General features: G+C 33.6%; 8 protein-coding genes and 1 long non-coding RNA gene across 11 annotated transcripts; 5 read left to right on the top strand and 4 right to left on the bottom strand.

Moving 5' to 3' along the window:
• The first annotated feature begins 3,603 nt into the window (after positions 1–3,603).
• MPPDC1 (mevalonate diphosphate decarboxylase 1) lies at positions 3,604–9,098 on the top strand. Its single transcript, XM_004236762.5, has 10 exons — positions 3,604–4,031; positions 5,362–5,560; positions 6,370–6,433; positions 6,618–6,681; positions 6,777–6,857; positions 7,265–7,351; positions 7,516–7,673; positions 7,811–7,859; positions 8,428–8,552; positions 8,657–9,098. The coding sequence occupies exons 1-10, from the start codon at positions 3,816–3,818 to the stop codon at positions 8,877–8,879; spliced, it is 1,266 nt and encodes a 421-aa protein (XP_004236810.1). The 5' UTR covers positions 3,604–3,815; the 3' UTR covers positions 8,880–9,098.
• Positions 9,099–11,659: 2,561 nt separating this feature from the next.
• On the top strand, positions 11,660–15,489 carry LOC101248095 (FLAGELLIN-SENSING 3 protein). Its single transcript, XM_004237116.5, has 2 exons — positions 11,660–14,950; positions 15,068–15,489. Exons 1-2 carry the CDS (start codon positions 11,884–11,886, stop codon positions 15,421–15,423), a joined length of 3,423 nt encoding a protein of 1,140 aa, XP_004237164.3. The 5' UTR covers positions 11,660–11,883; the 3' UTR covers positions 15,424–15,489.
• Positions 15,490–15,590: 101 nt separating this feature from the next.
• LOC101254891 (alpha-glucosidase) lies at positions 15,591–20,733 on the bottom strand. Its single transcript, XM_004236763.4, has 5 exons — positions 20,414–20,733; positions 18,929–19,638; positions 18,122–18,352; positions 17,236–17,882; positions 15,591–16,603 (listed from the first exon to the last, which is right to left on the bottom strand). The coding sequence occupies exons 1-5, from the start codon at positions 20,659–20,661 to the stop codon at positions 15,752–15,754; spliced, it is 2,688 nt and encodes an 895-aa protein (XP_004236811.2). The 5' UTR covers positions 20,662–20,733; the 3' UTR covers positions 15,591–15,751.
• Positions 20,734–22,241: 1,508 nt separating this feature from the next.
• CS2 (chorismate synthase 2) lies at positions 22,242–30,617 on the top strand. Its single transcript, NM_001247482.1, is given in 13 exon segments — positions 22,242–22,415; positions 23,378–23,528; positions 23,798–23,874; positions 23,958–24,016; positions 24,642–24,725; positions 24,848–24,940; positions 25,693–25,773; positions 27,592–27,723; positions 27,832–27,934; positions 29,300–29,394; positions 29,500–29,565; positions 29,656–29,740; positions 30,015–30,617. Coding segments are annotated over 13 exon segments (1,296 nt in total). The 5' UTR covers positions 22,242–22,282; the 3' UTR covers positions 30,152–30,617.
• Positions 30,618–31,326: 709 nt separating this feature from the next.
• LOC101255190 (uncharacterized) lies at positions 31,327–32,811 on the top strand. Its single transcript, XM_004236764.5, has one exon. It carries the CDS (start codon positions 31,574–31,576, stop codon positions 32,150–32,152), a length of 579 nt encoding a protein of 192 aa, XP_004236812.1. The 5' UTR covers positions 31,327–31,573; the 3' UTR covers positions 32,153–32,811.
• Positions 32,812–34,117: 1,306 nt separating this feature from the next.
• LOC101248379 (uncharacterized) lies at positions 34,118–38,980 on the bottom strand. Of its 3 annotated transcripts, none has more exons than XM_010320990.4 (3): positions 38,841–38,980; positions 36,173–37,174; positions 34,118–35,398 (listed from the first exon to the last, which is right to left on the bottom strand). In XM_010320990.4, exons 2-3 carry the CDS (start codon positions 37,133–37,135, stop codon positions 34,712–34,714), a joined length of 1,650 nt encoding a protein of 549 aa, XP_010319292.2. In that variant the 5' UTR covers positions 37,136–37,174; positions 38,841–38,980; the 3' UTR covers positions 34,118–34,711. The 3 variants fall into 3 exon arrangements, with proteins under 3 accessions (XP_010319292.2, XP_019068829.2, XP_004237165.2); XM_019213284.3 differs by lacking the exon at positions 38,841–38,980 and adding an exon at positions 38,628–38,838; XM_004237117.5 differs by lacking the exon at positions 38,841–38,980 and adding an exon at positions 38,634–38,827.
• A 4,743-nt stretch (positions 38,981–43,723) lies between these two features.
• LOC104646711 (uncharacterized) lies at positions 43,724–45,215 on the bottom strand. Its single transcript, XR_740886.4, has 2 exons — positions 45,081–45,215; positions 43,724–44,139 (listed from the first exon to the last, which is right to left on the bottom strand). It is a non-coding gene; the product is annotated as an uncharacterized lncRNA (long non-coding RNA).
• A 3,002-nt stretch (positions 45,216–48,217) lies between these two features.
• On the bottom strand, positions 48,218–52,682 carry LOC101255486 (CDP-diacylglycerol--glycerol-3-phosphate 3-phosphatidyltransferase 2). The gene is made up of 7 exons (XM_004236765.5): positions 52,171–52,682; positions 51,152–51,249; positions 51,008–51,058; positions 50,734–50,847; positions 49,095–49,151; positions 48,921–49,006; positions 48,218–48,812 (listed from the first exon to the last, which is right to left on the bottom strand). The coding sequence occupies exons 1-7, from the start codon at positions 52,571–52,573 to the stop codon at positions 48,692–48,694; spliced, it is 930 nt and encodes a 309-aa protein (XP_004236813.1). The 5' UTR covers positions 52,574–52,682; the 3' UTR covers positions 48,218–48,691.
• A 1,421-nt stretch (positions 52,683–54,103) lies between these two features.
• On the top strand, positions 54,104–56,265 carry LOC101255784 (uncharacterized). Its single transcript, XM_004236766.5, has 3 exons — positions 54,104–54,326; positions 54,609–54,804; positions 55,897–56,265. The coding sequence occupies exons 2-3, from the start codon at positions 54,653–54,655 to the stop codon at positions 55,961–55,963; spliced, it is 219 nt and encodes a 72-aa protein (XP_004236814.1). The 5' UTR covers positions 54,104–54,326; positions 54,609–54,652; the 3' UTR covers positions 55,964–56,265.
• The last annotated feature ends 975 nt before the right edge of the window (positions 56,266–57,240 follow it).

Below are 57,240 nucleotides of genomic sequence, written 5' to 3'. Positions count from 1 at the left end.
AATTACTATATTTTTTCGTTCATATTTATATGTTGCTTTTATTAAAAATAGATGTTTCTTAATATTTACCATTTCAATAAATTAATGTATACCATATTATTCTTCTTATTTTAATCTTGAGAATTATTAGTCTTGAAAATATGGATTTGACCAATATAGGAAAACCATATAACTAATTCATGTTTATTGGTCAATATAATTAATCAAAATAAACTAATTTATGTTCATTTATTAAAAAATTGACCTCAAAAGACCACTAGATAAGGGTATAACAGACAGAGGCGAATCTAGGATTTCGAGTTACTGGGTGCCAAGCAGAGGCGGATCCACATGATTTGATAAGGGTGCACCCGTTAACTTCGAAAAAACATACTAGAGAAATGTATAATCAACAGTGCACCTATAAGAACCGTAGGTATGGTTGTCCTTGTGTAGTTGGTACAAGCTAGAGGAACACTCACGAGAGTACAATTCAAATCTAGCTAGAACCTAGCTATTTTATTTTTTTAATTTTAACTTTAGCTTAGAGCTCATGTTTAAGTCATTATTGACCAAGAAAATACTACATTATTCGCTAATTGTAGTAAAAGATTCGCTAACTACCTAAATTAAGAAAGTATTGATGCATCGAAATCTTCAAATTTTGGATTCGCCTCTACTGCCCATTAGACTCATATCAACTTTAGAATCAAATAGAATTATTCGCCTTATGGACGGATGGGAGAGCGGAATTGGGCGACGGACTAAAGGCTGATGCTTAGATTAATGACAGATTTTTGTTGTTGAAAAGTTTAAAGGAACGACTAGGTTTCAATGGTGAAGAGAAAAAACTTTTCTTTATGTTTAATCAAATAAGAAAAGTCAAAAAGTTAAATTAAATTAGTTAAAAATAAATATTGTGCTATATTGTATCAAAGATATTGTAAACGAACTATCTCTATGTTTGGTTCACAATACGACATAACTTATTGAGATCTCATCACTTCATTATTGTTACGTAGCTACCTCTCATGAGGTTTCATGAAGTGTTATGTCGTAGGCTTTTCAAGAGCACATTATCCTTATTATGATCTTTTTTATTCTGTGATCCTACCCTTTTTTTCAAGGATTATTTTATTTAGAATCGATTAATGTATTATGCTTAATGCATGTCGTAGACTCTATTGTCTACAAAAATTCAATAGGAGCATATGTTGCTTCTTATCTCTCCTTATGTTAAACAAACTAACATATATCTATCTTTATACACCGTTGTATATTCAGTGATTACATATTACAATTTGTGATATACCCAATATACATATACTTGTCCTTGAATTCCCATGTGCAACTAGTAGTTGTACTTTGACTAGCACATCTAATATATATATATATATATATATATATAGAGAGAGAGAGAGAGAGAGAGAGAGAGTGTTAATTGGGCTTTACCATAAGAAAAATGATATCAACTATTTCAAAGAAGATTATCAAACCTTTTTCTCTCACCTCATACACAAACACTATGTTTGGATCATTGTTATCTATTGTATTGTATTGAATTGTTACTATACCTACAATGTTTGTTTTGATTGTTATTTAAATCGTATTGTACTGTATTATTAAATTTCGTTGTGATGTAACAAAGAAAACCCCTATTTTATGGAACAACCAGTTTGGTATGTTCCCATTGTTACTTAATTTCTTTTTCCAATTATATCATTACATAATATTTCGAAATATTATTTTACCCTTTACCTTAATTATTTAAATCTAGTCAAAGCTCCTACTTTAGAATAATTAAGGATATTTTAGTAAATTTATAAATTACAATACAGTACGATACGATCAAACCAAACAATTAAAATGTTGTTAAACAACAACAAACAATACAGTATACCCAAACATTGCATCTAACCATACAATACAGTACAATAGAGTATAATACAATACAATAAATTATGAAACAATAGGTAACAATGATCCAAACAAAGTGTAAAAGATGGCACAAACTTTCCCATCGTGATGAATTTTTTGGTAACATTTATGTACTCTTTGTTTTTTTCTACCCAAAACATCAAGTGACAACAATCCTAAAACACCAGTTATCTAAATTTCTAAAATATTTTTTGTCAAAAACTCTTACATTTTACTATCCATGGGCAGGAACTCTAAAAAACAATGTTACTATTGAGTGTGATGATCATGGTGATGAGTTCTTCAAAGTCGAAATCAACTCTTCCATGGACAAAGTTCCCTCAAGGTTTATGTTGGTGAAAATGAATTTTTTTTTGAAAAAATTATTCACTTTTATAAATATTCCCTAATAGGGTTATGATTTTTATATTAGTTTTCGAATATACAGGTTACTTGATCAAATCATATTAAAATATTATATTTATTTTTGTATAGTTCTTTTTTTGGCTTTTAATTCATTTAAATTTGCAATTATTGTTATTTCAATCTTTGTTAAGGATTCACTAATGCCATCACCATTTGATGGTTCTATGGTTTACCCGGATTGAATCATATTAAAACGATGAATGACATTCCATAAAGATAATTTAATAAATTCATTGATTTTTTAAAAAATGTTAAAGAGCTAATGACCAAAACACCCTTTAAACATTTACCTTTTTTCGAGTTTTTTTATTTGAATTATCACGTGCTTGCTTTTTTTAAGTTTAAACTATCACCAACTATTTATCAAAAACATGCCTCAAATTTAAATGAAGCAACGACCATATGGGTAGAATCTAATGGCCAAATTAAGTTGTTCCACATCTAGTCAATTTTGATGTATATTTTGATAAATAGTTAATGATTATTCAAATACAAAAACAACGACATATCTAATGAAGCTCACAAAATAGTATCCGAAGAGAATATAATTTGTGCACATGTTTTATCACTACCTCATAGAAATAAAAGACGATTTTCAAAAAACTGCAGGCAGAAGTCCATCGATTCTGGAAGAAAGAAGAAAAAAACAGTGGAGAAAGTGTAATGATTAATAAGTAAAAGAGTATAAATTCTACGAGAAATAATAACAACAACAAAATAAAACAAACACGTGACAAGAACTATAAGAGCAAGGCTAGTCCTACACCTCACACTAAACTTCGTGAGTCAAGAAAACAATAATCTACCTTACTATCCGTCTATCCTAATATGCAATTTCTATTCCCTATCGAAAGTCATATAATCTACCCTACTATCTGTCTATCCTAATATGCGATCTCTATTCCCTATCGAAAGTCATATCTTCAATAATATAAAGTTGCACCATATCCTATCTAGTCACCTCTCACAAATATTTTTTTCCCTACCCCTATTCCTCGGCGTACCCCTACAATCAGCCTCTCGCATTTTCTCACCGGCACGTTGATGCACCTCCTTGACACATGTGTCACGTGCCCAAATCATCTTAATCTCTTGTTTTCTTTATCTTGTCCGTCGGAGAGGGCTACTTCCACCTTCTTACAAATAATTAATAATTACTTAAATAAAAAAATATAAATACAAATACCTAATAATTAAGATATAAAAATCACAAAAAAATAGTTTACGGATATTTTTGACTGAGATCTTAAATATAAAAGCATGGACCCCAAACACCAAAATGTACTGCCTAGAAATAAAACAAAAAAAAAAATTCAATCAATAAAGAAGGTTATATTTTTAATTTTTATTTGATAAGCCTACTTGCATATAAATTTCATGTATGATAAAATGTATAAATATGTAATAAAATATAGAAAAAATATCAAATAAATTTCACAAATTTTGATCCAAATCCCAGAAATTTCTTCTTTTTTTCCTTCGATTACTTGGCTATGGCGGATGAATCTCAAAAATGGGTTTTGATGGTAACAGCACAAACACCCACTAACATTGCTGTGATAAAATATTGGGGAAAAAGAGATGAAAACCTAATTCTTGCAATTAATGATAGTATTAGTGTAACTCTTGATCCTGCACATCTTTGTACTACTACTACTGTTGCTGTTAGTCCTGCTTTTGATCAAGATCGAATGTGGCTTAATGGCAAGGTAATTTTTTTTTTTTTTTTAATTTTTAAGTGTGATTTTATGATTTTGATTACTATTTGTTAATGGGGTTTGATTAATTTTTGTGGTATTGGAAAAAAAGATAAGTTTTTTAATGAGTTTGAATGTTTTAGTTGCTACTCGCAAGATTGTAAGCGGTTTAATAGTAATGGCGGAGCTAGTATTTTCATGTGAAAAAATATGAAGATGAGGAAGTCGAAGAGGTTCAACATATAATATATATGAAGAATAAAAAATTTTCCTCCGAAGGGGATTCGATGAGCCCTGGGCCCTTACTAGCTTTGCACCTGATTTTAAGTGTCTTTTACCTGAATGTGACTACATGTAGTAGAATGAAGGAGATTTAAATAAGGTATAGGGAACTGAGCTCTTCCATTTTATACTGAAAGTATTCATTTTTGCTGGAATTATTGTTACTTCTCTTGTCTCAATTTAAGTGAAGGCGTTTGACGTAGTATGGAGTTCAAGAGTAAAAAGATAAGACTTTTGAAAATTGTAATTTAAAACAAATTGGAAACTTTTTGTGGATACAAAGCAATTTTTTAAAGGGTAAAAATAAGTTTGAAGTTAAATTGTTACTCTCTCCGTTTCGATTTGTTTGTCTGGATTTGACTTGACGCAAGGTTTAAGGAAGTAAAAAAGGACCTTTTAATCTTTTGATCTTAAACTAAAGATATGTAGAATGTAACAAATATTCTTTAATCTAATGGTCTTAAACATGTAAGGAGGAAAGTAGAATTTAAGAGCTGCCAAAAACAGAAAGGCATTCTTTTCGAAACGAATTAAAAAAGAAAGTAGGACAAATAAATTGAAATTGGAGGGAGTACTAAATAAGAAAGAAGAGCTAACAAGGGTTGTAGTAGAATGGATAGGGTCCATCCACGCTTAACCAGAGGTCTCAGGGTCGAACCCCTGTATATGGAAATTTTTTGGTTAGGGAGCGGTTCCTCCTTAAATGACCTTACGCGACACAAATCCGGATCCATCGGGGCCCAATGCAGGTGCCAGATGGAAAACCAAAAAGTGAAGAAACCCCTCTTTCTTTTTAGATTGACTAAGGAAATTGTGTCACTGAGATAAAGTGAGATAGAGGAAGCAGCTAAATTACCTTTTTCCCCATTTTGGCATTGAGAGAGAGTGCATGATTGTTCTTTTACTATGTCCTGCTATTGTAAGATACGCCTTTGAGTGCGGATTTATTAGTTCTTGTGATTAGGAAAGGACTAGTTCTTTAAGAGTGTAAATGTTTCTCTAATTTTGTTTGGAGCTATTCTTTGATCCTTTCTGATTTTGCTTTTGTTGGTTCTACTAGGAAATATCCCTCTCTGGAGGCAGATACCAGAACTGTCTTAGGGAAATTCGAGCTCGTGCCAATGATGTTGAGGATAAGAAGAAGGGTGTCAAGATCGCAAAAAAAGATTGGGAGAATCTGCACGTGCATGTTGCCTCTTATAATAATTTTCCTACTGCTGCGGGGTTGGCTTCCTCAGCTGCTGGTTTTGCCTGCCTAGGTACTGCTAACTATTTCCTTGTTACTTGAATTCTGATTTGCTTGTTGCTTCACTATTTCGTTTGTTTGATCTTTAGTGGCTGTTAGATTGAGTCCTCTTAATGGCTGCAGGAGATGAAAATATTGTCCTTCTCTAACGAGCATTTGGATAAATGCTCATGTATATATGACACAACTTGTGCCTGTGACTCTTTTTGAATTTCTTTTATTTTACCTTATTTTTATTTATATAATATGGGCTGTCGTCGGAGTCCACAACATATGAAATGAATCTTTTAGGGCTTGCCTGTATCTTAATCTGTGAGCTGTTTTAGGTTACAACCCTCCTTTCCAATTCATGTATTGGATTAGTTATTGGTAATAGTTTTCCTCGGTTCACCTATGATTCATATTTGTGTCCACAAGTAGGTAAACATATCCATCTATATTCCATTTGATCTTTTGTTAGCATATTCTCATTTTAAATCCTTGTTTAAATATATAATGAAATTTCGATGACAATTAGTAAGCAATGTATCTAAGTGAGAGCTTCTTATGATTTTTTTTGTTGATAAGTGTATAATATACTACCTTAAAACAGTTACACTAACGAGTTGGGGTTTGCTATATGAATTTTCACCAGCATGACTCTATTTTAACTCATCTCACACATCAATACCCTACTCATTGAATTAGTTTTTTCCTCAAGCTTTGTTTTCGGTTGCTTTATTGTACCTAGTTCTCTCCTTTTCATGCATCTATGCTTTCTCTAAAAAAAATTATCCGAGACTTCAAAAATTTGTACAACTAATTTCTGTTTCATCTATGTAGTTTATTCTCTTGCGAAGTTAATGAATGTGCAAGAGGACAACGGGAGGCTTTCTGCAATAGCAAGGTAAATTATCAGTCATATGTAGTTCCGCTAGCTTGTTGATATGTATTTCATTGGTCCTATGAAGTCTACTGATAATGTTTTTTTTCTCTGTTTCATTGGTCTTGTTATTAGGTTACCCTATGATAACTGAGGTTCAATAGGTCAGATAAATAGTCAAAATGACAACTTTGTTTATTCACTTCAGGCAAGGTTCAGGAAGTGCATGTCGAAGCTTATATGGAGGATTTGTCAAGTGGGTAATGGGAAAAGTATGTCCGCTTCATGAGTTCTTGTCTTGTGCTTCCGTTGACAGATATCTCATCTTCTCAGCATTGTTGTAATCCATTTCCCTGGCTACTTGTAGGAGGAAAATGGAAGTGATAGCATTGCTGTTCCACTTGTTGATGAGAAGCACTGGGATGAGCTTGTTATCATCATTGCTGTGGTATGTACTTATTCATCCACATTATCATTGTTCCTCCAAAAGATTGAGCAATTAATACCGTGCTAGTATTCTGTTCTTATTTTCAACTATTACTTACGGTATGAAGGTTTTTCAATTCGTATAATCTAATTATGTACTTCTACCCGTTCCTTAATTTATTTTATTTTCCGTTTAATCAGCCATCTTATAGTTTCATCACTTCTAAGTTTCAACTTATCCTTCCATGTTATTTCTTCAAAATTTTATGCTGTCCCCTCCTCTCTCTCTACTCATGTGTACATTCTTCACTACGGATTGACAAAGCCAATCACATCCATACTGACCGATGGGACTTTTTTTCTGTGTTTTCCACTATAAAATACATATGTCAATAAAGATTGATTATTATTGAATCGATGTATATTCAGGTGTGCTCACGGCAGAAGGAAACAAGTAGCACCTCTGGAATGCGTGAGACTGTTGAAACTAGTGCACTCATAGAACACAGGGCAAAGGTATTTCATTTGTCTGGACTCTTGATTACATTTAGATTCTGCATCTTCAATTAGTGTCCTCAGAATCTTCCAGCATATTTTCACTTGGTCTTTATTTAACCTTTGTTCGACTGGTGAGAGTTGTATTCAAAGTATAATTTTTCATCTTATATTTGATTTTTCAGGAAGTAGTTCCAAAGCGAATAATTCAGATGGAAGAAGCCATACAAAAACGTGATTTTGCAACTTTCACTCATTTGACTTGTGCAGACAGCAATCAGTTTCATGCAGTCTGCCTGGATACTAGCCCTCCTATATTCTACATGAACGACACATCTCATAGGCAAGTTCTCGTAACTTTAAGTTACTTACATGAAGTGCGCGGAACTTCTTATTCTTAATAGAAGTACTGAACTTGATGATTGTTTACTAATGTCCAGAATAGGAAAAATAAGTCCTGATCATGTGTTTAATTTTCAGGATAATCAGCTGTGTTGAGAAATGGAACCGTTCAGAAGGAACTCCACAGGTTTTTTACTTCACCACAACCATTTGCTAATGCATACTTGCATGATTTTGTTTGTCACACCCCTATTTTTCACCGTCCTCTTTCGGTGGTAAGTTTGAGGATGCCCGAGAAATCTGTCGTAGAATACAATGCTTGAGCTAGAAATTTGGATATCAGATATTTGAAAGAGATTAGTGATTATCCTTCTGAACTGGTATTTTTGTTTCATTTTTTAAATATGTATTGCATCTCTGTCCTCAAATCCGTCTACCTTCCTATTTGTAGAGTCTGCAAACCGGATTATATTCCAACTGAACTCCCCCTGGTCTTGAGCCGGTTTTTGGGTTACCGCCTTCCTGTTACTTCATGATATCTGTTACCACTGAGATCTTGACTCCATATAAAGTGAAGCAAGAAAATCTATCCGTTTCAAGCCTTTTCTCGGTTCTGATTGACAATTTGAGTGTTTGACTAAGAACTATTGGGGTCTTTTAAACCTAATGTCCTGCTATTTGACTTCAAAAGTAGGTTTACAATAGCATTAAAAAATGTATTTGGCCTTGTCACCGAGTATAATAAATGTTGCCAGGTTGCATACACTTTCGACGCAGGGCCAAATGCAGTCCTAATTGCACGTAACAGAACATACGCTGCACTTCTGCTTCAGAGGCTGCTCTTCCACTTCCCTCCAAATTCAGAAACTGATCTGAACAGGTACATTCACTATCAAAAGTTACCTATTTTTTCCATAGGATGAATTGTTCTAGACCATATGGTATTAATAGGCGATCACACTAACTGCTTCTCCCTCTATCCAGCTACGTCATCGGTGATAAATCATTAATGGAGGATATTGGAATTCAGGATATAAAGGACATCGAAGCTCTGCCTCCGCCTCCAGAAATCAAAGACAAGGTTCCAGCTCAGAAATACAAAGGCGAAATCAGTTACTTCATCTGCACACGACCTGGTAGAGGTCCGGTTTTGATAAGTGACGACAGCCAAGCCCTCCTCCACCCTGATACTGGGTTGCCCAAGTAAGCGGGGACCTTTTGTTTAGACAGTCTTGAGTTCTAAGTATTACAGCCCCTTGAGAAAAAAATATATTGGAGGCTGCCATTTTCAAAATGGTTATAGTTCAGATGAACTTTGAATTCAAAAGTTGTTGTTTGTAGTTCAGTTTTCCTGTATTATTCCTCAGTGGGAATTCTAGTGTACTTGTTTATTTAATAAGAGTCCTCAATTTTGCTTCTTTCATAATGTTCTTCTCGTTTTTTCGGGTTAATTTCACGTATGGTCACTGCACTTTATTTTTTTAAGTCACAAATATATGGGAAGATAAGCCTGAAATGCCAAAGGCCAAAAGCACCATAAACATGTCAAGTTAGCAACTATACACAACTTTGTTCATCACCATGAGTACTACTAGTGAAAGCCAATAAGTTTTTGTTTTCTTATCTGGTGTTTGGTATCGCATTGGAACTCGATGAATTTGAATTCCTTCCATGTAGGCTCCATTTGGCAATAATTTATTCATATTTAAGGCTCGAACCTGAGACTTTTGATTAAAAGAGAAGAAACTCCAACCGTTACAGCACATCCTTTGGTGGTACAATAGGTTTTCCTAAACAAATGGACTTCATTTGTATAACTTAAAGGGCAACTTTCACGTATAGCAAACAAAAAATTGATATTTGTATGCTATAACAAAGTTTGCATAGTTGCGCTCCATAGCAAACATAAAACTGTATAATTTGCTATACATATACAATTGTATAATTCGCTGGGGTAAATTGTATAATTCGTTGGCCTATTTCGCTGCAATTGTATAATTCGCTATCCTATTTCACTGCGATTGTATAATGCACAATTGTATAATGCGCTGCCTATTTCGCTGCAATATTTTTAAAAAAATTTGCTTTGCATACAGTTGAATCGAATTAAAATGTATGTATATTGCATAATTATAAGTGTATAACAAGAAGATATATATTTTTCTCTCTCTCTATACAAAAACAAAAACACAATATATACACTTCTGTTGTATAAAGCTAGAGAAAATTGTATTCACTGCAATTGTATAATTCGTTGGCCTTTTTCTCTGCAATATTTGAAGTAAAATGTTTGTAAATTGTATAATTAAGTGTATAACACGAAGATATATATTTTTGCATGTGTAATACAATTTTCTCTCGCTTTATACAAAACAGAAACATAATTTATACACTTCTGTGTATAAAGCGAGATAGGCGAGCGAGAATGGAGAGTGGCGAGCGAGATTTTTAGGAGAGAGACGCCTGACAAACTTAGCTAACGTTTGCTATGGAGCACAATTAAATCAAACTCTATCTACTCCATTTATTTTAGATTATTAGTTTGTTATTATATACGATTTTCGCTAACTTAAACTCTTAGGGCTCATTTGGCTACAAGGATAAAAGATGATAATTTTGGAATAATTCATTCTTAGGGCTCATTTGGCTACAAGGATAAAAGATGATAATTTTGGAATAATTCATTGGTAATACTGATTAACGATGGATTATCAAAAAATATTGTTAGTTATGAGTTATTTAACGATCGATTAGAGACACATTTCATAGTTAGTTCCTTCTTCATCTTTCTTTTCTTTTTTTGGTAAAGCCCTTGTTTGAAGCTTTCTCCTAAAGTTTTCTAAAAAACCCTAAAAATAAAGTCATTTTCTTACGCTACTTAATCAGAAGAGTCTTTATATTTATAGATAGGGTCGGAACCACATTGAACGTTCCAAGTGCTTGAGCACCTATTAATCTCGTATCATACTATATATATTTATATCGAACTTTGAGAGAATGGTATAAAAATAAATAGCGAGCACCCAGACAACAAGTAGTTACTTGGTATAGTGGTCGTTTACGGGTACTCAACTTTTTTTTTTCAAGAATAGATGTGTGTTTAATTTAAAACCTCTAAATATTACAAACTAACTCAACCACTACCTTCTATTAATAATTTCTATATAAGTTGAGAAGTTGAAATATTCATCCCTTTGCCAAAAAAAAATGTGAGGTTATCCATCATAGTTAGCTATAAATCTCCTAAATTGATGTCGATGAGTTATAGCGCATCGATATTTTTCAAGAAAAGCGTCTGAGATAAGAAATTCAGTGTTTCACTAAAATTTCAAATAAGGGTCCATACTACGTCGTACTATAACTAGTAATAAAATAAATGTAAAGACACATACAAGTCAATTTAATTCATAAGATAGGCTGTAGGCCACACAGCTAGTGCACTTATTGGCTCGCTGATGGTGACATACTGACATATACAAAACATCATGAAGAAAGTTCTCTTTGAGAAGTAAAAAGAAAGTGTTAAAATTCGCAAGTCTCCTAAATTTGTTCGCATATTTCATTTGAATCATTTATTTAAGATTTGTTCCTATTAGACACTCATTGCCAAATGACATTTGTTGAGTAAGAGTCCATTTAAGCAAGAATTTAAGGGTGTATTCGACATAGGGAACTCAAGTAGGTTCGTATTGTTGTAGGATGATTGAGACCCCTTCACTTTTTACCATACGTTTGAAATTGAACCCCAAGAGATGATATTTCATCTTGTTAGGAGCGTTATCCCCAAAAAAACACAATTTTAGATTAGTGGTGATCCAATGCTAATATCAAACACGAGTTGAAAACAAAAAATAAAAAAGTAGTGTGAACTGATCAAGGGAAGTGGACAGATTCTTTTTTTCCTTTTGCTACTTATTTTCCTCCTTTTAATGTGTTTTCACACTAATAGCCTTTTTTTTCTTCCCTTTTGCTACTTAGTATTCCATTGACTTGATTCTGAACCATATAAACATCTTTCTTAATAATGCAAGTTGACTGACTTTGTAGTCATACATTTGCTTAAATTCCATGCCTTGTCGAGTCAAACTGTGTCATATAAATCAAAATAGAAACACAAAACAACAACTTTTCATCTTGTGAAATAACTCAAGTGGAGTCATTCGTTCCAATATATCCTTTTTCCATTTCTCTTCATATATTTCAACTTTCAAATGCATAGTAACATCATGGAGAAACACATTTTCTTATTGATACTTGCTATCTTAGTTCAATTTTACTTTGTTTCTTCTATATCAGCTACTATTTCCTCAAATGAGACTGATCAAGAAGCTCTACTAGCTTTTCGAAACCTTGTTACGAGTGATTCTAGTCATTTTTTAGCCAATAATTGGACAAAAAACACTTCATTTTGCTCTTGGTTTGGTGTCACTTGTAGTCCAAAAAGGCAAAGGGTTGTAGCCTTGACTCTTCCTAATTTGCAACTTCAAGGCACAATTTCGCCGTCTTTGGCCAATCTATCTTTTCTCATAGGGCTAAATCTCGCAAACAACAACTTACACAGTGAAATCCCTGATGGCATTGGCCGCTTGCCTCGTCTACGAGTGATTGATATTCAGAACAATCAGCTGCATGGAAGTATTCCAACAAGTCTATTTCAACACCGGAGTGTTCAAATCATTTCATTGGCTTTCAATAAACTCGGTGGTGAAATGTGGAACGGTACATGGTATGTACCCGAACTCAGAGTCTTAAATCTCAGGAACAATACCATTACAGGTGTGATCCCTCCTTCTATTGGAAATGCCACAAAGTTGATGAACTTCAGTTTGAATGGGAATAGAATCAACGGCAACATTCCAATGGAGATTGGTAATCTAAGCCAACTTGTTGAGTTGTCGTTGTCTCGTAATCAATTAACAGGTTCCATTCCTTCAACATTGTTTAATATCTCCTCCCTTCTCGTCGTGTCTCTGGCATACAATAGCCTTTCAGGTCCTCTGTTTCCTGATGATCGACGTAACGTTCTTTCATCAAACCTCGAGCATATAGGTGTATCATACAATCAAATCACTGGTCACATTCCTTCCAACATCTGTCAATTCACAGCTCTCAGAGTTCTGTCCATATCATACAACAACATAACTGGAGAAATACCGAGAAATATTGGTTGTTTAGCCAAGCTCGAAGAGTTTTATATCGGTTATAATGCAATAAATGGAACAATTCCTGCTTCATTAGGCAATATTTCAACTCTTCAAAATCTTCATTGCGGAAGCAATCACATGGAGGGAGAACTTCCTCCAGAATTAGGAAAGCTATCAAACTTAAGACAAATCAATTTCGAAGAAAATTATAATCTTATTGGTGAAATTCCGAATACTATTTTCAACATATCTTCTTTGGAGTTCATTGCTTTCACTTTCAACTACCTTTCAGGTAGAATTCCGAATCTTCTTCACCTTCCAAATCTTATACAACTTCTCTTAGCAAACAATCAGCTCGAAGGTGAAATTCCTCCGTACATCACAAATGCTACGAATCTTGAGCTGTTAGAGCTATCAGATAACCTTCTCACAGGTACTATTCCTAATGATTTAGGAAATCTTCGCGAGCTGCGAGATCTTTTCCTACATCATAATCAACTTACTGAGTTGGGATTCTTTGATTCTTTGGTGAAATGTAGGATGTTGAGATATGTACAAGTGGGATCGAATCCGTTGAATGATGTTCTGCCAAGTAGTATTGGCAATCTTTCATCTACTGTTGAATACTTTCATATTGGAGATGCACAAATCAATGGATTCATTCCCACTAGTACAGGCAACATGACCGGTCTTACAACGCTAGTTTTTCAAGATAACAGTTTGACAGGAAACATTCCTCGTGAGATCGGTAAGCTTAAACAACTCCAAGGTTTATTTCTAGTTAACAATGGACTACAGGGGGACATAGCAGAGGTAGTATGTGATTTATCGAATTTGGTTCGATTAGCTCTGTCTGAAAATGAGCTCTCGGGGGTGATTCCGGAATGTTTAGGAAATCTTACCATGCTACAACAACTTTTTTTAGGTTCTAACAAGTTTGAATCAAAGCTACCTTTAAGCTTTTGGAAGATGAGTAGTCTTCTCTATTTAAACATGTCGCGTAATTCTATAAAGGGAGAAGTTCCATCAGATATCGGAGAACTTAAAGCTATTGTAGCAATCGATATCTCTGGTAACCATTTCTCGGGGTCGATACCAAGCAATTTGGGGGAACTTCAAACCTTGAAGTTACTTTCCTTATCGAACAATTCGTTTTCAGGTCCAATTCCATTTTCCTTTTCAAACTTGAAAAGCTTGGAATTCTTGGATTTGTCTTTGAATAACTTGTCAGGTACTATTCTTAAGTCTTTCGAAAAGCTTTTGTACCTTACAAGCATCAACGTCTCGTTTAATGTTTTAGAAGGTGAAATACCTAGTGGTGGTGTGTTTGCAAACTCCACCCTGCAATCATTTAGTGGGAACAAAGGTCTATGTGGAAGGCAAATATTGGACGTTCCTGCTTGTGCTATCACTACTCCTGAACAACAACAATCAAAATCGAAGAAGCTTGTGCTAAAAATTGTCACTCCGATGGTTATTTCATTCTTTCTGATATTCTTGTTGGTTGTCTCGATTTGGATAATGAAACGAAAGAAGAAAGGGAAGTCCAAAGATGTTGAAAAGGTTCCGGAGATGAGGACTTATCAATTGATTTCTTATCATGAGATTCAACGAGCAACTAACAATTTTGATGAATCCAATTTGATTGGCGTGGGAGGTTCTGGCTCTGTGTACAAAGCCACATTAGCTAGTGGAATTGTGGTTGCAATTAAGGTACTGGATTTGGAAAATGAGGAAGTATGCAAAAGGTTTGATACTGAATGCGAAGTGATGAGAAATGTTAGACACAAAAACCTTGTTTCGGTGATCACTACGTGTTCTAGTGAACACATAAGAGCCTTTGTTCTGCAGTATATGCCCAACGGAAGTCTTGACAATTGGTTGTACAAAGAAGATCGCCACTTAAAACTTCGTCAAAGAGTCACCATAATGCTTGATGTAGCTATGGCAATTGAATATCTACATCATGGTAATGACACCCCAATAGTTCATTGTGACCTCAAGCCAGCCAACGTTCTTTTGGATGAAGATATGGTGGCGCGTGTTGGTGATTTTGGCATCTCAAAGATTTTAGCTGTAAGCAAATCCATGGCACATACAAAGACATTAGGCACTCTTGGATATATTGCACCAGGTATATATACTACTATACTAGTCTCTTTCCATTTCATTTATGTATCGAAGACCTTTCGTTATTGTTATATCAGATGAGTATTTGAGTAATACTTTTTTTCATTTTCGTTCTTTTAAGAATATGGCTCGGAGGGAATAGTGTCCACTCGTGGTGATGTTTACAGTTATGGCATCATGCTGATGGAGGTTTTGGCAAAAAGAAGGCCAACAGGTGAAGAGATATTCAACGAAAATCTTGGCTTGAGGGAGTGGATAACGCGAGCATTTCCAAGAACTATGATGGAAGTTGTGGACGCGGATATGTTTCATGATGGAGAAAAAATTACTTCCGAAAGTGAAATATGCATACTCTCCATGATAGAACTGGCTTTAGATTGCACAAAGGCAACACCAGAATCAAGGATAACCATGAAAGATGTAGTCAAGAGGCTTAACAAAATAAAGAACACATTTGGAAACATAGAAGTAAATTAGAATCTCTTTGTGTTGTTTTTTTCTTTTAAGTTTGTAAGTTGATACTCAATCAATCTGTTTGTCATACTTTTCATTTGTCTGTTTTTTTAAAAAAATGTCTTTCTTTTTTGGCATCTCTTAAAATTATAACTTTCTACATGTCTATGGCAATGTCTAAGACCACGAGATTAACAATATTGTAGTTTGAATTGCATGAACAACAATAATAATATATTCAGTATAGTATTACAAGTTGAGTCTTGGAGAAGTCAGGTCTGAGAAAGGTGAGGTGAACATAGACCTTACCCTACCTTTGTACGGCAGAGAAGTTGTTTCCGATAGTTAATTTTCAAAGTGTTAGCTCTATAGTAAATTCTTTTCCAATTAGAACTGACAGACCTCCCATCTCCAAAACACCAAATGCACTTTTATCAATTTTTGTTCTAATTTTAGTAGTCAAATTATATGCATTTATTTTACTCACCCCTTTTTTCAGTCCAAGAAAAGTCACTTTGTGTATTCTCCAATTCTTACTCAAAGCAAACTCTTCATTCACAACATTTGATCTTAGATATAACTTCTTATTCACAACATTAGTGTGAAATTTCACTAGGCTCCATTTTCCTCCCTCTCCTCCCATTTCAACGTCTTCGCCATCGTCCAAGAAGACTTCCCCTGAACTATTTCCCCAGTTGTTGATCGCGACAACAAGTTCAAACGGAGTATCCCTGGCTGCTCTTGTTGTCATTGCTTCTCCTTGCATCACCACAATGTTTCCCTCTCTGAGATGCACATTGATATGATCAGGAGGCGCGTCTAGACTGATGTAGCTACCGGACTTCATGTTGACGTAGTTTGAATAGTTGAAGAGGTTGAACCAGGTACCAGATGGGAAATACGCGTTAACTGAAACTGCTCCAGATGTCAGTACTGGTGATATCATTAACCCCTTACCGATGAGAAACTGAGAGTCGATGGTGTAAGTGTTTGCATCCTCGGGAAATGAAAAGAAAAGAGGACGCGCTATAGGGATGCCTTTGGTGTGGGCCTCGAACATTAGCGTGTAGAAGTATGGTAAGAGACGATACCGTAGTCCGAGCACCTTTCTGGCTGTTGCAGCTACTGAATCCCAGATATATAGCTCTTGATGGATAGTGAACTTCTCAGAGTGATCCCTTGCAAAGGGATAAAATGCACCTAGCTACATTAGATGTTGATAATCAGATATCAGAGAAGCATCGTACTTCATATTTGAATTCTGAATTGAATAGAAAATTGAAATTTCATTTTCCTAGAGCACATACTGTGTTTCCCCGTAGAGAACATAGAACGACAAAATAATATGATAATCGAAGTACAAGAACATTGGATAAACAGAAACAGAAAAACAAGAAACCACAAGAGTAATACTACGAGTATTGTTGGCAGAAAACAAGATTCACTGGACCAGTTGAGCACTCATAATTCTAAGGTCATGGAAGCCACAGGCGGATCTAGGATTTATATTTAATGAGATGAGGATTCTGGGTTTTGGATAGTGAGCACTAGTTGATATGCGAAAATAATCGACCATACAACGAGTATCAAATTCAACAGATCACCAAGTTTAATTTAGACATATAATAAGACCAGGCACTTCTAACTAGTCATGCTTTCTCCGATTCGATCTCTTTTTGTTCTTTAATCTTAGCCAGTCAAGTTGATCCAGCCAATAGCAAGGAGTTATTTGAAGTTTTTTTCCTGGAAGTTTCACATTTGAACTTCTGGACTGAAATCATATAGTTTTAATGTATATCTGGAGCTAAGTACTTCTTTAAAGACAAGAATTTGTACCTGAATCCAACGACGACATAATTCTTCTGTAGTATTTCTACCAAAGCCACATATATCAGCTCCAACCATGGGAATCCCAAACAGTCCAGAACTCAAAACGCTGGGAATACTATAAGCCAAGTCATCCCATGTGGCTGCATTGTCTCCGGTCCAATGTGCCGTGTACTTCCCAGAACCCACAAAGGTAGATCTGCTAAGTATAAATGGTCTTTTTCCAGTAACATCGATTAAAGCAGCATTGGTCGTTTTAGCTTCCAGGAATCCGTAGAGGTTATGAACATCGTACTCTAAGGTATTCCCAAAATGTACTGATGTTGCTGGGACAGTCTTCTCGTTTATTGGACGTAAGCCTCCTGAGTTATTGATCTTATAAGGAGGGTTGTCAAGGGTAGAAGAGGGGCTCGGAGGAGAAGAAATGAAGTTAGATAACTCATTCATGTCAAGCCAGAGCCCATCGATGGGGAGAAGGTCATGGAAAATCTTGATTTCATTACTCCAGAAGACTCTCCCTCGGGGATTTATGAAATCAGGAAAGTAGACTTTTCCAGGCCAAACTTCGCCAAGATAAGGGACACCATTGCGTTTGATGAAAACGTCTGCTTGCATCCCTCTCTTGTATGTTTCGTATGAGCTATTTATGCTGATCCCTGTGAAGTACAAATCATTGAAATCATTTGAACCAATACCTTCGCAATTTCTCAACGCAAGTATAAATTCAACAAAATAAAGTGCAGCCAGATGCACAAAGCATCCCACGTTCATGGAGGGTCTAGGAAAGGCTGCACCATAAGGGGTGTGATGTAGGCAGCCTACCCTGACACTGATTCCACAGACGTATAGTATCAACAAAAGCAAGAAATTAGATATGTTATAACTCATAACTCACCTGGATCCAATATGAGAACAAATTTCTGGCCATTCTGATGAAGTGTATCGACAAATTTCTTCATCTGGTCAAGTGGGAAGTTAATAGGATCGAGTGTGAAATCCTTGTAACCATCCATATGATCAATATCTGTCCACATGACCTCGAGAGGGATCTGAGCTTTCGCATAGCCAGCAACCACATTCTTAATTTCAGTAATGTCTTTATAACCATAACGGCATTGGTGAAATCCTGTCGCAACAATTTGCAATAGCTTGCATAAAAACAATGTGTGCATCTATCTGTCTCAAATCATAGTGTATATATTGTAGAAAGAAAACTCGATCCTCATATTCACAACTAGTAAAATCTCTACACATCCCATTATGAGTACTGAAAGGGATAGGATCACGAAATGTTATATAACCGAGGTCTACACTAACGAGTACTTGACACAAGTAGAAAAATTACTCCCTCTATTTCAATTTCTTTGTCTGGTTTTGACTAGGTATAGAATTTTTAAGAACATAAAGAAGATTTTTGAATCTTGTGATATGTAAAATGTACCAGAATGTATTCTAATCTTGAGTTCTTAAACATGTCATCGGGAAAGTTAGAATTAAAAAGTTGTCAAAAAAGGAAAATAAGACAAACAAATTGAAACGGAGGGAATAATATTTTAACATCACGAAGAAGCATGTGAATGGAACAGTTTGAGGAAACTAAGTGGGAAGTACCAAACAAAATTCAAAAGTTAAGGTCATGTGAAATTAGTAACCAGAATAAACACTATGAAATAATAGATAAGTCGCTGGTATAATTACGCACCAAAAGACCAGTATGGCATGGGCGCTGGGCGGCCAATGAGCTCTGTGTACTGTTCCATGACCAACTCTGGCACAGGACCAGCAAAGAAGTACAAGTCAACCACCCCTCCAATCACCTTGTATGTAATTCTGTCACCAGCGTACACAATGTCCATGCCATTACTATTGAACAGCAAGACTCCGTGACTAGTCCCCCCGCCAGGATGAGACCTGACATCCATGTAAAAAGGGTGGGAACCATACAAGTTGAGATCAGCATTAGCACTAGCAATATCAGCATTCCAAAGAGTCAATGTCTGATTATGCTTGAGCTTAAAATTTCTTTTGGTATGCTCCCCGAGACCATAAATAGATGACCTATTGGCTGGCAATGAAGAGGACAATTGAAGGTACTGATCCTTGAAGATGAAGAACGTGTCTGGAGAGTCATTCTCAGGTCTGGTGTCAAAAAGAACGTCACCTGTGGAGTGGCGCGTGATAGTAAAGCCAAAAGGGGTGGTGTTGTAGAGAGTGAAAGCAAGGTCCGAAACGGTGTCTGTATGGAAGTAGTGCGTTTCTTCTGATAATGGAAATGAGGTAGAAGAACGCTTTTCCAAGAGGGAGCTTCGGGGGGGTAAATGAGTTTCCCGAGGGATAAATTCTCGAGGAACTTCCCATCTTTCATGATCAGCATCCGTAATTCTGACTCTTAAACGCTCTTTCGCCTCAAAGCTGCAGAATCCATCAACATGAAAACAAGAAAAGGCTGATCAATCCATTTATAAACTGAAAAGTTCTTTTGACACTAAAAAGGACACACCTGTTGAAAATTACATAGTGAACAACAACACCCAGTGTAACCCCACAAGGTATGGGGAGGATGGTGCGTATGCAACCTTATCCCTACCCTGTGAAGGTAAAGAAGTTGTTTCCGATAGACCATTGATTCCACTAAAACATATATTAAAATCAAATATGGGAAGTAAATATAGCAAGTGATATTAGTACTCCCCTGTTTCAATTTATTTACCTTTCATTTAGCCTGTTTCAAAAAGAATATATCTTTACTTTTGGTAACTCTTTAATATCAACTCTATGTGCGTAACATATTTAAGATCACATGATTCCGTAGTCTTCTGATACTTTCTTTAACTGAATAACCAAATCAAAACAAGACAAACAAATCTTCACAAAACTTAAAACATTTTCCTCATGAAAATACATATCCAAACTCAACTTCAAATTCCAAATACCCCTTTCCCAAATTAACTTCAAATAGTACTACTTTTCTTCAAATATCACTAAACTCATGTCCAAACCCCCTTCATTAAAATTGATAAAATTTAAACAAATAAGTATGCAATGTAAAACAAAATCAAACAACAACAACAACATACACATTGAAATAGACTATATACGCAGACCTTACCCCTACTTCTCGAGGAGGTAGAAAGACTGTCTCCGATAGACAATATAAAAGAAAATGATTTACAAAAATTAGTAGTACCAAGCAGTAAGAGTGAGATTTTGAATGTCAGTTCCAAATACAGAGGAATTTTTGATGAGCTGAAGATGAGCAGTCAACGTCCTTCCAGATGAGTCAACGCCTATTGATCTAACATTATATCCATAACCAACTTGTTCAGATTTTGTTATAAGTGCTAAAAATGGAACCAAAAAAATGAAGAACAAGAATAAATATTTTGAGAGAATAATTATGATAATACAAGATTTATTAGTTGTGTGGTTGTTCATTGTGATGAGGAGAACAATAATAATAATATCCAAAATCTGTTGTGTGGTATTTATATGAGGAAAATGAAAAATAAAAAAATGATTGGGTCTTGGGATTTGGAAAATATTGTATCATCCATTATGGGTCCCACTATGAGAGAACTTCAAAGTGGTATATTAGTCTTGGGAAAAGGACAAATGATTAAAAAAAAATTGTCGGAATAATTTTATTCGTCGATTTGATATTTAATAAATATTGGATTGGTGAAAAAGATTATATGTGTATGTCTGTTAATATCATGCTCTAGTTTGAACGGCAAGGATATTACTATTCCAAAAATATGATGGAGTGTATTTATGTACCATTTATGATAGTTTATGATATATTTATCTTTTTTTTCTTAATAAAAAAACAAATTAATTCGAGTGTATTTCAGGTAAGTCGTACTATTTTAATTTTATAATAATTAAAATATTCGACCCGCCTATGTGGCGCCACCACAAACCAGAATTTCCTTTTAAATTTATTTATTTTCAAAAGTAGCCTTCTCATTTCATGAAAAATTGCGACTTTTATGAAGAGTTGTGACTTTAATGAATAGTTGTGACTTTTATGAAGATTTACGACTTTTATAAAAAGTTGCGACTTTCATTAAAAGTTGCGACTTTTATGAAGAGATGTGATTTCTATGAAAGGTTGTGACCTTTCGGAAGGTTGTGATTTTTCCAAATAGTTGTAACTTTTCTGATAAGGCATAATGAACATTTGTGCACTGTACTCTTTGTTGTTTATAAATAAAGGAACTTCCTCTTACTTTAAAACAACGAAAATTCTAAACCACCTCCTCTACTTCTTCTTCTACTTCTTCTTCTTCTTCTATACAACTAAATATTTATGTGTTTTATTCCTCATGATTGCTTATGTTACAAATCTTGATATAATTTATTTAGTCATTAAATTATGTTTATGTTAGTAAGGGTAAATGATAGAATGTAATAAACTTCATTTTCTTTACATTATTAATGTTTGTTACCACGTAAAAATTTTGTATGTGAGATAATATAGTGTTTTAGTTTTAATGACTGATAAACTTAAAATATTATTTTATAATTTTTTTGATATTAAATTTTCGCACGAGGCACAAATAAATTTACTAGTAGAAGTATAAGTTAGAAAATCATGTTATATATATATATATATATATATATATTTAAATTAATTATATCATTTTTTTTTATTATGAGAAAAGATAGGACAAGAATAATATACTTTAGTTTAGTCGCATTGTTGTCTTATTTTTACCTAATTTTTTTTTAAAGCAACTCTATGTCATATTCTATATTTTTTTGATTTATTTTTCAAATTATTAATGTGTTATATAATGTAATGAGATTATGTGACTTTTTTAAATTTATTCTAGTCTTAATAAATATAGTTAGATCGAATTATTACTAGTGAAAAATGATAGACGACTCTTAAGAATAATTGAGTTAACGAGATGATCCGTACATGGCAATTATTAAAAATATATATTATAAAATAATACTAACAACTAACCAAACAGAGTGTGATCACTGTATTGAAAATTCTGTGTCTATACCTAAACTAACCAACCAAAATTCCAGTAGAGAAGGAACGAAAATGGCTTCATCTATGCTTACCAAACAGTTTCTCGGGGCTCCATTTTCAAGCTTCGGATCCGGGCAGCAACCATCCAAGCTCTGTTCTTCAAACCTCCGATTCCCTACTCACCGATCACAGCCCAAACGACTGGGTGAAACTTTCTGTCATCCATCTGCTTGTCGAAATGCCTGAATGAACTTGATTTGAGGTTTCCATCTTTTATTCTGCTTTTTGTGTGAATTAAGGAAACGGGTTTTAATCTTTATTAGAATATGATCATTAAAATAGGAAAAAAAAGTAGTCTTGGAAATTTTTTATTTTTGTTTAATAATGGGGTAGGGGAAGGGGAAATGGGTGGGGAACTGAAACCATGAGTCTGGTAATTGGAATGAGTATAATCTAAATCTCGATCCATTGGAGGGCAAGTTTGGTGCCAACAGCGGCGGTAATTCCAGCTCTAATAGCATATATTTAAGTTGTAGTTAAAAAGGTCGTAGTTGAACTTACTAAGATTCCCAAGTCTATGAAGTTGATATCTCTTTTGTACTTTTTTTTTTGTATATGTGATCATTCCACCATGTATGAATTCACCATCTTTTTTTTTCCTTTGTCGAAAATTTAACTTCAACTGTGGTGGGCTATGATTTTCAGTTCATCTTCATTATATGTTATCTGGATCTGTCAATGTTTTAAAATATTATCTCATGTTTCAATTTGTTTGACTTACTTTTATTTTTAGTTTGTTTCAAAAAGAACGTTCCCTTTTTTTTAATGATAACTCTTTAATTCCAACTTTTCATGTGACATGTTCAAGGCCACGTGATTAAAAGACATTTTGATACATTCTACGTGTTTTTAGTTTGAGGTCACAAGATTCAAAAGTCTTGTTGCTTTCTTAAACTCCGTGCCAAGTCAAAATCAAACAAATAAATCGAAAGGGAGGGAATACTTGTTTCCATTCTCTACAAAATACTGTACTTTTCTAATAAAGAAGTGTTGCGAGGCAATATGGGAACAAAAAGTATAAAAAATGTTTCTTCATCGATCTTAAGGGTTTATTCTTAAGTTGCTAGAATGGATTGACAACTTCTTTATCTACTTTTGTACTCGCAGAGATACAAGCTGCTGGTAATACATTTGGAAATTATTTCCGCGTTACAACGTTTGGAGAATCTCACGGTGGTGGTGTCGGTTGTATAATTGATGGATGTCCCCCTCGACTCCCACTCTCAGAGTCGGATATGCAAGTGGAACTTGACAGGAGGTGTTTACTTGTTCTGAGATTTCCTTTTGTGAGTTGACATGACTAGCATCAATGAAGATTTTGTGTACTAACTAGATTGAAGTCCTTCAAAATTCTTGATCTTCTATCATTTCTTGTAACTGTTTTATGTATTGCCCATTCTTGACACCCCCATCTCAGATAATTGATGGAGTAATTCATTAGGATACTTTAATTTTTTTTTGAAATAGAAGGATACTTTGAATTTATTTTTGCCAAATTTGAATTTCATGCAAAACTTATCCATTCAGGAGGCCAGGTCAAAGCCGAATTACCACACCAAGAAAAGAGACTGATACTTGCAAAATATCATCAGGCACTGCTGATGGTTTGTTAAAGTCTCTTCTGGTCTGTGCCACTTCCTTTGACTTACATTTAAAGATTCATCTTCTATCTGTGCTTAATTTATAGGTTTGACTACGGGATCTCCAATCAAAGTTGAAGTACCCAACACTGACCAGAGAGGAAATGTACGTATGCTATGATTTGTTTTGAAATACAGGAGAGGAAGTGAAACAACAATTTAGTTTTTATAATGATCTATATGTTTTATTACTCGACTTTGCACGCAACATGCTGAACTTGATTTACTAGCTTGGTGCTAAGGTACACGATATCTAATCTGTCTGAGAAAAATCAAGTGTGCTAACCTTGTGTTCTTGTGCATAGAAAGTTAACTTATGGTTAGTTAAGTTGAGTGTTTCCAAGAACATGCTAACTTCACATCCTTGGCATGTCTAGTTTATTGCCTTAAGGGCATGGATTAGTGACATTCTTAGCATTAGTAACTGTGAGTATTAGTATCACTCATCATTCTTTCAGAGGTTGAATTCTGCATGCATGAGACTTTGAAATGATTCTCTAAAAGTTGGTGAATGGTTCTTGTGCTTTTATGAACCATGCGTATTTTGAATCAGAGCATTGCATCCTGATATTTGACAAATAGCTTTGAAGTGAAAAGGATTAACATTTCAGCCTTATCTAAGACTCGTGATTGAAGATGTTATGCTTAGCATGTGTTCTTTTCTTTTTTTGTGTCAAAATCTGTGGTCTCCTGGTACTTGACAGATTTCTCATTTCCTGTTGGATTGCCAGGACTATAGTGAAATGTCCCTTGCTTATAGGCCATCTCATGCTGATGCAACTTATGACTTCAAGTATGGAGTTAGATCAGTACAGGTAATGTCAAAGAGGAGCTAATTTATTATTAGAAAGTCTTGCAGATTTGTTGATAAGCAATTCTCTGTAGTTATAGCTCTTACTATTTTGTGTGCCCTTACTAGTGTTAGTGGAACATGCAGGGGGGAGGTAGATCCTCAGCAAGAGAAACCATCGGGAGAGTCGCTGCTGGAGCTGTTGCCAAGAAAATTCTCAAACTTTATTCAGGAACTGAGGTGAGGTACTTTATTGTTACAGGTTTTCCAATATCATTTCTGAATGATATTTGTTGTATCATTACATAAATTGTTACTGAAAAGAGCTTCCCTGATGTGTTGCACGGATGTTAAAGGCATATCAATTTTTCAAATCCATCCCCTATCCCAGTTTTTATTCACGAACTAAACACTAGATAGTAAAAACTGTAGATCCACTTCTTTTTTGGGGATTATTGATCCATTAATCATCATCAATGCCTTAATAACAAGTTGGGCTCCATTATGAAGCAATAAAATCAACTATCATGTTCATTAGAGTTATGTTGTGTTCTAGATGAATATGCAGCCTAAACATCTAGAGAATGTAATTGGACTTCTAAGTAAATTTTGAAGCACTGAGGTGGGTTGCTATCATATGATTGTGATTTAGTAGAGGCTTTTTGGTAGGCCCGATAAGCGTAGTTCCTGTATTTTGTCTTCTCTTGTAAGATTTCAGAAGCACCCATATGTATACTTAATGGAAGACACATACTTGTTGTTCTGAAGAACTTGAAACTTCTGTGTATTGCAACAACAAAAAACCGTAATCTTATGTATTTATGGTGGAAATTAGCTTTGCTGACTCTTGTTGCTAGAGAGTCTATTACAGTAGTTGCATATACATATATCTTTATTGATTGTCGCATTATGTGGAGACTTCTTCTACTCTCTTTTTTTTTTGGCTTTTTCTAAAGAAATGTAGCTTTTAGCTCTAATATTCTGTAATGCAGATCCTTGCTTATGTTTCACAAGTTCACAATGTTGTACTTCCAGAGGATTTAGTTGATAACCAGATTGTGACACTAGAGCAGGTATGTTTCACATGAGAACTATATATCTATATCTCAAAAAAAAAAAAAATCATAACCGCACTGTCCGGGCAAAATAAGCATTTGTGGCCTGTGTGGCCCAAAAAAGCTGGCTCCGATCATCATGTTCTGATTCCTCATTATCAAGATCACTTGTTATGTCATCAGAAGTTGATGATTCAATCACCCACTAATTCTTATCTTCAGGGTCATCATTATCTTCATCAGTTGAAGCTTTGGATTCTGACACAGAATAAGAATATGAGGTGCATTCAGTATACTTTTCCTACGTGTCACCTCATCTGCTGCATTCAATATAGGACTCCTTAACCCAACATTCGAGCAAACCTTCTCCTCAATGATAACAACATCAGGATCACACTCCTCCTATGTGAAACACAACATCATGGATTGATGGGTCTACCTCTAATGTAAAGAAATGGACCTTGGCCTAGCTCAAACCCAAAAGCTAGCTCATCAAGGAAGGATTGACTAAGACCATATAAAAGACCACAACCCTTTCAGTCGACCAATTTGGGACTTTTTTAATTGATAATGCCAATATGGGACTTAACAAATTTCACTTTGCTTTTGCCACTGAGCAGTATGCTATTGTTTCGTTACTCATTTTGCTTCCAATTGATACTGATGTCATGTCTCTTTCTGCTTTAAATTAATACCATGTCCACTCCGTAATCTATTCTACATCTTAGACTGAGTTATGATTATAGTAACTACTTCCTGTTCACTTATCTTCGTGGGTTTCTTTCTCAAGAAAGGAAAGAAGAATGTAAATAATTTAGGGAGTGTTTTATTGTTTCAGATCATAATTTCTCTTCCAAATATGCTTGGCTTGGATCTTTTTCTACTTTTAGAAGCCCATATATTGGTATTAGCTAAATCAGACATTGCTTCACCTTTCCTTGGATGAGACCTGCTTCGCTAATGGCTGAAAGGCGACTCATCCTGCATGAGATAAAGCTGATTTTGTATAAAGGACGACTCATCCTGCATGAGATAATGCTGATTGTTGGAGGATTGACCTAAGGTTGACTAGCCTGTAGGAAGGAAAATGCGATGAGAATTATTGCCACAACAGACAAACTGGTTAGATGTGTAAACGACGAAGGAAATCCCACTTCTATTAGAAGCTTAAAAGATTATAGAAAAGAGCTTTCAAGGAGGGTAGATTTGACTCCGAGGCAACTTTTCTAAACTGCACTATAGGATCTGTATATGAGCTTTATAACTTGCCTAATAGTGTGTATAATAAATGAGGCTAGAAAAATTACAGAAGAGAACTTTCAAGGAATATTTGAGCCTATGCCGATGTTTCTTTCTCCATATATGCTCTGTGGGATCTCTGTATGAACTTTAGCAGTTGAGCTATAGAGTGGATATAAACACCATATTGCTTGATCTATCAATTTCTTGAACTCATCCGATACATTCAGGAAATACTAAATATAAAATGTACCATAAAAAGAAAAAGGAAAACAATACAGTGTCCTTTCTGTTGTTGGGGAAAAATCGAAGATTTCACATGGTACTTTTATCAATCTGATTTATTTCGTACCTTTCGTTCAATGAGAAAATGGGCATTCCCTTGTGGAGTGGAAGAGACTATTTATAATGCACTCAGCGCATGGATTGCCGCTTCTGTAAAGCATGGAGTGTGGAGACTGGAGAGTATTATAATTTATATAGTGCATATTTGTGGTTTTCTTTATTAACAATTGTCTTCTGGTATAACTTTGATAGTTTTTGATCTTCTGGTGATAAAAGAACTTGATTTATGTGGTAATTATCACTTAATGCCAGATTGAAAGCAATATTGTTCGTTGCCCGAACCCTGAATATGCAGAAAAGATGATTGGTGCCATTGATTATGTACGAGTGAGGGGGGATTCTGTTGGTGGTGTCGTAACTTGCATTGTTAGAAATGTTCCACGAGTAAGTTCTCTCTCTCTCTCTCTCTCACTCTCTGTGTGTCTGTTAGTTATCGTGCATGTCTTTGGTGCTGGTGGAACCTTCACATGATAGTTTGGTGATAATTACTAGGGTCTTGGTACACCAGTCTTTGATAAACTTGAAGCTGAGCTGGCTAAAGCTTGCATGTCATTACCAGCAACAAAGGGTTTTGAGTTTGGAAGTGGCTTTGCAGGTACAGAATCTTCATACTATGGAAGTTGTTAAAATTTACTTTTAGTTGCTGCTATAACTTTTAGCATTGATAAGTAGCTTAGCTTTAGTTTGTTGAGATATTTTATATTTTTGAATTTTGAACTATGCAAATTTTTTGTTGTAAGTTGGCTATTTAAAGCTTCCCTATGCTTAAGAAAAATATTGAGAGACATTTTCAATCAATATTTTCTAACCCTTTTTGCTGCATCATCTTTTTAAAAAACAAACAGAAGTGATTTTCTTATTATCTTGTTGCTGTATGATAGCAAACTCCTAAGTCGAAACAGATTAATCAAGATAGGTGTTATCATCTATATAGTATGGTTTGGGGAACCTGTTCAATGAAAATATGAACCAGGTATTATGAAAAATTTCATTCAGATTTTATCCAAAGAAGTACAAGTAGTTAAAACTATTAAAATAATTGCAAAATTACCCAATAACATGAGTTAAGTGAAAAGGAATCGTCCAAATCTAGTTCAGTATTGCATAAAATGTATGAAGAATCAATTTTAAGACAGTTCACTACCTCCGATGACGAAGCCCTGACGACTTAAGCATCCATTTTCTGTTACCAGGTGCAACTTTGAACTGTTCTATTTCTTCTCCTTTACAATCTTGCCCGACCTATTTGCTTCTGCTTGGAGCTCTCGATAACAGAACCTCCTTGAATGCCTTGGTCTTTTTATGCCCTTTCCTATCCCTCTTTTTGTTACTTAGGTAATCACCCCCTTTCTGTTTTGACAAAATCGTATCACTCATGACAAAGATGCGTATCTGCTGGAATCTGAATTCGCAAGATTATCTCCCCAAATTAAGCCTAAGATGTCTTTAGATCGAAGCTGCATTCTAGCATCTCTCTATGATTAATACGGTTTGCGTTGGTGTCTAGATGATATTGGATTATCAAGGTTTAACATTGTTGAAGCATATGAAATGCTAATGCTTCCAGCTTGAACTAGATAGGAAAGATAACGGAAAGATCTGGCTTCAGAGTACCAAAAGTTTTTAGGTGGTCAAGTGTGCTTCATTGAGTTTAGATCTACGATGTGGCTGGTCCAGGGGGTGTTAGTTACTTGACTGGTGATTTAAGGGGATTAAACAATTAATGCTAAGGATCTTAGTTGATTCATTGACACTTTGTTTACGGCATGGTTGGTTAGAATAGTAAGGAAGTTGGCCAATTCAGATGCGAGTCATTCTTTGTTCAAAATTACAGATGTAGACAACTTCTCTGAATTTAAATATGGGTATCGTCCTATGTCAAAAAAACTTGAAGGCCTCTAACATGTTAATATCTTTGATAAACCTCATGTTCTATTTTGTTTCTGGTGAAAAACTACAGGTACTTTCATGACTGGCAGTGAGCATAATGATGAGTTCTTTATGGATGAACATGACCAAATCAGGACAAAAACCAATAGATCTGGTGGTATCCAGGTACACTCGCAATATTTGCAATATTCATTTGGATATGTCTTTAGAAATTGACAAACAATTCCATTTCCTTTTCAAGTTGAGTTATCTGTTTAATTTATTTCACAGGGAGGCATATCAAATGGAGAAATTATTAATATGAGAGTAGCATTCAAGCCAACTTCTACAATTGCAGTAAGTCCCAGTCTCTATAAAAAAAAAATCCATTTTTTTTCAAGTTAGGTTATTCTGTATGAAATACGTCTTATTTGAATTGTTATGCAGAGGAAGCAACATACTGTTAGTAGGGATAAACATGAGACTGAACTCATTGCTCGTGGTCGCCATGATCCTTGTGTGGTTCCACGAGGTTCGTATGCCTGACTTTGACTATTACTTAATTTGGCTTGTCCCTTCCTTTCATCGTACTAGGATCTTTACTCTTAGAAACCACTTAGGTGGCATGACATCTAGACTAGCTCGATCTGTTCTTGTTCTTTACTGGTGTTTTTGTAAAATAACCAAGAGAAAATCTGCTTGCCATTTGCTCTACAAAATACATTCCTTTTTTGGTTCCTTTTTCTCCTTAAATATTTGAAAACCACTTGAAAAGTAAACGGACATTTGATGTCTTTGTGCAACAGCTGTTCCGATGGTGGAAGCAATGGTCGCCCTAGTGCTCGTGGATCAGTTGATGACTCAATATGCACAATGTATGCTATTTCCAGTCAATCTTACACTACAGGAACCTTTGCAGCCATCGACAACCAAGTCAGCTTAGGTTCCCCTTTAAAAGGAGCTGAGCAGTTTGCGTACCCCCCCCCCCCCCCCATTACAACTTCTCACTACATGGCTTCTCACATTTCTGGCATTCTACTACGTTTGGAGAGTGAAATTTTTTGTTAAAAGAAGTTATCCTCAACACATAGAGAGTTATATTGTTGAACAGAGAAATGTATATAGATTTTGTTGTTGGAGCTATCACCAGTTTGTTGCTCCGACTTTTCAATTATGTCTTTTGCTATGTGTTGGATCCTTCAAAAATAGTGCGTTTTTGGAGAATCCATCATAGGCACAACAATATTTTTGAAGAGTCTATACGGAGAGACAAGTACATCTAAAAAAAATGTGAAATTGTGACGTTTTCATTATTTTATAGGCTTTTCTTGTGTTTGTAAACTCAAGTTGTACTCACATAAGATTGTTAACAATGTAATTTGTATAATACAAACATTTACGATTTCATAAATTTTGTGAATTAAATTTGCCTTTTTTTTTTTGCGAATATTAAACGATGAACATATAAGTAATATCATTGCTAGTTGCTCTACTCTAGCAAGTCCAAATTGGTGCCAATGAATTGTTTACTGCAATTAAGTGTTAAAATTCATAAGGTTTTCTTTACAAGTTCTTGTTATGGTGAACCAACATATCAATGTGCATTACACCCCAGAGATCGATTCTAAATTTGAAGTTTATCAGTTTTGAATTAAAAAGTTTATCTGTTTTCTAAATTTCATAATATATACATATTCAGTGAGATATCTCAACAAATTACAAAGTTGAACCAAAATTATCGAGCTATAATGAACTCGTACTTTCTATGCTCTCGGATGGAGCTCCCTATACCCTAAAGAAGCAGGTCCCACAAGTAATCGAAACAAATGAGAGGTTGTCAACGAAGAGGTAAAAGTTTGCAACGAGCCCTTCAACCTCGCTTGCTTGTACTATTGCTCACCTACCTGACTTGCTATTTACCTAGTTTTCTTACGGCAAGTGCTGTCTTAGCTCACCCCCAGCATACACGTATTAAGGTCTATTTCAAGTTAAAGAGCACGTTTATGTATTATTCCGAACTAGTAAATGAAACATTTTGAACCTATCCTCACCATTTTTTGCCATTTATCTACTATTTGACCATATATATTACCTTCCTTCAAACTTCAACTCATCGAAGTTCACAAATCCACCATTTTCCTCCATAGTTTCACATCTTCAAAACTATTTAACAACAAAATCAAAGTAGTGATTACAGATCTGCTAGTGATTCAAGCTTCTCCTTTCTTCAGGTAATCGATAAATCTCCACTTCAGTTTCCATTTATCTGTTTCGGTTGAACGCTATAGCAAATTGCATATCAACTGGTTGATGAAAGGTCCCAAAGACTTTGCTATTGTAAAACTATAACCAAACCAAAAAAAAAATGAAACGACGAGGTCATTTCACTAATGATCCTATCAAATTTCTATATATTGTAGTCTCGATTGCTTGTACTTTCGTGCTGTGTTTTTCAGTACTAAAACTTAACGAAATAACACAAGGAAATGAAAATGTGATTGGTTTGAAACTGAAGAAAAATCGATTAGATGGAGGAAGAGGAATAGGGAAGTTTGGGGAAATAGTGATTGGAATGTTACCTCAAGATTTGGGGTTTACTTTATTTTTGCCATCTGAAGAAGCATTCGAGCGGGATCTGGGATTGAGATTGGGTGAGAATGAGAATGAGAACGATACATATGCAATACTAACTCGAGTACTCGGGTTTTCAGCTGTACCAAGAAGGATTTACGCGGATGATGTACAAGTTGGGAAGGAGATTGATTATGATTCAATATCGGGATACACTGTGTATATATCGAAAGAGTCAGATGGGTTGTTGATAGTTAATAGAATTGCTTCGGAAATGGTGGATTTGAGAAGAGGGAAGATTGTTGTACATGTTATGGATGGGGTGATAATGGATCCAGAATTCGAGCAATCTGTTCGACCTGATGATGATTGAGTTGAGCTAACTTGAGCTGAGCTGAGCTAAGGTTTCATGGTTGCTGATTAACCCGGCCATTTTCACCTTAGGGGAAACTTACGAAGCTTGATGCATTAGGATGGCACAGACAGATCTATGAAGACGATAAACTTTGGTGTATAACTTTGCTGAATTCGAGTAAATATAGTGGCATTGATTTCCTGGAGATCAACATTGAACCAGATCAACACTACTTTTGAAGAGGAATTATGCATCACTTGAGTCTGGATCAACATTGAACCAGATCAACACTGCTTTTGAAGAGGAATTATGCATCACTTGAGTCTGGATTTTTCGGAGTGATTATCTCTATCTTCTAAGATAAGGTACGTTCTGCGTATACGATACTATCCCTAGACTCTGAATTGTGGGATTACACCGAGTATGTTGTTATTGTTGTTGAATATCAGCTTCCGATAGTGGCATACGAGGTGGGCATCCATCAACAACACAACCAATACCATCACCATGAGATTCTCCAAATGTTGTAGCGCGGAAGAAAGTTCCATATGTATTTCCAGCAGCCTTTATCTTCGTGTATCTTATATTCAAACTTGTAAACTACTTGTGAGTTGGGAGGCTGATTGAAGAAATTTTTGAACATTTTATTTCTCATATGGGAATTCGTCATTTTTTAACATAGGTATTAGTTATGCAGAGTTCAGTCATTCATGTATTAATTATTTCACGTTCTATCTTTTACAGAGAAGGAGGTTCAGATATACCCTTTACGTTAGGTAAAACTATTCAGCATGAAAATTTAGATCAGTTTAGGAGCTTTTATAGTTGGCAAACACCTAAGAGTATTTAATAACCATTTTAATTAGATTGCCAATTAATTAAACTTTAAATTTATGTTTCTCACATTATATGTAATGAAGCTCATTTAGCTTAACTTTAGTGAAAAGGAGAACCAATTATTCTTTCCTTAATATAAAGTTTTATTTCTTCTACATTCTCAATACATAAGTTTCAAATGATTTTGATTGATGGCTACTGGCTAGCTTTGAGACATGTAGCAAGCTACATTTTCACCTGACCAAAAATATGTAAACTCAAAGCCAAGAGGTGTTTGGGATTGAAATAATAAGGTGTGATGCAGAAGCAAACAATTGTAAACCTTAAATGACGGTAATCAAGAGATTAGATTGCATTAAAAACAAAGAAATTATCGAGAGTTATTGTCATTGTATCTAGATCTTGACCTTTGATGAAGATGAATTGATGTATTGTTTTTAACAACTCACATAGCCGCGCCTACCAACAACAAGACAACTACTTCTTGCATGACACTAAAAGTTGCTCTTTAATGCTTGGGTTTGCTCAATACAAGAATTGTAGCCCAACCTAGCTTAGGTTTGCTCAATACAATAATTGTAGCGCAACCTAGCTTAAGGCTAAAGTTGTGCACTACACCCCATGAGAGCTCTCTATTAGACTAATATACTCCCTTTTGATCTCCCCAATACCTTCGCAGCAAAGCTAGGAATGATTGACTTTCGAATTTTATGCTTGGGTTTGCTCAATACAAGAATTGTAGCCCAACCTAGCTTAAGGCTGAAGTTGTGGACTACACCCCATGAGAGCTCTCTATTAGACTAATAGACTCCCCTTTGATCTCCCTAATACCTTCGCAACAAAGCTAGGAATGATTGACTTTCGAATTTAAATAATATTACATCATAGCAATACTCCTCATTTCTTCTTTTATGACCACAACCCCGTGAGAACCCTTTATAAGGCATAACTCAAGTTTATATGGTATGCACACTTTTGAGGCTCAATGTGGCATAGACCACAGACAAATTTGTATGGGCCTAAGCCCAAAGCGGAAAATACATGACATGAGCGTAGGTCGTGATAGAATGATAATTAAAATGTACCAATTGGCAATAGCAGACTAGCAGTGTTAGAAAATTCACTAGAGTGAAAAAGGAGTATGCATTTGATTGAAGTTGAAACAAATTGAATGTGAATCACTAACAAGGAAAAATAAAACTCTGTTTTGTACAAAGCAAATTACAAGCAAGAAAAAATGAATAAGCAAGGGGAAAACTTGCTAGTGTGATAAATTATACAGGAAAAATGTTCATATCAGTGTATGTATGGAGATGAAAAAAAGGATTTCAAACAAAATTGTGCCATTTTTGAAGAAGATCAGAACTAGTATGCAACTTTAACTATTTCATGCAATCTCCTAAGCTATGGCCTTGCTCCAGCTCAGATTTGAAGATAGAAACAATCTTTAAACAATGTACTTACTTTCTTGTCGTCAATCTTCCAGCCTGAGAATTCGAGCATCAGTACTCTTGAAGGTACTGATCACTTCAATATACAAAATGAATATGTGTTCTCTTATACTTGACCTTCAAAATTTTGCATTCTACTTCTCATTTGGTGGCTACACATACATTTACTTTCAGAAATGAGTTTTTCGCTGTTTTACCTTTCCAACCATGGATCTGTTAAAACTCCATTAGTCAGATGCTGACTTGCTGATCACAGTCTGAATTCCATTTGATCCACAAAGATCTTATTTCACTCCTTTTGTTCTTCAGAAGTTGTTGAATTATGATGCTTCTCGGGTGACTTGGGAGGATCTTCACTTTTAGGTGACTCTAGTTTGTGTGCTGAAGTTTTGACATCTTGATGTTTTTCGGATGTGCTAAGAGACTCTTCACCTTTGTCAGGTGATTTCAAACCGTCATTTTTGTAATGGGGTAGATCTCTAGAGTCTGGTTTCTCACAGTGTTCATTGGTTGAATCCGTTACGGTTGGTTCCACAACTTTCTCTGATTTGTCAGGTGAGACTGTTTTGTGCGGTGAAGCTGAGGAGTTATGCTGTGGAGATTGTTCATCATTATGAGACAAGTCAATAGAGCAATCCTTTTTGGCGGATAGATAAGTGCTATCCTTTTTGGCGGATAGATCACTGCTATCCTTTTTGGCGGATAGATCAGTGCTATCCTTTTTGGCGGATAGATCACTGCTATCCTTTTTGGCGGATAGATCAGTGCTATCCTTTTTGGCGGATAGATCACTGCTATCCTTTTTGGCGGATAGATCAGTGCTATCCTTTTTTTCATCTTTCAAGTCAGCGTCATCTGCATTGTCCTCTTTAATTTCCTCAGCTTCCAAAGGTCCAAGCTTTGCATCAATACGCTTGATTGCAACTGTTAATGATCTTGCATCACGAGCAGCTGCCAGCCGTCCAGGTGATGATGCCTGTTTGTGAAGAAAAAAATATATCAACACATCAAGAGTGTTCATGGTTAGAGTAGTTTCTTGCAAATTTAGCTGCAAGGATATCCAGAATCTGGTGAAACACCTTTGTGAATAAGATTCAATAAATAGCTCTAACATTCAGTTTTGTCTTGATTAGACTGTGAACTGGCCAGCCAAGGCAACATGTGATAGTTATTTTTCGACTGAAGTATCCATTTGAACATTACTCCCGTTGTTTCAAATTGTTTGTCTGGTTTTGATTTGGCACGAAGTTTAAGAAAGTAAATAAGACTTTGGAATCTTGTGGTCGTAAACTAAAGATATGTAGAAAGTACCAAAATGTCATTTAATCTTGTGGTCTTAGATATGTTGTCATGTGGAAAGTCGAGATTGAAGAGTTGCCAAAAGTAGAAAGAGGCATTCTTTTTCGAACGGGCGGAAAGAAAAGTAAGACAAGCAACTTGAAACGGAAAGAGTACCATTTTTCTTCACCTACAATATCTCCTCGTGTTGCTAACGGGGTCACAGAGTAGAAAAAGACTTGAGATAATGGAAGGAAAATAGTGGCAGGACAGAAATCACTGCTAATCCAATTTCTCAACTAGTTAGATGTAAGTGCATATTTTGGTCTTCCTATTTCTACAATTTTGGCATTCTATTTTTCTTTCTCTACATTTTAATGCCTCGTCGAGAGAAAAAAACTCCAAACAAAAGAAGCACTAACGTAAGTTCAATATATCCAAAGAAAGAGAATGGCACTATTTAATAACTGACCTCCAACAAATGTTCAGCCCTTTTCTTCAAAGCCTCGAAAGATGCTTCCTTATGAATAAGTTTTAAGATGTGGGTCAAGTGAGGCAGAAGATTCTCAAGACGGTGTTGGTCAGTTTTGCATTGAGGAATAGTAGACACACAGCCTACTGGATAGAAGGGGCAGTTGGCAAGCTTCATTGGACATACAGTTATACAGTGCCTGTCCATTTCACGCCTCATGAGTGTTTCTGGGCATTTCTGCTCGCATTGGAGTATTTTGAACGGACATGTTGAATCATGCAGTTCCAGCTGAGCTGCACTAAATCGGGCATTGCATCCCTCATTTTCACAGTGCAATTCCCTGAAACCACACAAGGTGATATGCTTCGAAAGCTCTTCTTCAGATTTGAACCTCATACTGCAGTGATAAATGTTCTTGAAGTCGATATTTCTTATCGATGTTTGTGCCACTGCTATCCTCCTCGCCATCAACCAAAAGCCATTCATTTCCATTTCTTGTACGAAATCATCTATCCTTTCCTCTCTCCTTTCACTTAGCATCCATGATGAGACTTTGCAGAAAAAGTTCCTCTTAGACTGTGCAAAATCATCAATAAAATCCGATATAATATCATGAGGGTTGTCTGACACTTCAACAACCGAGTCACCTTCTAAGACAACAGATTCTGCAACAAACATCTCGCTTCTCTGGACAAGATAGTCCACCATTTCTCTTCTAATATCAACAGCCACAGAAGCGGGGCTATTCAACAAACCACCGGTCGTATTATCAATACAGGCAGAGGCTAGTCCAGGGAGAAATTCATCCGCTACCTTTTGAACCATCTCTGCATCAAATAGATCACAGTGGAAGAGGGCATCGTCCTCCTCAATTGCTGCTGGTTTAGTTTCCTTCACTTCCTCTAATTGCACGTCTTCAAGTTCTGCTGTTTTGATTTTTTCTTCAACTGTAGGAGGGTCCATGTTCAAAGAAGCTTCCGATATGACCAAAGAGATAAAGAACTGCAAACGACATCGTATGTTCAGTACCACAGATACTGAAAATAAAAATAAAAGAAACTTCTGAAAGAAAACAAGTCTCCAAAAGCATGACTGGATGATCTTGGCTGGTGACATAAATAACCATCAGTAAATATGACTGGCAAAGAAACACAAATATCACTGGAGTAAAGAAAATTTCAGATTCATTCATTTAGCTAGTTTAGGTAAAATATCCACAGTAAATATTCTTCTCCGCCCTGGTGCCAATGCTACTTCAGCCTCCCATGACTGCCTCCACTTTTGGTTAGCTACATCTTATGATAAGAAGATAAAACATGGTTTTCCTGCTGTTTTGTTGCCGAGGAAATAATAGCAGTAATATAGATAAGATACAACAACAACAACATACCCAGTGTGATCTGGGGAGGCTGGTGTGTCTTACCCCTACCTTGTGAAGGTAGATGCGACACCAAACAACAAATACAAAAGCAACTAAAGGTAACAAACAAGAAGTCATTTTGACCTAGGTAAAACATACTAATCAAAAGTTATCAATTTGAAAACTAAAATAATTGAATCAACGAGATTCTTTTTCTTGAACTGCTGAAACAACATGATTCTTGTGTTTGTGTAAACAACTCGATCACTTTTTATATCGCTCCAACCCAGTGCTGGAACCAAAAAGCCTGACAAGGTGATTCGAAAAAATGCAAGAACACCACGTCTAGTACTGGCATTACAAAGTCAATGCTTTTGTATTCCCCTTTAACCCATTTTCCTTAAAAAATCAGATCAGATAGATTGCAACATCTTTAAGATGTGATTCCAGGATACCCCAGAATGGAATTATATATTTTGTGGATAATCAATCCACTTTTTGTATGGAATAAGTTAAACCAAGAATTGGTATAAAAAGATACTGGTTTTAGCTAATACCTCCAACCAAACACGAGATAGACTTAATCCCAAAACTTCTATTGAAATAAACCCACATAATCCTTCGAACCAAACATCATACAGAGGCAGAGCTAGGATTGCAACTTTACGATTTCTACATTTTAGAATGACGACTTCAAGTGATAATAAATGGGTTCTAAATCAAATGTGGTACATATTTAATGAATTTTTTAAAAACACAAACACACCATTTGAACAAAAATTACTAAATTCGGCGGAACCCCTAAGTTGTGGGTTTGGTTGCAAGCAAGAAATCAATGGAACCATAAACTCCCCTAACAAATTCTGATCTTCAAATATTTTCAAGTTCCCAAAAACTGATATAATAGTCATTTTAAGAACCAAATTTCACTTTCACTCACAAAACTACAATTTTTTCCAAAAAGCAAAAATTCAAAATTCTCAAGTTTCAACTTCAAAATGACCGAATGAACTTTCAAATCTTGGATCCGCCTCTGGTAACTAAATATCATGAATTCAAAATCAACAAACAACAATTAAGGAAGAAAGAGATCACCTCTACCTTCTCGTTCGTAAAATTAGATCAAAATTGAAAATCTGAAAACCCGTCAAATCAAATGGATATTTAACCAATACCCGCATAATAAATTCCAGAAATGAGCTCAAATTACAGCTTTATAACAAGAGAATCAAAAGCTAAAATGCATACAGAAAAAGCATAAAATTGTATGAAATAATAACAGATTTTTCATGAATAAAAATTGAATACCTTCGAATCTTGTGGGTTCCTATTTTGTCTCCGCACAATTTGGTGGGAAAATGTTGAAAAGCTCCATATTCTCGGACGTGCGTTCTATATGATACAAGAGAGCAATTTTGACCGTCCAAAAGACAAGAACTTTTTTCCGCGTTTAATATTCACATTAAAATTCAATTAATTTAGATTACGTCTAAATTATAATCTATTACTTTCTTTATTTAAAGAAAAATGATTTAGTTTGACTTTGAACGAAATTTAAGAAAAGAAAAAATACTTTTTAATCTTGTGGTTCTAAATTAAAGTTATATCAAATGTATCAAAATGTACTTTAATCTTGTGGTATTAAACATGTCACGTAGAAAATTAAATTTAAAATCTTGTCAAAAAAGAAAAGGGTCATTCTTTTTTAAACATCTTGTAGTTCTAAATTAAAGTTATATCAAATGTATCAAAATGTCCTTTAATCTTGTGGTATTAAACATGTCACGTGGAAAATTAAATTTAAAATTTGCAAAAAAAAAAAAGGGTCATTCTTTTTTAAACATACTAAAAAGGAAATAAATTCACTCTTTTTTCAACGGAAAGAGTATATTATTTTGATTGTATTAACTTTACTTATTATATGTGGATATATTAGGATTTAGAAGCAATAAGATTAGGATGAGAATATCATGAGTGGATTTTACCTACAAGGGTTGTGGACTTCAGGTAGAGTGGAAATTACTTTTTCATCCTTGATCAGAGATTTTAGTTTCGAATCTCTTTGAATACGAAGTTACCTTTATTAGGAAACGCATTTATAGGTTTGAACATGAGAAGAGGAGATGTGTGAGTCATGCGAGATTGGATATATAGTGAGGTCGGGAGAGATGGAGGTAAGGAGGAGAAGAATAGAGAGTTGATTAGACACATCTTTAATTTACGGAAGATGGGACCAAAAACTGAATGGTATGGAGATTGTGGATACGGGTAGAAGATTAGTAGGTAGTTAAGAGTTATCATATTCTAGATTACTAATGTGGAACATTTGGTTTGATGCTAATATAGAGCATCGTGTCGATTGTAGTATCAGCTCATTCATGTAGTCTTTTTAGCTTTTGGCATTTAATATCATATGTGGATTATTATGTACTGTTTTGCTTTTGGTTGTTATGTATCTCACTATCTTTTTTTCCGTTTAATTACTATTTTGATTTGCTCGAGTTGAACTTGTTTGAAAATGAGTCCGGCATCAAAACGGACACTCAAGTAGAATATTTGATTTGGTGGTTGTATAGAGTATCGTGACGATATAATATTTGCTTATTCATTTAGTCTTTAGATTTTGACATCATATGTGGTTATTATGTATTATTTTATTATTAGTTGTGAGATAGTTAAGAGTTGTCATATTTCTAGATTATTCATGTGGAACATTTGATTTGGTGGTAGTTAAAGGCATCGTACCAATTGTAGTGTTAATGTGTCTCTCTTGAATGCGGACAATGTATACTATCATATCTTTTAGTACCTAATAAATTAGGTGAACCATGATAAATAAAAATTGTAGGTCAATGAGTTTTCTTTCAAATGCCACCAATTTAGTATCATTTAGTGTTTAAAATAAATCATTATGACAATTTTACCATATACTAGTGTAAATAAGAGAAACTTTGAATCTTCTTCGTTTTGGCTTTTGAAGTTAGTTTCATGTATAGAAAAACTCTATTTCACGCTCCATACCTCATTTGATCTTATAAACACTTAAATTTACCCATTGAAACTAACATACATAATTTAGTAAATCATCACAAACACCCACAAAAAAATTACATGTAAACAATGTGTGCCTCTCTTGAAAGGCAAACAATGTATACTTTGTTTCTTTTAGTACGTAATGAATTAGGTTAACCATGATAAGTAAATTTGTAGGTCAATGAATTTTCTTTCAAATGTCACCAATTTAGTGTCATTTAATATTTAAAGTAAATTATTATGATCATTTTACTATAGACTAGCGTAAATAAGGAAAACTTTAAATCTTCATCACTTTGGCTTTAGAAGTTAGTTTCGTGTATGGAAATATTCTATTTCACGATCCATACCTCATTTGCACTTATAAATACCTATAGTTACCTATTGGAACTAACACACATAATTTATTAAATCATCAAAAACACCATAAAAGAATTTGATAAAAAAAACTACATGCAATCAATGTGTAACTCTTTTGAAGGTAAACAATGTATACTATCATAGCTTTTGTACGTAATAAATTAGGTGAGCCATGATAAATAAAAATTATTGGTCAATGAGTTTTCGTTCAAATGTCACCAATTTTAGTATCATTTAATATTTAAAGTAAATCATTATGACCATTTTACTACAAATTAGTGTAAATAAGACAAACTTTGAATATTCATCACTTTTGCTTTAGAAGTTAGTTTCGTGGATGGGAAAACTCTGTTTCACGGTCCATATCTCATTTGAACTTATAAGCACCTATATTTATCCATTAGAAGTAACACATATAATTTATTAAATCATCACAAAAAAAAATTGGTTAAAAATTATATGCAGAAATGTGTGTCTGTCTAGAAGGCAAACAATGCATAAATAAAATGCATGATGTCATGTAGGACGTGTATGTCTATTTGTTCAACTTTATACATGTTTAAGTTTCTATTTGTGCAAAGTCAAAGTTGAAGATCATAAATTTAATTTGAAGTCAAATTAAAAGGCATATGTATGTATTCTACCTAATTTATTCATGTAGTTTTTAGTTTTTTGCATTTGATATCATATGTGGATTATCATGTATTGTTTTGCTATTAGTTGTCATGTTTCTTTTCACTACCCTTTTTCCACTTAATTACTATTTTGATTTGTATGAGTCAGGTTTGTTTGAAAATGAATCCGACATTAAAACAGATACTTTTTGAACTTTAAACACCAAACGAGACCCTCTCTAAAAACACATATCAAAACGAACAGTTCACCCATTATGAACAAATTACAAATATCATCTTTTAAAGTTTTAGTCCCCATTAACTCCAAATTTATCCAAACTAATACTACACAATATTTTAAGGTAGTTCGCCAACAAATGGGCATACTACAATTCTTTTTGTCAAACTCCTCACCTAAATATATATTTATTTTTTAATTTTGAGTGTATTGTAAATGCATAATATCATGACTTTTTCGATGATAAAAGTATTTAAAAATGATATTCTTTCATAAAATAAATTTCACTATTTATTTGCTTATAACAATAATAAAAAAAACTACTAAGATCGACTGAGACAACGAGCTTCTTATGACTAATTTCCCAACATAAAACACATTGTTGTGTCATGCGATCTGGAGCAATATATGTCCATCTCATTTATACGAATCCTTGTCTCAAACATGTCATCTTGTTTTTCTTCTAATTCTTTTAGCAAATCCTTAGAAGATGTTCTATCTCATATATACAAATTACATATTTATGTGTGAAGTTATTGTATCACCATCGAAAGAGGGTCTATTCGCATCCATTATTTTACTGAAATAACAAAACAAGAAATCAAGTGAATATCCAAATATCTTGAAGTGGATAGCTTAATTTTTTTACCTTTGAATGTGCACAACACCAAAACTTGCGATCAAAATTTCTTAGAGTCCATGCTTTCATTTTACATATTATTTGCATTTACAAACATATGATTCATCAGAATATACTAACTTCCTGGATTGTTGAGACATAACTATCAAATTGCAAAAATCAAAATATAAAGTAAGGAAAAGTAGATGTTGAATAAAAAATGTGGAGTAATAACCCATATTTATTGTTGAAGAAGGCGATATAGTTTCACGTGAGAATGACGAGATATAGATTCACGTGAGGAGGGTTAACAAAAAGAATTATAGTTCACTCATTTGTAGGTGAACTACCTTTAAGATTTGAATTAATATGGATTTGGATGAATTTGGAGTTAACGAAGACGACGTTGTTAAAATATGGTAGTTGTAGTTCGCCCATAAATGAGTGAACTGTCCGTTTTTGTGTGTATTTTTAAAGAGGGTCTCTTTTGTTGTTTAGGATTCAAAAAGTGTTCATTTTGATGTCAGGCTCGTTTCAAGCAATCTCTATACCTCATAAAGACAGTGACTAATTGCGTACACTTTCATTATCCCGAATTCACTAAATATGTTAATTATCCCCAAATTTTATATGTTTTTTCAGTTGCTTTGATTCTGTTAGGTATATAACTGTTAACATGAAAAGTAGCGACAATTTTGGTTTCGAGGAAGAGCATGATTTCTAAATTTATCACCAAATCCATAATTAGATTTAGTTATTAACGCATCACACATTTTTAAAATTTTTTTTATAGATTTAATTATTAGGGTTGCTTATTAAATATTTACATGTATTTAATAATATTTTTTGATATAACTATATGACTTAAAGCAAAATTTATATATTGAATTCAGCTAAATCCATTCCTAAAATGATGGCTCTATCATGTTTTGATCGTAAAGTAAAGAGGTATTTATCCTGAATCAAGTTTTTCTTTTTGCATTCACCTTATAGGAATTGTTTGGTACGATAAATAAGGAATAATAATCTATAAATTATTTGTGGTGACTTATTAATTCCTTTAAAATACTATCCCACTAAAATTGCGATTCATTTTTCTATGTTAATTTCGGGTGACAAATATTTTATCTTATATTTTGGCTTTTAAAAAAAATATCAATCACAAAGTTTTTTTTTTTTATCAGTTTTTTTTTTTAGTATAATATTTTAAAATACACCATATATTCAATTTATTATATAAAAATTATTAAATACGCTCAAAATTAAAATTGCTAATTACTTATTTGTTCGATAGTAGAGAATGTACCAAGTACCAACTAGTGCAAAGAAGAAAGAAAGAACCCTTGAATTACTAATCAATCGATGCACAAAACACCTCATGTTCACACAGATTTCGAAGAAAGACTACAACCCTGAAGGGCATAATGCCCTTTAGAAAAGAAAAAAAACACTACTACATTTTATTATTGCCTAAAACAAAACTAACTTAGAGATGGATTAATGAACTAATTAATTAAATTAATTTAGTGTCATTTTCATGACACTAATTAATTAATTAATTAATTAATTAACAAGCCTTAGTGCAAAAGCACTTTCTGTTAAAGCCAAATCCAATGCAGTCTCCACCGGAGAAATATTCGTTACGGCAGACGAGAGCGCAGTTGTGGTCACGCACGCATGGACCCTTGTACCCATGGCTTTGCGAGATGCACACTCTTCCCTCCGCCCCTCGGATCGACATTTCTGTGTCCATAATTTCAATTTAATCGGTTATAACATGTTATCATCTATGTAAAATTTGTTATGATCGATAATATCTACAGTTATATTTACATACGATACTGTTATATAAAGAGGTCAAAATCTTCGTGAATACTATTGCTATATAATAAGATGGAAATTATTAATAGGGTACTTTTTTAATGATTATTAATTAATTTACCTTGAAGTATAGGTAATTATTTTTATATTTTTTTGCATCAATATTCAATACACAATAGAGGTAAAGTAAAGAGAAAAAAAAAATGGATTGATTTGTGCAATAAATATTTGACCAATATTCCTTCATGGGAAGCAACAAAACTTGTAATAGACTAATAATAACATTATTTAAAATATATGTAAAAGACATTTTAAATTAAGGGTGTGTTTGGTACCTAGAAAATAAATTCATTAAAAATAAAGATAGAATTCACAAGTGATATTTTAAATGTATTGTCTCATCTCCACCTCGAAACCTTTATTTCTTGACCATTTCACCCTTAGAACCTCTAGTCTCCACCAATGGTGTAGACAAAAACTTCGCTAAAAATGTTCAATAATCAATATATATTCATGAAAAATAATTTAATTTGTGATATATTTATATATTTTGTTTTAACTTTTAATAATATACGGTATAATTTTTTAATGATGAATGTTGCTCAACGGACTATCTTTTACTCTATGTGTCTAAGTTAGTGCTCTCCATCCTATTCCACTTACTATAACATTTTATTAGATAACATATACATGTTATATTATCAAATATGAAAAAAAAAACTAAAAACTTAATTTTTTCGAAAAATATTTTTCATCCTACCGAGCACATTCAAGATATGAGCATTTTTTCCTAAATGTTTTTTTTTTCTAAATATAAGTTCACATTTTAAAAAAAAAAAAAAAGAAGGGAAAAAAGGACTTACGTGAAGTGAACAAAATGACAAGGAGAAACAAAAGACCATAAATTTTCCTCTCCATTTTTTCTTTATTCCTTTCTTTTTTTTTTTCACACAATGATATGATTTTGTTACTCTCTAAGGCTAATGACATTCACTATAAATAGAGAAATGGTAGTGTCAAATGCCATTATTTTAATGTCCTCAAAGGTAAAAATAATTAAAAAAATACAAATTAATTCTTTAGATTATTTATTGATTGAACGTTAGTTCAATTAAAAAAGTAGAGTAGAACATCACTTGTAGTATAGTATATTTTTTAACATAATTATCTTATATAGTACAGACAATCTCTTCGTATTAAATATACATTTTTCGATATAAATAGTTTAAAGATTAGTAAAGTAATAGATATCAACTATAAATTTAATTGGTGAAAGTAATAGTTATATTCGATATGAATAGTTTAAATATTAATAAACATAATAATATTAATTATAACTCTGTCCGATAATTCTAAAATTAAATTTAGTTTATATCATAATTTCAAATCATACGATAAAATTGCATATTCAAACATCTACGTAATCACTATATCAAAAAGTTTGATATAATAATTAGATATTTTACCAAAGCATGCATGGCTAGTGGCTAACAGCTCAGCTCCTACTAGACTTTAGTATTCCAAGGAGGAATCACGTGATTAAGCGCCAAATTAACCATTAATTAATGAAAAGATTAAATTTATTGGATTCCAAATTCAAATACTCATATAGTTTTTCCTTTTTTTTGGCTTAATATCCTACTATAGTTTTACGTGGCCTTAGCCAAAATTTGATTAGAAATACAAAATTAGAATATTTTTTATTTTAAAATAAATTAATTTTTTTTTATTTTTTAGTTAAAATGTATTAAAATTGAAAAGATAAAAATATTTTAAAAGGTATAATAATATAGAAAAAAGAAATTCTGGCCAATTTTTTTTTCCTTTTACATGTTGTAGTATGTGTTAAAAAATTAAATAATGAAAAGATGCGTACGAATCAGAGTTGTTGAAATAAGTAAATCTTTATCCAATAAGGAGAATGGCTTCAGAGTATCTCGAAAATTTGAATATTGAAAAATTGTAAGACTCTATAAAACAAGTTTAATTTTAGTTGGACTCCACTGAAGATTTCAATTACAGTTTTTAGAAACTATTATATAAAGAATATTATATTTTCTTAAGATAAAGAGATCAAATCAAATCATCTTAATTCAAGAAATATGTTAATAATATTGGCGAAGTCTTTAACTATAGTTGCACAAATCTTTTAGGAGAGAAAAATCAAAGGAGGAACATAATTTATTTTATGTCAATAAAATATTATAGTAAATTTGCTATGTCAATAATTATTTTTTTAATAGGTGTGTCAATTCAAAAGTAGACAAATAATGAGAATAGAGGGGATATAGTATACTCCATCCGTCCATTTTTATTTGTCATGTTGCGTTTTTTGAAAGTCAATTTGACTTATTTCAAAATTAAAATTAGATTATATTAATTCAATTTTTTAAATAAAAAATTTAGATATTCAAAAACTATACAAAAAGTACTATACATTATAATTTTTTATTATTAATATGATGAAAAAATATATCCTAAATGGTTAGTTAAAATTTATTTTATAGTTTAACTCTATAATTAAAAAGTATGACAATTAACAATAGACAGAGGAAATAATAATAAAAGAAAAAAATAATTACAAATAAAATTTAAATTCTTAATTAAAACCCGACATAGATTTAGATTAATTAAATGCAAATGAAGACAAAATTCAGACAAAAGGAGGTTGGACGGTTCTGACTCAGAAATCAAAAAGATCTTTGGGTTGTTGGTGGGATATTATAATATTAGAGATTTAAAACTATGTGATATAATTTGGAATCCATATAAAATTTATCGAAATTTAAAATTTGTAATTTAAAATATATTATAATATTTTTATGCGACGTATAAAGTCATTGTTTACAAATTTATGAAGTGTATCATTTTTCAAAAACCAATTTTAAAAATTACCTGTTCTAGTCGTTTTTACTTGTTCACAATATTATTTTAAAATATTTATAATACTTATTTAGTTTATAAAATTAATAAAAATTATCATATTGTGTCTATTTTATTCTTGCTATTAAATACTATATTCATTTTTCAATATTTAGATGAGTTATATTTAATAAGGACGATTCGATAAAATTACCATTATTATTTACTGCTTTTAAATAATATATATATGTAGTTAATATTGAACGACTATTATTAAATAGAAAGAATGAATTATTAATAAAGTTACTTTAATGAGAATATATCAACACATATGAGTCGATTAAAGTCTAAATAATTAGGAAGTTCCTATCTTTGTTTTACGAGAAAATTCAAATTAAATATTATATGCCTTGCTCACTCATTAGTTTCTAAAATCGAAAAAGAATTATATTTATCATTCGTCATATTTTATCATTATATTTGTCTTTGTTATTCAACTTTAAACGCATGAACTGCTAAGTCTTATATCCTCATTTTTAATTCTACTTAAAAATTTCTCCTAATTTAATTATTACACCACCCATCTAACCCATAAAATTTGATTCCTAAATATCCACCTTGTATCATCACTTTTCCAGGATAAAAACGAAGACATTTGACATAGAGGGAACTAGGGCTACTACTCATCACTGAAAATTGATATATCAAAATCTTGTTGGAAACATGATGATCAATTAGTTACGATTAGAAAGACAACGATTCTATTTATAAAAATAATTTTTACAAAAATAATTGTTGAATTGTAGGAGCCGCATCCCAAAACAGTAAGCACAAATTTTCATCAAATTTTCAATATATCTTAACATCATTTCAACTCTTATACACCAAAAATGCAACTACAAATTAAGCACAATGTCAACACAAGATATGTACCTGAAATTGGATGGTAGGGCAAAGATGTTGATTAATGCGTGAAAGAACCTAGTGCAATTTTAGAAGATCCGACACGAATACGACAAAATTTTTGAAGAGTCCAATCAACATGGATTGCAACAATTTCACACATAATATTTCATCTCTGATAAGACAGATAATGACCTTAAACAGGAAAAATTATCAAAACTTCTAAACAACTCTGTAAACAAACACCTCGTGCATAATTTATTGCATGACAAACAGTTACTGCAATGTGTATAGCAATATTGATCCGAAGGAGCCATCGATCAGTCCGGTTCAACCGGAACGATATTTGAGTATAAATTTTTCCTATCAGAATCGATTACAATAGATATCGCAAATTCCATGTATTTAATGATATAGTAATATTCCTATTGAGCCTCCAATTTCACTAAAGAATATGGTTAAAGAATGAAGTGGAAAAGCAAACGTTGAACACAGCCAGCATTTTTCATTTCTCTCTGTCACAACCAAAGTGCACGGGATAAATATGGGGCGAGGCATGTCAGAATTAAGTTAGCAACTTCCCTCGTAGTCGAGATGCAACTGCAAAGGGCAGTTTCCTTTTGCAGAATCATGGATCAGCTTGTGTACAACCTGCTTCTCCACAGCTAGTAGAATGAGCCAAAATGTGAGTGATCATTGGCCATGATTTCTACATCAACAATACTTTCGATATCTTTCTCATATATACGACCAGAGACCATACAGCTAACCATGCTGAAACATATAGCAAGATCACACCAGAAGCTACAAAAGTTCCAGCCCCTGATAAACTGCAGAGAGGATAGTTACAAAGGTCAAAGAAACATTCACATGAATCTTCTTCAATCAACATCCCTTTTTCCTTCAAATATTAGCGCGAGTTTAGAACAGAAAGTTACCTGCTATCTCTAGTAAGAAGAAGGATGGTCAATGCAGTCATCTGAGTGGCTGTTTTCCACTTCCCCAAGTTATTCACAGCAACAGCCTGGAAAATTCATTATTTAACACTGGGATAACTAAATCATGATGTGGATTACTCTTAAGAGTAAATAATAATAGGTTGATTTGTGAACCTCTGAAAGTTTACCACCCTGAGAAGCCGCCCATTCTCTAACTGCAGACATAGTTATCTACAAAAAGATTTGCAAAATGAATCAAAAAACAGTGTTTATCACTCATCCACAATGAAAATAACTAATGATGCAGGGAAAAGATTTTCGAGGAACATGGAAGAGCATCATATGATGTATATTTGAAAAAGGTACCAAAGAGTGTCATATCATAAATATCATATTGGAAAAAAAGATATCGCACCTTGAGCAAAAGCGACTACCAGGCTAAATATGGACACTATGATCTCACAGACTATCAGAAAGACTACATACTATGCAAAACTTAATAATCGAAAAAAATCAAGTGAACAATAAGGTTCATCAAGAGTACCCACAGTTCCAATCCATGTTCTCAAGAGCTCTCGAATTCCTCTTTCTTTTCAATCTAAGCTGATCACTGCTTGCATGTTTCAGAGAAGTTTATCCTCGCAGCATTACTTAAAATATTCATACTTACTTGACACAAATGAAGAGGAATAGTTTTAACTAAAATTACATTTCAGAAAGAAGGATATGAATAATAGCTTCAGGGAACTCTAGAAAAAATATTGTGATTGTAATCCCACACTATGTGGAAAACTATAGCAAAGATAATATCTTTTGAATAACTAAACTTATACGTGGAAAATCTACATGTTAGAACTAAGATAAAAATAAATTTTGAGGATTGTGGTGTCAAGGCCAGCTTTCGCGCACCTAGAGTTAAGATAATAATTCAGTTAAACACGAAAAGTACTATTAACTGCTTAACACAATTTACCTCATGATAAATGTCATTTTCATTTCCCTTGTAACACAGATTTGTAGTTTCTTTCTAATATACTAGAAGCTCAAATTGCAAATCAAATTTAACATGCACGATGGATCCAATTACTATATGGTTTGAATTTTCCAGTTAAGTTCTTATTCTTCCAAGCCCTTGCAACTCCGCCCCAACCACCAGAAAAACAAGTAAAATAAAAACTGAAAAGTGCAGCGGACAATGATCCAATGACCACCGAAAGACGTGCTCCGAAGTCCCATGCAATATAATTGTATACTGATAGGGTGAATAGAATGTTAAAAGGATCAAAAGTTTTCACATCAATGCTTACGGTTTTCATGGCCCATCTAACATCTTCTATTTCCCTAAGGCCAGTGTACCATAGAATTTAACAGAAATATAATCTTAGTGAAACCTTCTGGAAATTTAAAAACTCTTTCAGAAACTCATTATCCAAAATGTTCCCCGGGTGTACTGCAACAAAAAAAACCATGTCGAAAATGAAAACTGCAAGTCCGTTATGGTGTTTACAGATCTACAAGAGAAAAGAACTATGACAACATAGTTACTGATCTCATGACTATTAATATCACAAACTTAAGTTCTATTTCTGAAAAAAAAAATACCATATGAAAGGAAATGCAATCTATATTAGTATAAAGCAGCATTGTTCCTTCACTAAATCCTCCCTCACTTGTCAGACTGTCATCCAAAGGAAGTTTTACGATATCTTAATTGGCAACCATAATGCTCTAAAGCACGTCGTTATGGCACTTTGGAACACTGCCAATGCGAAAGGAAATGCAATTATGAACAGAAGTACAGTTAATCACTCACCTCCCTGCCAATTATAGCAATAGAAGGTACAGTTAGTAGCCATGGAAATTGTCCAAACAAACTAGCCTCCAAAGGTTTGGTGCACAATAAGATCAATGTGGCAGCAACCATTAGCTGTTGAAGTCAAGAAGAGTTGTATCAAAAAATGTCTGCTCTTTCATTACAAGCAATTATGCTGAAGAGTCTCAAACATTATGGATAATGGTAGCAACACTAGCAAACTGGCCAAACTTCCAGGTAATACCATGTGAATTGAAGAATAAAGAGAAAATACCTTATCAGCCACTGGATCTAAAAATGCACCAAAGGCAGTTCCTAAATTCATCTGGACGTGTCAAACCAGCCAATTTTGAAAGTTGAAATATAAGAAATTATAATTCGAGAAAAAATGATTCTATTGAACAGCAGAAGCATGTACCTTGCGAGCAAGATATCCATCTAGCCAATCAGTTATTGCTGCAGCAATAAATATACATGTTGTAGCGGTTGGTCCCCACCAGCTATCAACATAGAATGCTATATTAAAAAGGCTACAAATCAGTTTTCTTTTACAGTGTATCATCTGAAAACAATTTATGTTGTCCAACCAAGAAAATAGAAAAAGTTATGAAATTCTAATAAACTCATGCTCTCATCCTGATTTGTCTTAACGGCTGTGTAAAGGGTAACAAGCGAAACTAAAATCCAAAAATTTCTGAGATTAAAGTAATAAAAGAGATCAGCAAACTATATGCAACTCATTAGAAAAGCTTACATAAAAGCATACAATAGACTAATAACAAGACAATTATGTTAATCATCAGATCTCTGAAACGCTTACTCTCTTTTTTCAAATATTCAGAAGTTTTATACAGCCTTAATATCAGAACCCAGGACAGTTTCCTCATAATGTATCATCTGTTTCTTGTCTCTAATTAGTATATACCAGCCACCATGTTCCTCAAGTTAGCAGTTCAACAAGCAAAAGGGAAATTAAAACTAAAAGATCTCTTTTTACTAATTCCAGCCTCCAAACCATTGTTCCATTGCATAAAGATACAAGTAACTGAATTTTCTTAGTACACGGAATTTCGGCAGAAAACCAGTGACTTTACCCTCTCCCACTCATTACACCAATCCTTTCACACCAAATTGAGCAACTTCCTTTTTCTGCCTCATTATACCAATCATTTCACACCAAATTGAGCAACTTCCTTTTTCTGGATAAGTCAAATTGAGTAACTTTATTGCAAGACGAATACATACATCCCCGGAGAACCAATCTAAATGCATCAATCAATTCTACTAATCAACTTAACAAACATTGAAACTCACCAAAAAAGAAGAAAATCACCTCCAATTACATTCCAATTTCAGATATCACAGCTATATTTACCACATTGCACACTCTCAATTAGCTAGGGTTAAACAAAACTAATTGTATCCCCAAAAACTTACTGGTAACGAGAACCGGAATAGCGGCTACACGTCCGATTGTCAAAATTGTAGGCAGTGTGAGCAGTTTAGCAGACTTTGATGGAGCTGATGACGACGGCGACGACCTCAATGTCTTCTCCCGGTGGTGATCCTCCTTATTACCAGGTGTATAGCCCATGCCAGTGGTAGAAATATTCCTCACTGAAAAAGGGGCATACTCCTCCTTCTCCCCTTGACAGGAAAAAATTGAGACCTTCGAGAATGCCGGCGCCGGAGTTGAGATCCTCCGGCTACGGTAAATGTGTGTCGGCACCACCGGTAAATTTGTTGTTGGCGCGGCGGTGGAGGAGAAGGTGCGGTAGAAATTGTAGGGCATGTGGCCATAAATAGAGGCCACAGCTTTGAGTTTGAGCCCCACGAGCATCGTCAATTTTATTTTTTTTTGGTAATAATACGCACAAAGGCTTAGGTTAGCCGAGCTAGTTGGTGAAGTGGCTTATTTTGCTAACGAACTCTTTTAACTTGCGCAATTGGTGATATTTTTAATTTTGTATCCCTTTAAATGATTGAACTTTTATATATAGCCATTCAAATATAATCTAATTATTCTTTATAACTACAGTTTGATAATTATAATTTATAATTACATATTATAGAAAAGAGTGAGACTGGGAGAGAGAGGCGAGCAAGAGATGACAAAGAGTGGGAGAGAAGTGAATTGTATATATGTATATCCATTAGATAATTGTATATTATACATATAATTATATGTATATATGGCAAGTGAGATTGAGAGAGGGAGGAGAGACTTGAGCGAGATTGGGAGAGAGGCGAGCGAAAGAGGTCAAAGAGTGGGAGAGAGGTGAACTATATATGTATATCCATTAAATAATTGTATATTATACACATGCATTTGTATATATGGCTAGCAACATTGGGAGAGGGAGGAGAGAGGTGATCGAGAGAGGAAAGAGAGGTGAACTGTATGTGTATATTAATAAGATAATTGTATATTATACATATGTATTGTATATTATGACGAATAATACATGTACAAATGTGACTAATTATACAAACTCAAAGTCAGCCCACGTAATTAATATATAATGTTAGTCGCGACTCACGAGTGATAAATATAGCAAACTATAACTATGACGAGTAATTAAGATATAAGTTCGTTTGATCGCGTAATTTTCACTTAAATAAACACTTAAATTTATTATATATCATTAAATAAATAAATATAGATGTTTTTATTTGATATTCTACCTCACAATTTGCATCAATATGGTAATTTGCATTTTACACTCATATATAAGTAGGAAGTAGAGGATTTATATAAAAGGCTATTATATCATATAACAAATGTGTTTAATTATTTAAATTTATATAATTTTAAATATTGATTTGTGTACATTTAACATTGAAAGACATAAAAATCTCAAGTTGAATGACATGAATTATATTTTTTTGTTTTATCTTATAAAGTTATATATGTTATTCTAAAGGTCACTTATAATTTAATAAAATATAAAATTTATGTTATTTTTTTTATAAGAGATATTTTTTTTCTACACATAGGTGAATATTTGGATATTTCATGTGATAATTTGAAAAAAAATGTTTTTTATTTTTCAAATGAAAATGAATAATTAAAAATTAAATTAGTGTTTGAACTTCTGTAATCGAAAAAAGGCAAAATAGTTTTTTGATGTTTTTAAAATTTAACTTCAAGCTGATTTTTTTAAAAAAAAACTTTATGATTTATTTATGGAATTCAACTCCGCAAACGTAAACATAAATTATATATTTAAGAAAAAAAATAGCTTCCAAGTTAAAAAGTAATCAAAATTATAAATTGAGAATATGAGGATCATTTTTTTTTTTATGTTTTTTCAACCTAAAATAAGTAATTGGATTTTATTTTAAAAGATACTCTTATCCTTATCGAACATTTTTCAAATATAAAATTAAATCAATTCAAACACTCTCCTAAATTTAATTTAATTTAATTTTAATAATTAAAAAAATCAACTAAGTTAATTTTGTTTTTCAATTTAACTAAAATCAACGCAAACCCTAATGAATACTCTTCCTCTAAGATCTAGTTCTATTCTTGCTCTGTTACTCACGGCGTTCTCCTGAAGTTCACCTCTACCGCTGCCGATTAAATCACTGTAATTCAATTTCTTCACTTAGGTTACGTTTTCATTTTTTTGTTCGATTTCTTGTTTCTTAATGAATGTGATAATTTCTATCGATTCGTGTTACAAAATATTTGTGTTTTGTTGTTGTTGCTTTTTTTTTTTTGTAAGCTTATAAACAATATGATGTTATGAATTCGATATGGTAATTTGTGCGTTGTTGTTGTTCTTGTTATTTTCGGAACTGTTTACTTTTACATTCAAATTGAATCACTGTACGATCATATATTGATTCTCTACTTGATTAATTGCAAGGTTTTAAGCAATCTCACAATAAAAGAAACGAATTGATCCCCAGAATGGCGTTAACGAACTTTATACTGACAGTTGCGGGAGTGAGCGCTGTGGTTTTATTGATGAGGAGCGATGTTAAACAGTCTGCTTCCATCTTCAAGCGCAATGTTCGTCAAATTCGCCATTGGCTTGAGGAAGAGTCTGCTTCCGCGGCTAAGTATGTCGTCTACTCGTCTTACTCTTCCCTGTTTCTAATCAAGCATTTTTTCGGTTCATTTTTTGTTATCTGGTTGAAGTTAGTCGTCTTGTGCTTATAGTTTGCATTTAGTCATCTCTGTTTGGATTGAAAAAGTTATCCGTTGATGAAGGGTAAGTGATAAGCAAGAGAACTGACCATATTCGTAGAATTATTCGTGTTATTGTACAAAGGTAGTTATCCGTTGATGAAGGGTAAGTGATAAGCAAGAGAATTGACCATATTCGTAGAATTAGTCGTGTTATTGTATAAAGGTAGTTATCCGTTGATGAAGGGTAAGTGATAAGCAAGAGAACTGACCATATTCGTAGAATTAGTCGTGTTAATGTACAAAGGTAGCAGTGTGAGAAGTAATTGACTCGCTTAACACTAATCAGTTCTAGGTAGAATCTTCTTGGTTCTGGTCTTACTGCTAATTTCCTCCATAAACTCGAAATTTGCCATATCTGCTATCGGTCTTTCACGCATTATACCTTTGGGTAGAAAGAAAGTACTCTGTTGAAGAGAAGAAAGGTCTCAAAATGGTTCGGTTCAGTTGTTCGTTCCACTCACACATTTAGCGTTCAGCCTCCTATGCTATGCTATTGGTATTACAGCTCGATAACTGGCCAATTAGTGTCCAAGCATAGAGAAAGTTATTGCCTCATTTTGCTAGTAAACATTGGATCTCGATATCTTCTGGTATACCATGAAGTTTGTATTATATGTTATATCCAAAAATAGTTTGGGAATATGATAGCAAAATTCAATGCATAATAACATGAAAGAATGTGTTTTATTCTATAGCTAGAAGCATAAGTCCCATAGAAAACTGTTTTATGAATTTTATTCTTGACATGTAAGTTCGACTTCAAAAACTCTTTCTCCTTGCACGTCTTTTTTTTTCATTAATCATTTCTTGTCTTCTCATGTATCTTAATCTTTGCTCATCTCATCATATTTGTTTCTCTTTATATTGAATCCTTCGCTTCTGCTTGTTTGGTTATTAGTTTGCAGTCGTCATTCTGTTTATGTGTATGAGATACGCGTGACATGCCATTGATATTTTTGTAGGGGAATAGAGAAGGCAAAGCCGAAGGAGATATCTCAGAAGGACATCCCCAAAGACGACAAACACTAGATTTGACTCATACTTATCAGATGCCTTGCGATTTCCCAGCTACCATTTCAGATTTTGTTCCATAACATGTGACTAATTTAGACTCCCCATTAGTGTAAGTATCCTGTTAAATATACTTTTACCATTTTTGGTATTGGCAAAATGAGCTATTTTCACATACTGTGTCACCATAGAGCTTTCAAAATACTAGTAATTGACATGACTGAACTCTCTTGTAAGTTGTAATAATCATGATCTCTCAGATTCTCTTGTATCTTTGAAGCTACTAGGTCAAATAACATTTGACACATCATTTGTTTTTTTGTTTTGTTTTCGTATCGGATACCCGTATTGAAGTCTTACTATTTTGGATTCGCGTTGTGTGGGTCCATTCAGGGAGAAGCGCGCTCTTTCGAACTTAGAGTTCAACAATTTTTTTTCATTTTTGATGATGAAAAAATATTTACAAGTCCTTTAACATGTAACCAAATCTTCTACCATCAATTATAGAGATCTCTCAATTATATTGTCTGTTGATGAAATATTAGGAACTCTCTTTTTGTTCACTTTTACTTGATAATGATTACAAGTATTTATTATAATATCTATATATCAATTGATGTATAGTTTTAAGTTATAGAGATAAATTTAAAGAATAAATAATTATCCGAAGTAAAATAATTTTTTTAACGTGTTAAAAGTGATAGCCAAAAATAAAAAAATATTATTTTTGAAATATTAAACAAGTAAAAATAATGAAGACAATATTGTTTTGAGTTATGGAATATTTACTATTGCATCATATAAATAAATGGAAGTTGATCAAATGACAAGATTATAAGTTCGAGTCATCCAACGATCAAAAAGGTGGAGGCAGGAGCATATTGATTATTGTAACCACCAGTATTAGATTTGTTAAAGAATTACTTTTTTGTTTCTTTGGCATGCAATCACAAATCAATTACTCCACTTGTCCTAATTAGTCACAAATCAAACACTTTTTTGTCTTAACTTTTAAATATTTTACGTGTAAAATAATTTTTCCTTACAAGAAATAGGAAAAATACGCAAGTATCCCCTCAATCTATGTTCGAAGTTTCAAAGACACATTTATACTATACTAAGATTCTATTACTTTACTGAACTTATTTTATAAGTAATTTTCTACCCCTTTCCGATCTACGTGGTACTACGTTAAAAAAAAATCAACCAGCGTTGGTCCCACAAAATAATGTCACGTAGGCTAAAAACGGGTAGAAAATTACTTATAAAATAAAATCGGGGTAATAGGACCATTA

The sequence above is a fragment of the Solanum lycopersicum genome, chromosome 4 (genome assembly GCF_036512215.1).
Source record: "Solanum lycopersicum chromosome 4, SLM_r2.1".
In the NCBI taxonomy this organism is placed as follows: Eukaryota; Viridiplantae; Streptophyta; class Magnoliopsida; order Solanales; family Solanaceae; genus Solanum; species Solanum lycopersicum.
Note: the sequence above shows the minus strand (reverse complement) of the source record. Positions and strands in the feature narration are given on the sequence as shown.

Excerpts from the sequence above, each read along its gene's own strand:
- LOC101248095 (XM_004237116.5), top strand. The coding sequence starts at position 11,884 with ATGCATAGTAACATCATGGAGAAACACATTTTCTTATTGATACTTGCT. Across the intron at positions 14,951-15,067 it reads TCTTGGATATATTGCACCAG|AATATGGCTCGGAGGGAATA; the intron begins GTATATATACTA and ends CGTTCTTTTAAG.
- MPPDC1 (XM_004236762.5), top strand. The coding sequence starts at position 3,816 with ATGGCGGATGAATCTCAAAAATGGGTTTTGATGGTAACAGCACAAACA. Across the intron at positions 5,561-6,369 it reads TGCTGGTTTTGCCTGCCTAG|TTTATTCTCTTGCGAAGTTA; the intron begins GTACTGCTAACT and ends TCATCTATGTAG. Across the intron at positions 6,434-6,617 it reads AGGCTTTCTGCAATAGCAAG|GCAAGGTTCAGGAAGTGCAT; the intron begins GTAAATTATCAG and ends TATTCACTTCAG.
- LOC101254891 (XM_004236763.4), bottom strand. The coding sequence starts at position 20,661 with ATGAACAACCACACAACTAATAAATCTTGTATTATCATAATTATTCTC. Across the intron at positions 18,353-18,928 it reads CATGCCATACTGGTCTTTTG|GATTTCACCAATGCCGTTAT; the intron begins GTGCGTAATTAT and ends TTGTTGCGACAG. Across the intron at positions 17,883-18,121 it reads TGTTCTCATATTGGATCCAG|GGATCAGCATAAATAGCTCA; the intron begins GTGAGTTATGAG and ends TGTACTTCACAG.
- LOC101248379 (XM_010320990.4), bottom strand. The coding sequence starts at position 37,135 with ATGGACCCTCCTACAGTTGAAGAAAAAATCAAAACAGCAGAACTTGAA. Across the intron at positions 35,399-36,172 it reads GGGCTGAACATTTGTTGGAG|GCATCATCACCTGGACGGCT; the intron begins GTCAGTTATTAA and ends CTTCACAAACAG.
- LOC101255190 (XM_004236764.5), top strand. The coding sequence starts at position 31,574 with ATGAAACGACGAGGTCATTTCACTAATGATCCTATCAAATTTCTATAT.
- LOC101255486 (XM_004236765.5), bottom strand. The coding sequence starts at position 52,573 with ATGCTCGTGGGGCTCAAACTCAAAGCTGTGGCCTCTATTTATGGCCAC. Across the intron at positions 51,250-52,170 it reads TATTCCGGTTCTCGTTACCA|CATTCTATGTTGATAGCTGG; the intron begins GTAAGTTTTTGG and ends TTTTTAATATAG. Across the intron at positions 49,007-49,094 it reads AGGGTGGTAAACTTTCAGAG|GCTGTTGCTGTGAATAACTT; the intron begins GTTCACAAATCA and ends TGAATTTTCCAG.
- LOC101255784 (XM_004236766.5), top strand. The coding sequence starts at position 54,653 with ATGGCGTTAACGAACTTTATACTGACAGTTGCGGGAGTGAGCGCTGTG. Across the intron at positions 54,805-55,896 it reads GAGTCTGCTTCCGCGGCTAA|GGGAATAGAGAAGGCAAAGC; the intron begins GTATGTCGTCTA and ends ATATTTTTGTAG.